Source organism: Papaver somniferum, chromosome 11 (assembly GCF_003573695.1).
Source record: "Papaver somniferum cultivar HN1 chromosome 11, ASM357369v1, whole genome shotgun sequence".
In the NCBI taxonomy this organism is placed as follows: Eukaryota; Viridiplantae; Streptophyta; class Magnoliopsida; order Ranunculales; family Papaveraceae; genus Papaver; species Papaver somniferum.
Genome location: NC_039368.1, coordinates 86,034,322 through 86,106,410, shown reverse-complemented (window position 1 = coordinate 86,106,410; position 72,089 = coordinate 86,034,322). Strand labels below are relative to the sequence as shown.

Below are 72,089 nucleotides of genomic sequence, written 5' to 3'. Positions count from 1 at the left end.
ATCTCGACCGTCCACGTTCGGTGCTTTACCGCCTATAAATAGCCATATTCCCTTCAGTTTTCATTCACAAAAAAAAATTCTTTCTTCCCTTCTCTAGAGAGCAGACCAGAGCGATTTTTTAAAAATGAGTAGTTCCAAAACAAATAGACAAAGGAAAAGAAATAGGAAAGAAAAAGAAAAATCGAGATTTGTTACCTAAATTAAGAGGTGTGTGGTCTGAGCTAACTGAAGTGTTTGGGTTACTCCCGAAGCCGTTAAAGCATCCTTGAGAAAATATCCTTGGCAGCGTTTATATTTCATGAAAGGAAAAAACCACAGGACTCAAGTTGTGTAAGTTATTTGTGAACGTTGGTGGAACACTACAAATACGTTCTTTTTCAAGGATTTCGAGTGTGGTAAGTTCTAATTTTTCCATCCAATAGTTTAATTTTTAGTTCAGAAATAAATATTAATTTTTTAGTTTGATACAAATTTTAATTTTATGACTATGTTGTTTTTAGAGTTCACGTCGTCAGGTTTGTATATGTTGATGATCGAATTATAATATAGTGGTAAAGGTTGTCGTTCACTCGAACTTTGTTGAAATTGAATTTAGGCTTAAATAAATGAAAATGAATAAAAATAAGAAAATATATACACAAAATAGTAGCAATATGGATAGGTATTGGGACTCGGGATTTCACTTCCTTTCATATACACGGGTTTTAGAAATTAATCCTTGACATTTATAGCTCCAAACACAAGAAATATTAACTCTATTCTTTGCCAAAATAGATTTCGTAAAACATCAACTGTAAATTACAAGCATAGTGTATCTAAAGCACCTAAGACTAAGCGTACACTATCTAACAAAATAACAATTGATTAATAGAAATCATAAATCATTTGCAAAAAGAAAATAAGGAATTAATTACATTTACCACATGATGAAATTCAACTTCGTCCGTCGTCCCAACGATGGGGTCTAGCTCTTCATATTGTAGACACTCTCAAAATATTTTTCACTGCTCAAATGGTGTTTACAAGAAGAAAATATAGAAAATTATAAAAGCAGAGAATTTGCAACGGTTGTAAGGCGTTACAAACTCGCTGTTGACAAAGGAGGTGTTGCGAAATGAAGATATGCGTTACTAACGGACTGTTACAGAACTTGAAATATACGACACTAGGAAACGACTGTTCTTGACAGTTTAATGTTCTTCATGTTCATCTTTTCTGCAGCAGCAGAAACTTCTCCCTGCAACTGGTGATTACTCACTCTGTTGCTCTCTCCTTGACCCCAAAACTCTCCCCGTCCACCTTGCAACCCCAACAACCTATTTATCTCCAACAACACCAAGAAATCTTCTTCATTCACTGCCAATAATCCTCCATAACTCGGTATGAAAGAAAATATTTTCTTTCATTTTTCCACGCATCTGCAACTTTGAATTGCGTACGAAACCTCCTTGGTTAACTTCTACACGCTTCTTAATTAACCCAACTCTATCCAAACACGTGAGTATACGTCTGAATTTGTTGTAATCACGTGATTATGTTTTCCGGCCACGTACTCCCTGTTTTTCTTTCACACGACGATTCAACCAATTATAACCGAAACCATCGACCATACCATTCCTGTTTGGTCCAAACAGGCCCAAAGAAATCAAATACAGTGCTTGAGTCTCACTCCAACATGTCCAATTCTCAAACCCTAAATATGTTCTTCACTGCAAAACTTTCCCGCCAAACTGAAATTTGAATTTGTGAAGAAGGTCACCCCTTATCCAGTGATCGCCCCTTATCCGCTACTGGAGTCCGAATAGTGGGTGTCCAACTAAGATGCCCCTTAGCAAAAACTGGGGTCTGTATAGCACGTGTCCTCCGAGGGTGTCCCGAGCAACTTTTCGAGCCGAATTTTCCAACAATGTTTATTTCCTAAAAATACATAAAATTACAACACTAGTACAAAAATCGAGTTCCAACAAAACGGACAATGAGGACAATTTAGACAAAAAAATATGTCTATCAAATACCCTCAAACTTATTATTTGCTAGTCCTCGAGCAAAACTAATCTAGAAAAATAAAAATGCTAATTCACTAGGTGGCCCTAGTGACCGAGATATAGTCTCAGGAGGGTTTACCAGAGGTGTACCCACAAAACCTTTACTCCATACCCTAGCTATCTACGTCGAACTTTGGAAGGCACTAAAGAATCTCCTTGGTTGGCATATAATCATTGACTATAGGAAGAAGTACACTGATGCGAAACTCCAATTGTTGTACACGAGTTTGCACTCAAGCATACTAAAATTCATATATAAGTGACAGAGATCTCCTCAGATAGTTGCACTATGGACATCATATTTGGAGTCGAACTAATCATATGGATAGAATAAGAAAATGGAAATAGAGAAAATGTAGATGGTTTTGATGTTAACAAAATGATCGATGTTTCACATATCTGTCTGAAGGCCACTGCCAAAATGAACCTATCCTATTGAACTGAGATACCGGTCTGACTAATATCAACACAACTGGAAAATACAAGGGAACTAGTAGTTGACTACATAGAACGATAACCTTTTTTTTTAACGACATGAATAGATCTTTTGGATCCAAGCACATGCTTCTTGTCAAAAGATTAAACGATAGTTTCCACGGGTCCTGCATTCCATGCTTGCTTAGGCGACGAAAACAGGGAGAACACACATATATTGCTATCCAAGTGTTAATATTTATTCCGATTGGTCTTATTGGTCCGGTTTTTTTTTTAATAAATAATAACTCAATCACTCTATTTCACCCTAGCAGTGGTAACAACTTGAATCGTGTGCCTCACCTAATCACTTATAGAAACATAGTTTAAAATGAAAAATAAAATAAAAACAGAAGTGAAAAGGACTCAACGAGATATGGTGAAACTATCATGTTATTTGACACATGAGCTTTGTGCTTTTGTGAATAGACTCTTTAGATGTTGTCATCTAATCATATTGGTTCCTCAACTCCTACAACCAAGATGCTTCCATCCACTTAGATTGGTTAGTGCCATCCTTAGTAAGCATAAATTTCTAGGTTATGGATATTATTTATTGCAACTAAAAAGTTTCTCCCATACCCTCAAACTTAAATCTAACATTGTCCTCAATATACTAAAGATAAAATTAAAAGCATGAACAAGGAGAAACTGTTACCACTTGAAGCAAAAAAGGGTTAAGGAAAGATATTACCGTGTTGCATGAGTATGGGTTACCTCCCAAGAAGTGATAAGTTTAAAGTCTTCAGCCATACTAGGAAAGGATTAGTCACTCGAATCATAAAGTAACAGTCGGAATAACTGTGGGTCTTCAAAACCAAATAGAGATGACCAAAGGAAACTGCAACAAACCAAGAAAATTAACAAGACTAGCAAGCCCTTACCTAGTTTCCTGATTAAGATATTTATATCTAATTGGGTCTAAATGAAATATTTTCATTGGATGCGTTTCCTCATAAGTGAGATCCGAATTATTAAATCCTAGAGTCTGGAAAAACTCAAATAAGAACTTAGAAGCACATAATAATAACCTAAATAATTGAGGATCCTCTAAGTCAATTATATTTGACTTACACAGCTGACCACAATGAAAATGGCGGTCTTCCTTAAGCAGATGTATCGACCCTAATCTCCTAAAGTAATTAGGTTTAGTCTCGAAACTTACTAACCGACGCATCTCAAACTTATATGTTCCCACAATTGGAATAGAAGTTTTTAGTGGGAAAACAAAGTCAATCTTGGTATCATAGCCTAGGTTAACCACATCAACCAGAGGATGGGTTTCTAACAACTGAGCTTCTATGGACATTGGGTTCAGGAAAACGAGTATGGAGGTAATCTTGTAAAATGGGCGAGGCACAAATACCTAAATGAGGGGACTTTCTGAGAGTTAAAGGTAAGGCACTAGGAGAGTGATACTCACCCCCAAACTTAGAGTTTTCAGTGTCTTTAGATAGACTAGTCACAATCTTCCTAATTTCAGATTCTTGGAAATGGTCAATTGATTCTTCTAAGTTATTATCAGGTAGTGCATTTTTACTCATCTCTACGGGTCTATCTTCTTTGTTTAAGACTAAAGTTTCTAAATCGCTAGACTCCAAAACAATATTCTCAGAAGAAACTCGTTCCTCTAAACCATTATTGGATTCGTAATCATAAGGGAATACTACATCGTCTAAAACGGTGGTATCTCTATCCGAATACTCGTCCTTTTGAATAGGTGGATAATTATTAAAATTATCTGGATTTGAACTAGAAATAATATTATCATTGTAAAGCTCAATTGGAGTAGCAAATTCCGGATCACTATGCCTATTTATTTCAAATTCTTCATCAACACTTTCCTCATCATAATCATTATTATAGTAACATGAAAATGGTTGAACCTCATCTAAACAAGTAGTGTTACCAATTCTAACCTCGTCATATTGATTATGCAAATAATTATCTTTATTTTCAAAGGTACTATCGGAAACACTATATTGGAAATTAAGACTATTTTGAGCAATTCTGTTCTGGGTCTCTAACAAAAGATTATGAGTCGACTCACATGACTTCCTGATTGAACTAGGAAAGAAATTTCACTCGTTGCACTGCTTTCGTCCATAACTAAGTGATTCATTTCTGCTAACTTACGTGTTGACTCTAGTAGAGAGGAATTTTTCTCGTACAACCGGTTGGCGTGTGGATAGTAATTGGGCTCACCATGGTATGGACCATAACCTTCAAAAGTATGATGTTCCCAACCAATATTAACACTATGGTCAAAGTAATGTCCATTTTTAAAATCTGTCGGATATTTATTGTATTGGCTATTGTAATACCAGTTCGACATTCTATCGCAGGGGAATTCTAAACAAGCACAAAGAAGGCTGATTCGACCACAACAAACCTGTTTTATCTAGCAAACAAAAAGCATGATGGCTCCACTTAGATTGTTTCTAGACCAGCTTCTATTCTTTCGAAAAGGAATTCGTTACAATCTGAGCAAACTTCTCTAGAATCAGTCCGAGTCAAAGTAAGTTGAATAGAGGCGAGGGAAGCTTAGTGAAGCTTTGATACCCGAGGCTTCACCGGTATTACAAGGCGGCGCAGTCCCGCATTCAACTCACATAAACCACCATGAACTTCGAAGTATGCTCAAAAGAGTAACCAATATTTTTCGAACGACTTTCCTACTAAGCTCGTTACCCTATAGGTCTCGTTCTAGTCAAAATTTTAGGCTTAGGTTCGCGTAGGTTCCGTGTTCCTAAGGCGGGCAAGAAGGAAACAGTGATGAAATTCGAGTCCTTATCTTAATTTGGCTAGGCCTTGCCCTTTACTAGAATATTAAATCCGATTTTAGGTCCTCAACATATATGCATATAAAATCATCCAGTAAACCCGCTGACAGGGGATTCGCGGGTGTTTAGAATTCTTACCTCCCATTCCATAGGGGAATGAACCGTTGAAGTCGACTCGGGCCACGACTCCTATGTCATGTACGAACCCGAGGGGCCGAGGCGATATCGTAATCGTCGTCCTTCTCTGCAAACGTTTAATTAAAACTACCCTTCCGTAGGGTTTTTTAAAAAATAAAAATTTCCAATGTCCAGAAATAACAATGTCCAAAAATAAAAGTTTACAAAAATAAAAACCTTAATTACAGTTTCTAAAAAAATAAAATAAAATTATTTATAAAATCTTCTTCTTCACTCCTTTTGGATTTCTCTTTTCTTTCCTTTTGGGCTTTGCCTTTCTTTTCAGCACTTTATTTTTTTCTTTAGCCGAGCTCCAAATCTGAAAGCAAACAAAACTACCAAAAACGCGTAAAAAAGAACAAATAAAATAAAACATAAAAAAAATCCCCGGCAGCGGCGCCAAAAATTGATCGAATTTTGATATAATGATAAAGGTTGTCGTTCACTCGGACTTTGTTGAAATTGATTTTAGGCTTAAATAAATGAAAATGAACAAAAAAAAAAGAAAATATATACAAAAAATAGTAGCAATATGGATAGGTACTGGGACTCGGGATTTCACTTCCTTTCGTATACATGGGTTTTAGAAATTAATCCTTGACATTTATAGCTCCAAACACAAGAAATATTAACTCTATTCTTTGCCAAAATAGATTTCGTAAAACATCAATTGTAAATTACAATCATAGTGTATCTAAAGCACCTAAGACTAAGCATACACTATCTAACAAGATAACAATTGATTAATAGAATTCATAAATAATTTATAATCGGTGAAAAAAGTAAATAAGGAATTAATTAAATTTACCACATGATGAAATTCAACTTCGTCCGTCGTCCCAGCGATGGGGTCTAGCTCCTCATATTGTAGACACTCTCAAAATATTTTTTCATTGCTCAAATGGTGTTTACAAGAAGAAAATGGAGAAAATTTTAAAAGCAGAGAATATGACACGCTTGAAAGGCGTTACAAACTCGCTGTTGACAAAGGAGGTGTTGCGAATTGAAGATATACGTTACTAACGGACTGTTACAGAACTTGAAGTATACGACACTAGGACACGACTGTTCTTGACAGTTTAATGTTCTTCGTGTTCGTCTTTTCTGCAGCGGCAGAAACTTCTCTCTGCAACTGGTGATTACTCACTATGTTGCTCTCTTCTTGACCCCAAAACTCTCTCCGTCCTCCTCGCAACCCCAGAAACCTATTTATCTCCAACAGCACCAAGAAATCTTCTTCATTCACTTCCAATAATCCTCCATAACTCGATATGAAACAAAATATTTTCTTTCACTTTTTCACGCATCAGCAGCTTTAAATTGCGTACGAAATCTCCTTGGTTAACTTCTACACGCTTCTTAAGTAACCCAACTCTATCCAAACACGTGAGTATACGTCTGAATTTGCTGTAATCCCGTGATTATGTTTTCCGGCCACGTACTCCCTGTTTTTCTTTCACACGACGATTCAACCAATTATACTGAAACCATCGGCCATACCATTCCTGTTTGGTCCAAACAGGCCCAAAGAAATCAAATCCAGTGCTTGAGTCTCACGCCAACACGTCCAATTCTCAAACCCTAAATCTGTTCTTCACTGTCCCGCCAAACTGAAATTTGAATTTTTGAAGAAGGTCACCCCGTATCCAGTGGTCGCCCCTTATCCACAGCTGGAGTCCGAATAGTGGGTATCCAACTGAGATGCCCCTTAGGAAAACTGGGGTTCAAATAGCATATGTCCTCCAAGAGTGTCCCGAGCAACTTTTCGAGACGAATTTTCCATCAATGTTTATTTCCTAAAAATACATAAAAACACAATATTAGTACAAAAATCGAGTTCCAAAAAAACGGACAATGGGGACAACTTAGACACAAAAATGTGTCTATCAGTTTACTGGAATAAAAAGTGAGGGTGAAATAGTACAATTTAACCAGTTAAAGTGGATATCAGAAGGAAAATGGAAACAATTACTCCCCTTGTACTCAAATGATACTGAAGGAAAGCCATATTCCAGACAGTTACACTCATATGGATTAAGAATGTCTGGGTTCAAGGCTTTTTTGAGCCGTTACAATGCCAAGGGGATAAAAAGAACTGAATATTATCCCGAGCTTGAACGTATTTTTGTATTATGGATGTTAGGACAAGTTTTTTTCTCCGATGCTAGCATAATGTCGTTAGTTGGTTTTCTGGAATCTTTAGAAGATTTAAATAAAGCACCAAATTATGATTGGGGTTCTGCAATTTTAGATGAGCTATACATATGTATTGGTGATTGCTCAACTAACAAGACATATAGATTAAATATATTTTGGGTCGTATTGGAGGTAAGAACTATTTATTAGATTTATTATCGAGTTGTCAAACTTATGGTGAATTTACTAACACATACATTTTCGTCAATGTTATTTTTCAGTATTGGTGGTATACTTACTTTACGGTAGGCGAACCTGATCTTCACGATAGACGATTGATTTTTCTAGTCGTGTACAAGTGCAAAGTTGATAATTGGATTGGCCAGGTTAATGATTAGTCAGCTGCTTGAAAGTTGGCTGGGTGAACAATACACTCTACCACCTGGGTGCATAATTATTCTTGAATTACTGGACAGCTCCCCTACGAAATCCAAGAGGTATTTGGTGCATAAAATCTGCTCAGTGGATAGACAATGGAACGGTGAAGCTTAACAACTCCTAACTTCATCTAGAGAAAAATTCATTTGTCAAGAAAGCTAGTGGTTGTGGATGCATGCAAATTTCCAATGCTTGAAGCCCCATGAGATCAAATGCAAAAGTAAAATTTATACCTTCTCTTGGTGCTGTACTAGACCCAGAACAGAGAGGTCTAAGCATGTTTTGTGCATCATCCAGTGCGAAATTCCATAATGCAAGAATGTTGAGTCTGCACGGTTTTCTATGAAAAAGTAAAAAGCAGATATGAATAACTACGACAATATTACGACACTTCAGACGAAGAAAAGCAACAAATACAGCAATATATAAGGGCGGCATCTTCGTATCAAAAATAAAATAAAATAAGTGCGGCATCTACAAACATGCATACAACTATACTGCACAAAATTTGATCCAACAGATAAATCTCGCAATACAATATTAAGCATTACTTAACTGAACAACTGAATAAGGGAGGATCCCGAAAGTTGAAAGATAAGCTAATCAGCCTTTTTCAACGAGATTCACACTTTAAGTATACTCTTAACTTTCTACAAAGTGCAGAAAGCTTATTTGCCATTCACTATATTGGGTTATGATGTAATGAACGTACAGATTTATCAATACAAATGATTACAAACCTTATACATCAACAAGCACAGGTCTCATCACTGTTGAATCAAAAACACCATTCCAGATGTCTGTTTGAATCTTCAAGCTGATGCGGCATGAGATTCAAGCCATAGTCTCAAGCTTAACTAACAATCTATCGTGGAACAACAAACACAAACAATCTATACAATCATTCTTAAGTGTTAATACACGGCCATGATTTATGGCGCCCAGAAAACTGCACCAAGTGTACCCAATATGAGCTGGTACAACAAAAACAAAAAGCATGTTAAACACCACGTCACCCGACAAGCAGTTAAGAATTAAAATTCTTTTTGACTTTCACTGAGTTTTCTCAGCCGTACATCTGAATCAACGGATTAGATTAAATATAAAATTTTTAGATTTATTTCTTTGGATATGCTTGTGCGGTTATAAACAAATTAAATTTCGTCCTCTTCTTGAAAAGAAGAAGAAAAATCGAAAAGGACAGTACAAATGATTGTGGTAGCAACATTCAGTGAGAAAATAATAGTCCGTACATAATTTTGCATAAACATGTTTATCTTCTTGGTTTCTTTTAATGTTTTTTTTTTGCGCTCTTTCCCTTGTTATTTTTAGTTTGCAGGAAATGTGTTGTGTCTGTAAAGTAATGACAAATCTTGAGTGTTTCTATCACTTTGAAATTGAAGGCCATGAATTGAAGGATTTGAAATGGGTAAAGGAAAACAAAAACTGCTGAAAATGTTACAGCTTCAGGGAGACGATAATTGACATTTTTATCATGTCTTATAGTTGTTTCCCAGTTGCAGGGACTATTTAATGGAGGCTTAATTGAAATCATTGCAAATATAATATCATTAAGAACCATAAAGTGTATTCTAAAATGTAGTACGCACAGTTATCAAATGTTAGTTCCATAACTTGGAAGAGCTTGACTTCAGAAAAAAAACAAACTTAGCATTGGAAAAACAAAGGTCCCTTGACTATCAGTTGTTGAAATAGAACTTAAATATAAAAACAAACAACTAAAGAACTAAAAACATAGATTTCCTTGACGATCAGTTAGTGAAACTCTTCTATGTTTCTCTATAACTTCAAGTAATTTCATCTATATATCTTGCACCATCTATGTGGTCCTGTACTACTACAGCTCCCATGGTTTAGGTTGTGATGCCTTCGCAGTAAAAATTAAATCCTGATGAGTAATGAGTTTTCTCACGTACAGAGATTGAAAAACAGGAGAAGACTTAAATTACAAACAAGATTACACTTTACCATCAGTTCCATATAAGAAAAAGCTTTTACATTAACGAACTCCCTTGGACCGATCATATTAGCTTGTGTAAGAACCACGATAACATGTTTAGTGTCTAAATAAGAACTTAACTTATAAAACAGAAAAAAATAATTATTGATTAAACTACTTACAGTAGGTGCGGCATATGGAGTCCAAGCTCTGCCAGTATATAGTTCTGAATTATGGTTTCCCGTATGCGGCACATAAGGCAAGATCATATAATTCCCATGGGGATAACTCATGTATGCTCCACCTTCATGGGATATATACTCCTCTCCAACATGTGGTACATTAGGCGGGGTCATACGCTGTTCTTGAGTGGTGCTTAAAAGTGTTCCATGTGTGCCTCTTCTTCCTCTTGAGCCTCTTCCTCCTCTTGAGCCTCTTCCGCCCCTCACACCTCTCCCTCGTTGGACTCCCGTAAACATCAGTTGTTGGTTTTGCATTTCCAGTGGTGCTTGAACTGCTGCTATATTCTCTTGGACAGTTTCTTCCAAGCTTATAATTTCCTGCAATGTTATGATAACACTTATTATAGCTTCCGCATTTCCCTTTCCAAGTCTTAACGCCCTCAAATCTTTTATAATATTTCTACAATCTTTTTCTGTACATGTCATATTATGTTACCCTCCATGGTCGTTTATAACTGAAACGTAACTTTTGTGCATCTTGATTTCCGACTGGCCATTAGTATCAAGGTGATGTCTAACATCTGGAGGGATTTCTCGGTAATAAGGCATCATTCGAGACATTTCAGAACTAACAAAGTGATTGTGCGCAGCATGGAATGTCGAAATCTCCCATTTGTTATATGGGGTTAAACGTGCAGTTAATCCATCTTTGCACTCACACCTATTAGTCTTGTTTTGTTTAGTTGGGTTTTTATTCACACTAGGTTTTCCATGCTTATTACAACAGTAAGAAACACTTCTAATGATGCTTGAAGGATTCTTGCGCTGGGTTCTTTTCCTAACTGCAAATCCCGTCTCCTTTCCGTATTTTTTATAAGCTAATTCTATCTCAGATATGGAATCGAAAATTTTACCTGCATAGATGTCATTGTCTCCATATCCACAATCTTCATCATCCTTATCATTTTCATCACTCTCTTCGTCCTCAACGTCCCTTAATTTGAAATCCACATCGTCATCGACCTTATCAGTCCCATCAAATTCATCACCCTCTTCATCGTCATCTTCACTTAATTTGAAATCCACATCGTCATCGACCTTATCATTCTCATCATCATCTGTAATGTGACACAATTCAAGCTGTTCACTTCCCACTACCATCTACAATAAATAAACCAGAAAACATTCATGGTAAGAGCACAACATACTAAATAATATATACATAAAACATGGTAATCATTAATTTTTCAACTACTGTAATTAATTGTCAATATACATGAGTATGCCTGTACTCTAGCTAACAAATTTTTAGTACAGTCAATGTATTATTGAAGCATCCCATTTATATGAAAAATCACATGGCAGTCTCAACAACTCAACCCTAGATCATATAAACATTATTGACAAGAAAATCAGTACCCAAGACGATAAAAATAAAAAACTCAAAGATATAAATATATATGATCAAAATTCTTACCTCTCTGTACTGATCCAAAATCGAGTGGTTAACCTCACGAATCTTGTAAAACTGATAGTTTTTTTTTTGAGAGAGAAGATGGGAAATGCAGCGACCTTTAGGTCTCCATGTTTAGGCGGTATATTTACTGGATTTGAGATTTGGGCGGTATTTACTGGATTTGAGAAATTTCTTATATCAAATATAAGTCGTAGAATCATATGTACGGCTGAGATAACTCAGTGAAAGTCAAAAAGAATTTCACTCTTAACTGCTTGTGAGTGACTTGGTGTTTAAGCGTTTTTTACTTCTGTTGTGCCATCTCATACTGGATGCACTCGGTGCAGATTTATGGGTGCCATAAATCGTTTTCAGTTAGTATATTATTCTTTTATCTCCTTATAAAACATGGAATACCAACACCAATTAGGAGTCTAGTTATTTTAGGAATTAGTTTATATTTTCTTAATTGTGGTATTTGCTTAGGACTCAAGTTATGTTTTCTATATATACATAGTTCATTTTAGGGTTTAGTTATTCAATCAATAATTTATCTATTTTATTAGGATCCTTTAGATCTTATCACTTTCTTCGTCACAGGCCATGGTGTCCTCTTTTCCGGAGAGTTTTAATACAGGCACTTGGTGTCTCGAAATAATTTTTTTTAATAACTACACTGCTGAAGATATGTTTGAATTTTTTAAGGACTACAATGTTGCACATGTTTATATGACACCGATTTATATGATCACTTGTGCAGAAGTGCACTTCTGGTCCAAAGGAGAGGCTGAAGCAGCTCTACAGGCTTCTCAAGGTAAAACCTCTGAGTTCTTAGTTTTTATTTCTAATTTTTCAATTCTTACTTAGTTTGTTAGAAAGAAAAGACTTTCAGGAATTGACATATCATCTACCCTGATTTTCTTTACCTCACTAATAATTCAATTAATTTTTTCACTAATATTGATTCCTGTTTTTTTTGTAGGTACTTTTGAGGCATTGCGTACAACATTTGGTCCGGATGGGCAACATTGGAGACCACCCTTGTCCCTGATTTTGAAATGACATCTTTAAAGCTACAACATCAATCAAATTTTCAATTCGTCTCGTTTTCTCTTATAGTTCTTATCATAAAAATTACAAATGTTATTCATATCCAATTTAATTTTTTATGACAATAATTATTATAGAAAGGTACTAAATATGAGCAAGGATTTCTACCTTTTCGAGTTCTGGTTGGGTTTCATGATTATAACTGTTGTTTTTTCAAATCTAAGTTTTTTTATTTCTTTGATTTTAGTATGTTTTTATTCTTAATTAGGTTTTCTAAGTTCTGGTAAGATCCTTACTACTCCTATATTACATGTTGCATATTAAGATACGCATCGCCACTCCTGGTAATAATGTTATTTATGATATGAGTCATGTTTCTTCGAAAGAAGCTTGCTAGGCAGATTTATTCTCAAAAATAATAAATAAATAACATATCTCCTCTTGGAACTTAGACATGACGGCTAGTGCTAATAAAAATAGATTTATTAATTTGGCCATGCATAAAAAAATTTCAAAGAAAATGTTTGATGTTATTTTTTTCTACTGATTTTCTCAAAAACTCGGATTATATACCGTTCACTAGGCTTACGACACGGGCCTTGACGTTGGTTAATTTCTAAAATCATACCAATTCAATTATAGTTTTGTTAAGTGATCGATTTGTAAGACCTAATACTTCCCTAGAAAAGTCGCTCGTATAATCACCGACAACACATATATATACCATATCATCCAACTTCATTGTGTCGTGCAGCTAAACTGCACCATTGCTAAAACACATGATGACATATATGAAGAAACAACATGTATAACTATCGATCCCAAAAAATTAGAAATGAGGGCATTTTTTACTGACTTCTAAATAACGGCCAAAGAAGATATATACATGTTTTAACCTGTAGCGTTATGTCTAATTTACAGGGACCAAATACAGTGAATCGAACTTCATTATGGCAGCGCAGCTAAACCTCAGTCCTTCTGCCACGTAGATTTTCTCAAATTTCATCTTCTCGGTAAACAACTAAGGTTTTTATTCTTTCCAACCAATTCCTGATCATAATGTCGTTGATATTCTATTCCTGATGTCGTTACATATATAGTTTGTTGTACATGTTTTCGAAATCATATTGTCGTTGCTATTCTATTCCTGATCTTTAATCCCCGCGAAGATATTTCCAACCCGTTCTTCTGTATACGAACCCTTACATTTATCATCGATAGTGTCAATTCTAAATTTGTTTGAAGAGAAGGTATGGACTTGATCCTAATCGATAATAATAGAAGATATCACAGTGATGCACGACCACACCAAATTGGTTTGATGTTTGTCACAACGTATGCTGTCATCCGCTAGTGAAATATGAACATCATCCATTAGTAAAATATGAACCTATTAACCCAAAAAAGAAAGGAAAAAAAACCTGCTTATATCATCAAAAAATCCCAAGAATTATTTAAAGAAAGACCTTAACAATATTGATTCAGAACTTTTCTTTTCATGTAAGTTGTCTACAAGAAAAAATACATATAACACTTTTCCCTCCTATGTCTATGTTCCGTATATGACCACTTACGTTTATCATCGATAATATCAAGTCTAAACCTGTTTGAAGAGAAAATTTGGACTTGATCCTAACCGACAATATCATAGTGATGCACAACCATACTAAATTGGTTTGATGTTTGTACAACGTATTCTATCATTCGCCAGTGAAATATGAACCAAATAACTCAAAAAAAGAAAGAAAAATAAATCCTGCTTGTATCATCAAAATTTTCCCAAAAAAGAAAGACATTAGCCACATTGATTCAATAATATTATTTTCGTTATAAGTTGTTTAGATAATTCACAATACCTCATGCCTTGAGAACACTCTTTGTTATTTCCAGATTGAGTCCAAGAGATTTGATGGTCAATTTTTCTTAACAATCAGCGTATATATAGTTAGCAGAGTGTAAAGCAGTTTTATATAGTTAACAGATTGTAATGCAGGTTTAATTTTGATTACGCTAGAATATCAGTTACACCTCTGTGATTATTGCTCCCATATCCGGTTTAATAAGTCTGCATAATTTTTTTATAATTAATATTGTAAACGTATTTATAGGTTTTGAGTCTCCCAAGATGTTTCCACCAAATGCAATAAATACCAACACAATCAAGGAATATATATTTCCACCAAATTATGGAAAATATATTCTCGGTATTTTTATACACATGCAAATATATTTTTATGAAATTTTTTGTATTGAAATATATTTTTAGTTATGGAAATATATTTCCTGATTTGCAAAAACTGGTAAAACCATTCTCTATCTTTCCAAGTCGTTGTTACAATCTGTTCATCTTTGAAATATCGTGTCCTAAAAACTTATGGCCACACCTGAAAATAAGTGTCCTTGGTCAGTTCCATAATCCTTACCCTGTTTGGTAGCCGTTTGGCATAACCGTTGCATGGCTATTTATGGTCGAGCAGTATGCGGATCAACTGTAGTATGTATTTTTTTTTAGAGGAAAAAATTGCAGACTCTTCGCGTACCAATATGGACGCAAGGAAATCGTCAGTTCTAAATGGAAAAAATGGTAAATAAAAGAAATATAATCTTAACTGCGTGACACTATTTTATTTTGGTTCATTGGTTATAATGAGCTAATGCGCTACATGAACATGGAAGTTTAAATATTTTTAGAAAATATTTTGTCAACAACTCCCTTTTCATTCAAATCAACTAATCGATATCTCTATAGAAGTCTCCCCATGCTCCTCTTTCATAGCACATTTCTCCATTGTATCTGTCAAACCCTTTCATTCCAACCGACTCATCCGTTCTTATCATGTTGTCGATTCTCCACATAAGTGAAAAATAGGATTTTTTGGTATCCAACTAGTATTTTTTAGCATCAAACGGATGATATAAATTCTCCAACGTACCATGTTGTTCCCGTAATTTCTATAACACCCATTAGATGAAAATGTTTGAAAAGCGTTCAAAAATGTGTACCCATTACATTTTAGAGGGTGTAGTATATATGAGAACCTATTCCATTAAATCCTCAACAATGTATCGTTCCCAGCCGTTCCTTTTAACTAATGCTTTTGTAACTTCAAAAGTCTTGGCACTCTTGTAACCTCCGTATGTTCCTAGCTGCATCAGGAATACAATCTGGCGATGCAGGACTCTGTAAACAACCGTGAACACATGTTGAACTCCCTTCTTCTGTTTCACATTAATATGTTTTAAGTAGCACCCTTACCATTTAATCCAAAATTTGTCATTTTGTATGTTGAATGTCTACAAATATTTCAAAATAAATTATGCAAACACGGTATTTTGAATTGTGGCTTTCTAAGATAGTACTTTTCAATATAGGCCTCTTCCAGTCTCATGGCGTGCAAGTGATTTAGAAACAAAAATGTTTGAAAGTTTTTCATGAAGCTCTATTTTAAGGCTCGAATTTATTTTTCCCTACCAACTTTACATCACTGTGTTAATGTAGGTTTATGTTGACTCTTTGCATTCTCCATTGAGCTACGCTAGTACGCTCGACAATAAAGTTTATATGATTTTACAGTTGAATTGCATATACCTCTTTCACCCGCATCAAGTAATCCTCCATATGTCCCAACAATTCCTTTGCCGCATTTCCTTTCGCTTGGAATATCGATGATTCTGTCCCATCAGTAACCATCATTGTTAAACGCAATCCGTCCAAGTGTTGATTAGTACAACAATTTCTCTATGTCTATATTATGTCATGTTCATTTTTTTTAATAAACAGATTGTCCAAAAGTAACAGAATATAAATATTACATTGGGATTAAGCTAATGTATTTGAAGCACTCTGGACACTACATCTCGTTGCTAGTGTCCTCAAATTACTGGTTGCATTCAGGAGACTACATGCAACACCAATCATCTTCGAATCGAGTTATTTGCGCCAGTATAGTCAATGTATCTCCTGCCTGTAATAACATATAACGTCAAATTTTTGGAGTCGTCTAATAAATTAGTTCATACTGTTGAGATTATCAGTCCCACATTTTCTGGGCTTCTAAGATCCTGCGTTTTATAATTTCTAAGGGCCTCTCCGCTCATTTCCAATTGGTTTTGAGGTTGATGCCCACAAACTTTAACATGATATCAGAGCAGGCTATTTGCGACGAGTCATTAGACCGCGCCTTTAATCCGCGTCACCCTTTTAATTTTCCACATGTTAGACCCAGCGAGGCTACACGTGAGGGGGCGTGTTAAGATTATTAGTCCCTTGTATGAGCATCTAAGATGCTGCGGTTTATAATCTCTTAGGGCCTCTCCGCTCATTGTTGATTGGTTTTGAGTTGGATGCCCGCAGACTTTAACACATACCTTGATCTCATGATTCATTTTCTTCTCACATGGAATATCCATTGAAATCCTTGTCTTCGTTTTATATATTGAATGGATTGCTGAACAATGGATTTGAGGAGTTCATGTGAGTTTAAGTCAACAATTTTTCAGTAAAATCTGAACAATGAGAAACTTGGAAAGCAAAAAAATAGTCAAAGTCGTCCTTTGATTAGAAATCCTTTGAGAATGTTATTGTTGTTTGCATCGTCACCTTCATAATCTTAATACAGGTCAGTTAATTTCTATAGGTAAAATAGTCATTTTCAATGTGATGATGGCTTTCATTTTCTGTAGTTATATGGGTGGTATAAGTGATAATTTAGTCCTATGTTCATATTGGAATTTCAAAGAAAAGTTAGATTCTCACTTTGATGTATCATGTCTTCTAAAGTGAGAGGCACTACCACCACCACCCATTTTCATCACTGCATATTTCCTTTCACTTTAATATGTAATTTCACTACAACATCAAATAGTTGATTTCTGCTAAGTATCTCTCTGTCTCTGTTGACTTAGTGATGTCCCAGATTTTATTTTTCCTCTTCCTGCTGTTTATATTCATTTCAAATTGACACTGAATAATGTAAGAGTGTTTTATCAATTATGATGATTGTTGCAGTTCAACATGGATATTGTTGTTGAATAGTTTTCATCTATGTAACAGGTACCCGAAACGCTCTCAGACGAGGTTCTTGGAAAGATGGGTGCGTCACCAAAGACTGGCGCGCCTATTATTGCTCCTAATGATCTTGCTGATGCTGATTTGCTTATCTTTGTGTCCCTAATGATGGAAGCTCGATGCAAAACTTTTCTAGACTCAGAAGGGCATGGTCGTCTCTACCATGTTAGAGGCTTAGGGAGAACTTTCGAAAATGATCCTCTTATTTCTAGTGTACACGAACATAAATCATAAATGAAGAATCGAAGATTAAATTAATTGAGCAATCCGTTATGCATGAAGCATACATGCATATAAAGTCCAATAAGAGTTTAAAAATAATTAAATTTTTATTTTAGAAAGCTACAATGATAACTAACACCATAGCAGCCGCCCACATTTTTTTTGGTATTTTTAACTTGTTTTTTGATAGAAAAAATAATATTACAAACACTGTAAAATATTTAGAAAAAGCCGTTTTAGTTTAGCAAATAGTGTGGAGGACAAATTTTAAGGGTAACAAAATAAAGATACTTTTCGGTAAGTATAAGCTAAGGAGCTGTAAAAATTCGCATCACCAAACTATATTAGTTGATCTTATTAATATTTTGAATGAAATCTCCTATTGCCGAGTTTTGATTGGTCACCATCTGTAATTTGTATCCAGGAAACTAGGTTGTATAGGTCATTCATAATTTTTTGCGACCCTCCAAAATTTGGGCCTAGGACCGTCGACCATCTCGTCCTAGGCCTAAGACGGCCTTGCACAAGGGGTCTATGGAGAGCACAATCTTTGGCTGGCAAACCTGCTGAAATATTTTACAGTACTGGGACCCAAGGTGGCGTCACGAAACAACTGTGTAAGTCTCCCTTTGCTTTCTCTACCTAAGAAGTGACAAATTGTTCACCGAAAAGAGTACTAGTTCGATTATGTAGCCTCTAAAAATTTTATAGGGGGTCTGGGTGAACGAAATAAGGAAAGGTGATGCTTGGCGATGCACACCTAACAGCACCTCAGATCCATCAAACAATGCGAAGTAAAAATGACTTAAATAATTACATGAATACACAATTCCAAATATCAATCGGCTAATGAAATAATTGCGTCTCTTTGCCATCTCCATGCTTATTCATTTCTAAGTTAAGTTATAGATAACGGGTATAAATCAAAGACAGTTTAGTGGAACATACAATTAATTAAATAATTTCTGGATACTTTCTTATCATTAATTCTCCTTGAATGGCTAAAGTTCAATGACCTCACACTGAACTTGAGGGTTCAATCATTTATAAATACTATTTTTTATATAATATAGATATATTCCCATTCAATGGTGGAAGTTCAATGATCTCACATTTTTGTTTGAATCCTTGATTCGGTTGCAGATGATTTTGCCAAAAACATTGGCCCATCGGATATTTGCACGCATATTGTTTGAGTAGGTGAGGGTCTATACAATATTTTACACTTGAGGAATTTATTATTAGAAAGATTAAGTACAAGGTTTTGATTTGGGGGTCACCAAATTGCTAGAAGAGCCAGGAAAAATCATTATGCGAAGGTTTCAAAAAAGAATAATTATGTGAGAAGATTTGTTGAATGATTTCAATTGGTTATGTTAACAAACTTTGGCTAGGAATAAAACACTTGATATTGATTTACCCCAATATCCATGGGGTGGCATGGTAGAAAGGGGGTTGAAGTTTTCTGTACTGCAAACGGTGTTATTGCATACAGTTTATTAGGTGGGATAAGTTTAAAATAATTGAGTTTTGTTTTGTTCTAAATTACTCCTTGGCGTGAAATTTGATCATCTGTGTTTGATTCTTTCTTTGTGGAATCACTCTACTATAATGCGTCTTTTTCGTTATGGGTGTTTACAATAATTTGATAAATGAATTTGGTTGTTTCTTGAACGTAGATATCCAACTTCACTTAAAGATTAGAAAAATTTACTAATCTTTTGCCCCTACAAGTAGATTATAGGTGTCACTCCTAGCTAAGTTGAGATAGTGTTTGTACATCTAATCCAGCATAATAGCAAGTGTGATTAGGTGTATGAACATTAACCCAGTTTGAGTTAGTACGTAAAAATGCTGCCAACCGTGTTATTGTTGAGACTTACATCAACTGCTTCCGTGCAACGCCATTGTAAATGGATATCTAGATCTCTTACTATAACACGTACAACTTGTGTCGCCTTTTTCTCCATCACTGTTGCACAAATCATGCGTCTTGGCTAAGGTTGGGGAATAGGGTGCAAAGGTGTTTGCAACATCTCAAGGCTATATAACCGCACTTAATTCATCTATGCACTAGACAATATTGCCACCCAAGATAGTAAAGGGTTGATTTTCGATCGGGTAGGTAAAGATTCATCATTTCTTTACTGCTGTCATTATTTGATGTATCATTTTTGTGTTTTTCATAATGCAATATGTATATTATTGCGTTGCTCAAACCATATTGGATCTTGAAGTGTATTCAGGTTTAGTTGAACACTTGCATTGTTCACCTTTTCTTCGAATTTACCTCAGCTTAACTGTACATATATAGAAAAAATAATATCCATGAAACTTTCTTCTACTGTAACTCCAATGATACTTTATCTCTCCCTGCATGTGTAATCGATTTCTCTTTCACTCCATGATTCTGTTTTAATATTGAGCTACGGTCCATAATTTGGCTTTTTCGGGGAAAAACTAATGCACTTAGTCTGGGGCACTAATTTTCTCATCGAATATAACCAGGATTGTATTCTCAGACGTGGTGGACAGTTCACATCAAATATGAAAGAGCTGGTTAGTCGCTTTTTATATGTATATATGCACACTAGGTATCATCCCGGCCTACGGCCGGGGCTCAACCTTCTTAGAATTTTGTTTATTTATTTGGTCGGTTGATCAGTATTTTTCCATGAAATTTTAGTCCGTGGTCATACAGAACGGTCTAAATATTTACAGTTACGTGTTTAATTAGTTGGATCATAGTAGTCGGATATGGTCGGGACCTACGGCCCGGTCGTTGAGAAAATTTATAGGTAGATGTAATGCCCAATTAAAATTAGTGTTAATTATAGTTGCGTTTAGTTAGTTAGACTATAGGATTCAGTCAGTTCTTCACATCCTACGACCCCAGCTATTAGGAAGAATATCAATATTTAGCTAGTCCATGTTTAGTTAGTCTGGTCATAACAGCGGGAACAGTCCCAATATTTAGTTAGTCGGCTTATGGCACCGTATTTGGTTAATCGGTTCATTGTGTACCCGACCATTAGGAACAGTCCCAATGTTTAGTCTAGTAAGCTAATAGAGGTCACTGTTGCTGGCAGTCAACTATACGCTAAGGACCAACCTAGCTAGTCTTTACATCCGCATGCGCAACTGCCAAAGAGACAGCTACGAGGGAAGGGGAACATGATTTCACCAGCGGACTTCGACGACGATGTCAACAACACAAAATTATAATTTGAAAAAAAAAGAAGATAAAACTTGGTTTTTACGTGGCATAACCTAGATTCTGCATCGAGTTAGATTAGGAAATTAACTTGGATTAGGAGACCTAACTTGGATTAACTTGGTAGAATGATTATTCATGATTAGGCTAAAGAAAAACAGTAAAATTCTAGCCGCATACTTAAGGAACGATCCCGTTTCTTTCTTTTCATTTTTCTTTTTTTCCCCTTAAGGGGCGATCATGTATCCTTGTTCTTTTTAACGGGCCCTTAACAATATATCGGGAAACTAAGGGATCCGACGCACGAAAATATCCCTCGCACAAAAATGAATCCTAAAATGAACCACTGACGGACTTACAGTTGGGCTAACTCGGGCTTTAGCCCAAGTAGTCGTCACAGCCCAACAACCTAAAAATTGAAATGCTATACTGGGCCAAGACTATTAGCCCAGGCTGAGAAAAATTAAAACTTTTTGGGTCCGTCCCTGAAATGAACGGGCATATTTTGGACCGATATAAGCAATATAGTTTCTCTTTTGCTCTTAAAGAGCAGATCCAGTTTGTGCCTGCCTCCCTCCTTCGTGTAGCGAAAGAAGAGAAAACAGAAATCAAAATCTAATCGTAAAACAAAGATGAACTCTCTCGAATCATCTATTTTTCTTTGTCAATACAACAAAGAATATATATATAATAATACAACGTATAAAACATAAAATAATATTCAAAGAGATTGAGCCCGGCCGTGGCCACTAAGGAAATTCCAAGTGTTTAGTTGGTCGGATCAAAGTAGCAGGGCCCTATAGCCCCGGCCATAACCAGTAAAGCAATTCCAAGTGTTTTATTGGTCATATCACATTAGTCGGCGCCTACAACCCCAACCGTGGCCACTAAGACAGTTTTCAGTGTTTAGTTGGTCGGGTCAAATTAGTCGGGGATTACATCTCGCCGTGACCACTTAAGCATGCCCTAATATTTTATTAATCGAGCCAAATTGATCGGGGCTTATTGTTATTCCTGAAAGCACGTTTAGCAAGGAAGAATATGGTGCCATTTTATTACCTTAATTTGAATTATTGATCCTTTGTCTTTGGTTTGTCTCTTATAAAACATGTTTGATTTATTCCTTCACAATTCCGATGAGCCCAAGGGGCTATAATACTCATATGAACAGAAACAGTAATAAAAACTTCGTTAGCATAATTCTGTCCCATGGCAAATAACGGTTGATGGGATTGATACTAATTGGTGAATCACTAATGGACAAACGTCACCTTGTAGTATTAGACCGGCATGTTGTATATGCGAGAGGGACAGGTGTTCCGACAAAGCATAATTTCCTAATTAGCTAAGTTCGTATAGGTTAGTCTATGACATTAAGTGCCTAATTTATTGACGCGATATGGATTTGTGTTGATTTAGGAAACCCAAACGATATTTGATTTTTTTTCCTGATATAGAACCCCGAATACATCTTATGAAACACAGTCAAATCTGGAACCTCACAATTTGACGGACATCTATATAGAATATATAACTAATCGATACGGGCCGTAGAATGACGAAATCAATGGTCGAATTTATCAATTAACACAAACACCACTTCTTTTTATAATATGGATTTAATTATTTTTTAGCGAAAAATGTAAGTGGCATGTATATAACCTTTATTATACTCATTTGGTATTTTCCTTACAATACTGTTGAAGGAAGACAACATTTTGGTAGAAGTGAATATTATTTGGTTTCATGTAGAAATTGGAATGCCTAAGATGTTAGTTAATTGAAGATTAATTATTTTCTAAGTTAGTTGTGTGTTTTGGGAAAGGGATTTCCTAAAACGGTTAGAATTTTTGGTGGCCAAGTTTGTAACCTATATAAATAGGTAATTAGGCATTCTAGAATTGTATTGTGTAGAAAACGATTAAGAGATCAGTGAGAGATTTCTTGTATAGCTTTTAGGGATAAATCTAGGGTTTCGTTGTGAGAACGCATTGGTGAGGAACAAAAAATAAGGTTATCGTCTCCAGGGGAGGAACTACAGCCAGGAGAAGCCTCGCTGAAGCCACCCCTAAAAAGCCAATTCCATTTTTCTAAGCCTATTTTTCGTGGGTCACAGGAGTCTGTGTACATTTTTGGCATAAGCCTGGGGTGAAAAAATGCCCAAGCCAGGGGCTATACAAAATATCTAGCTCCGCCACTGATCGTCTCGGATAATTGTTGCGGTGTAACCAAGGGTTTGCTGGGATTCACACGACGTTGTAATCGTTTTTCTACATAGTGGATTTGAGTTGGTGCGGCTCAAAGTGGACGTAGACAATATATACAAGTTGTATGTATTGGTCGAACCACTATAAATCTTGTGTCTTGTGAGTTGATTTATCTTTTTCGTATTTTTATAGTTGTTTGTGTGTGGTTTACTTATTATTCATCATGATATATCAAGATCCTTTATTCCGCGGTCGTCAGTGATTCCATAAGAAAATCCTAACATAAGCTTGAGGTTTAACAAGGGAGAAACAGAAAAACTTTGATGAGGACTTCAACGGTAATGCACATACAAATTCTGTGATTTACTTGATGGCAACAGTCTTAGCTACTGGATATGTGCAAGCTATAAATCGTTCATTTAAAAGCTCACTGCAGATGTGGTAAGTATATAAATACTTTTCATTTCTCTATTTATAGTTCACGCTTAACAAGCATCTTCTTTAGCATATGCTAATCCAGGTTTGTATTTTAATTTTCTTTCCACTACCTCGCTTTTAGAGATTCTTCACTCGTTAGGTTGTTTATCGATAATGGGTTTCTCTTTTCTTGATTGTTCAATCATTAAACCAACATATGAGATTGTATAGCTGAGATTAGTATTTTTCCAACTGATAGACTTTACCTTTTTTTTTTGAGTCTATGATTCTCTGTGGTAGACCGTATGGTTATGCAGCGTGTAAAGGAACAATGGAATCCACATTGTGGAATGTTGTGATTTACAAATCTTAAACCATATTTCTCTTTGGATTGATTTAAGGGTGACGATTTTTTACTGAAATTGTAGTTGAGTCAATATCTTTCATTAGAAAATATATTGTAATTTGTAGACTACCATTATCCGATTCAGCTGATACTTCTCAGGTTATTTATCAAATCGCTGAAAGGCTCAGCAGAACTTCCTGCGATATGCTTACAAGGAACTTCAGTAATGTCAGCTATTTTCCATAATCAAGATCAACATGGATCTATGAAAAGCATATGGCTTGGATCAGGTGTTACTGGGATTTTGAATTTTACAACAGTAGCATTTGTTGATGACGCCAAGTATGGTTTAGCATGTCCAAATCATCCCTAGCCTTACTAAGATCAATCCAGATACTAATACATAGGGCAAAAGACCGTATGTGGAGAACTAAAAATTAAATAAATTCCTTTTATTTAATTTTTTGCAAATTTGAAGTCTTAATCTCAATTTTTCGATATGGCATAATTTGCTTTGCGCATTTCCCATGTATAAAACATGTAGGATTTGAAGATGTATTCATATATCGTTTATTTTTCTACAGTTTATCTTCATATCGTCTAGAGATATTTTATTATTTTGCTCTTTTTCGTGGTTTAGTTACCAGACCCGATTCTTATACCGTGTTTATTATATTTTCATATAGCAGTCTATGTGATAGGTTTTGGAAAGATTTCTGCAGAAAACGATAAAGATTATTAGTCATAATGTAAGTTTTAGTTTACAAATTACTTCACAGGTATATTAGTACCTTAGTTTGGTAATCACTATTGTATCCCAAGTAGAATGGTATCCTTATTGCTGGAGTTTGTACCTACAGAAATTAAACACAATTAGAATATGAAATTAATGATGCACAGAAAAAATGAGGCTCTGTAATACCTACTTGGTTCATTGATTTTTAGTTGCTCCATATCTGCCTTTTTGGGGCAATTTCGTTTGTCGTGCATTGTTTCTTGGAAAACTGAATACTTTCTTTTTTTGTTAGCAGTAGACGATTCAATCCCAGCGAACTTTTCCTTTCCCTTTGTCATCTTTGGGAGGTCTTCCTTTAGTTTGTGATATGTTTGGATTTTCAACATATGGTTGATGCAACTGCTGAATTCTGTTATTATCTTCCTGAGGTTCACAATTCAGAACTTGTGAAGATCCATTATCTTTGACCAACTTATTATGTTCATCCATGATTCTATCAAAAAGGTCTTTCACACCATCAACTTACATTTTGTATAACTTATATGATTTTGATGCGATGCAGGCCATTTGAGTAGATCTTCGACATAGATAACTTAGTTTATATGCAACTGAACAGTCGTAACCATCAGATTTTTCTGTTTCATCAACTCCTCTGAATGTGTTTTCTCCTTTCAACCATCTTTTATAATAAAGTGTCGCGGAATTTCATCAACCTCGAGCTTGCCGAGAACTTTACGTAAGTGTTTCCAAGGTAAGACTTTAAATTCAAAGTATTGACACTCATAGTAGCCTTCATATGTATCGGGTTTCACCTTTACAATGAACTCTTGGAATCCACCAACTTTATATTTTACTAAATAAGTGTTGAACTCATCACCTCTATATATTTCTTCTGAATTAAAACGTATAGACTCAAGCAATTATTCGCGAAACTTTCCAAAGATATTCCGAGTGTATATTTCAGCATCATGTTTTAATATTAAGTTTATTTCGTCAATAATTCGTTTTGTATGCTCCGATACATAATCTTCTTCAATTTCCCTGTCAATAATTTTTTCTAGTGTTTGATCGAACCTAATAGAAAATTCTTTAAGATTGGTCTTTGACGAGACAAGTTCGTTAAAAAATGCATTCACCCCTTCACTACGACCGGTTGTATTCATCCCAGCATAAAAATTTCTACGATGGTATACATGCACCCATGACTCACGAATATCATATAAAGCTTTTAGCCAATCATTGTTACTTAAACCAAACTCTTCTATCATGATGTTCTATTTCTCTTCAAAATCCTTGATATTATAGGTACGATGGAGACATTTTTTCACATCTTTTTTAAATTTTGACTTTTTCAGGTAAACATGAGATAATTTCTCTCCAAATTTATTTTTTATATGCCAAAGACATAAACAATGGCGAGTGTTTGGGAATACCTTCTTTACTGCAAAAGCCATGGCATCATCTTGGTCGGTTATAATAACAGATGGATGTTTTCCTCCCATAGCTTCAAGCCAAATAATAAACAACCATGAAAATGTCACTTTGGTCTCGTCCTGTAACAGTGTACATACAAAATGTATGGTTTGATAGTGGTGATTCACCCCTGTAAATGGAGCAAACGGTATCTCATTGTTTGTCCGGTATGTAGTATCAAAGAAAACTACTTCTCCGAACTGGTCATATGACATTCGTGATCGAGCATCAACCCAGAAAAAATGTACTTCTCTTCCTTGTTCGTAAACTTGAACCGCATAAAAAAATTATGGATTTTCAATTTGCTTCATCTAAATTCTTATGCCTCACATTGCATAAATGGTTCCAATAATCTTCGATTAAACCTTATCTCTGCACCACCAAAAATGGATGGGATTTTGAAAATTTGAATGTTTTCCTTATTGAATGCCTGTATCAAATATTTTGCGCCGTCTGGCATGCATCTATTAATGCGCATACGCTTCCTCTTGCTTGGTGATACAAATTTATGGTTGTGTTCATCTGAGAATGTTGTTACTATCCATTTACTAAGTTCTCCGTCAAAAAGAAATCGAATCTTTGCCTTGCGCTCACACTTGATAGTACTGCAACTTCTCCTTTTTTTGTTTATTTCTTCGATTTTCTCTTATTTCTTTTTCTTTTCTTCACGAGCACGGACCATATAAACTGATGTTACTTTGTCAACACCAACACGTGTTTTTTTTGTTGATCAAACCCTAACTGAAAATCCATTTCGTCGGTCATATTCGGTATAATACTCTTGTGCTTCTTCACGCGAATTGAAATGCATTCCTTCACATGGACTCTTCAAACTTCTCATATCATTTTTTCCATTCGAAAAATCATTCACAACCTCAGTTTGATCACTCCGAACTTGATTATCACTACAAGTGAAAGTATTTTGACTGCTCATCCATACTAATAATTTTTGATGTGATATATCATGATAATTGAACGAAAGGGAAAATAACCGTAAGCAGCAAGGGGAACATTTCTTTATGATTGAGAAAGAAGAAAGAAGCTTTAAAATAGTTCTCTCGAAAATAAAATTTGGAATCAATATAAAAAAAATAAAGAAGAAGAAGACGTGGCAGGTAAATCTTGGAAGTTACAACGGAAAATAAGAAAATATATACATGTTTCCATATTCATCTAGTCCTGTACTTAATTAGTTAATGGCTCGGCTCAGATACAAGTCGTTTACTGTTTTATGCCTTAAAAAGAATGCCACCTCATTAGCAAGTACTACCGTTAGATTAAGTATAATGGACTGTTAGAAAATTTTGTCCAAACTATGCGTTCAAACCAAGAGTCCCATGATCCAGACCCTTTAAATAAGTGCATACCTTACTTATTTTGGGTTACAAATGCTCACCTTTAAATAATTGTGATATGTGATAGGTTCGCTTACTTGAGCAAGTCTTTGTTTCCCAATGAAAATAAAAATTGCGAGTCAATACAGGAGATTAATCGATGTATGGAGAAATGATTTTGTTGATTCTTTGTTGGTGTGGAAATAGTGGACCATGGTTTATGACCAATTGAGCTTTCAAAGAAAATGAGGTATGTTTGATGAACTATTTGTAGTTATTGTGGTGATCAAATAATTGAATTCTAGATTGAAATAAATTGATTGTTCAATCTTAGAATGAGTTGTATGGAACCCAGATATTGAGAATTATTGTTTATAACAATATATGAGTGACTCATACAAGTTTGGAACTTATTAGATATAATTTGACACCAAACCAAAACTGAAAGAATAAGAAACCTAGTCAAAACAAATATGAATACCAACACTCACCAAAAGTGACATAATTTTAATTATGAAGTTATTTGATATGTTTGCATTACACGTCATTGCAAGAATATCTAATATTGTTAAAAATGCTTTTCAAGCTAAGTTAATGTAAATCGTGGATATGGTGAGAGGTAGTATATATTGGTGTTTTACACCATATTTGTTTTGATAGGTTATGGTTCAAAAGTTGAACCGAATCGTTTGAAAGAAAGTGGTGTTGAGTTATACTCACATCTATAGGATTCTTGGTATTGGTATGTTATCAAAAATTTTCTTCGGGTAGAACTATCTTGTTAAAGATGTTCATACCACCAAAATGAGAAAGAATCTAGTTTCCGCCTATCTTGTTTTTAACAAGATTGAGATTAAAATTTCCGTTGAACTTGATCATTGCACTAATACAATAGAAATATTACCAACGGAATGTTTGAACCAAATATTGTATTATTTATATAATATGACTGAAGCTTTGGAGTGCTTGATATATGCGATTTTATCTTGCTTCTATGAAATTTTGGAGTTGGTGATGAGTATGAGCATGTTGTGTTTTCATCTAAAATTTTGAAGGACTTTTCAAGTGACATATATCAAAATTTACGCAACAGACCGAAGCATCCAGACTCTCAATCATGCTAGTTTTTAAAAGCATCAGATGAAATAAAATGTTTGAGAATTTTATAAGATTTTTTTGGTATTTACTTGGTGACCAAAAATGATATTATCAGTATGAATTAGGCGGTGTTGTCTGCACGAAAAAATGTTCATTTATTCGTCCTCTATATTGTGCCAAAATGATTTTGAAATTGGATCATTGCTTTATTAGTTATGAGCAAGAACACATAGCGCGTCCAATATGAATTTAGAGAAATTTTTGCGCTTAAAAAAATTATTTCTAATTTTTGTACGAATGAGGAAACTTTATAGTTTTTGAATTGGTATTAAACACCAAAATCCGACGTCTAACAAAGTCTATAGAAATTTAATAATGAACGTGGGTAGAAATGCAATTTGCATAAGTAATTTCTCAATTTTAGATAATTTGGTTTTGATTTGAAATTTCATTTTGAGTCGAAAAATAGTGGGGGTTCTTTACCCTATGTATGTTTGAACACTAAAGTTAAATTAAAGAACTAGCTAGAAATGGAGATCATAAGGTCATTGAGAATGAATTTATGCCTATGTAAGTAGTAATACTAAAAAGAACTTTAGCCCTATTTTTTACTTTGTGTGAGATACTTAAATTTTGGAAATTTTAATCTTTCATGTCACTAGATTTACATTCTTGGTTGATGATATTGTTTCTACGATGCATGTTTGGTATATGTCATAGGTAGAAAAAATATAGTTGAATATGTGAATTAAATGATGATTCTTTGTAAACCAAGCATGAAAATAAAATAAAATAAAATAAACTTGTAGTTCCCATAAAAATGAAATGAATATAAATTTGATAAGTCGTTATTTATTTTGAACCAATCTCTGAAGCAATTGGATCAAATGGTTTTAAAATTGACCGACTTGACAAACGCATACGATTGTTTGCTATGTATGCATAAGTGTTTCGCTGAATGTGTATATAACTCGTATGATGTTAATGAAACTGAGAACATGCTTACTTTATTATTATTTGACATGAAAGACTTGGATGAAGATAGTGTAAATTTTGAATTGAAACATTTCTTTTGCATCTGTTCCAATATATTACATTGAAAAAGATTTGTAAACAAATAAAAAATATAGTCTTTATAAACTCATTTCATTCTAGTATTATAGTGCTTGTGACTGCGTGTGATTGAACTAGAAAAAGAAAAATGAGTATGGTAGCATGGCATTGCTTCTTAATACGTGATGGACTATATGTATTGTAACACCCCGAGTTCCGGACCAGGGTCAAACCCATACCCCGAGTTCCGGACCAGGGTCAAACCCATATGGAGATCCGAACTCGAAGAATTACGGGTCGGAAAAAGACTTAAAAAAAATTATTTTTATACTAACATAATTAAATATTTATATATATGAGTTGATTGATATGAATTTACAAAACATCTTTAACAACATTTCAGTTAAGATTTACATTTCAAGCAATCCAATAAAACAATTCAATCACTAAGCTACTCATTCCTAGCTTTCGCTGCGCCACTCTGAAAATCTGCAAGGATGTCAATTGGGGTGAGATGACATATCAGTAATATGCATTCCCAATTCTAGAAAGATGCGCAAACATAATCATTTTATCAAGCAAAAATGTATACCAAGAAACACATCACGACTTCAGCGAAAATCAATGTTATATTCGACAGTCACATTACCAATAATGTTTCTAATAAATTATCTTATTTAGATTACAATCATGAATTCACAACACCAATAATATTTCAAACAAATAATCCAATTTACAATTAATTCATTACATCATTGATAATAACATAATTCATCCATTTGAATTTTATACATCAATTCACAATTCATCCATTTAAGTTCCAATGCATGAGTTCATAACACTAATGATATTTATATTGTCACAGAGAAACCATGAGTTCACTAATCATCCATTTGGGATTTAACACATTAATTCATAATTCATCCATCTAAGTTTCAACTCATGAGTTCATAAAACCAATTATGTTTCAATAAATCATTTAATCTATATTTCAACACATTTCACCAACAAATCTTGAGTTTACAACACCAAGATAATTGTCAACAAGTCATTCATCAATGATTCAATACATATATTCACGCATTAATATACTCACCACAACAAGTAACCATGAGGTCATATTAATACCAATAATACTTTCGACACATCTTCCAATTTAGATTTTGACAATTGAGTTCATGGTATGAATGTCCTTGGTTCGTACACCCACCTATCGTTTATCGGCACGGACAACCTCCATCGATGGTCAGGAACAAAATTTCACATCGGGATCATACCCATTTGATCTCGCGGATTATTACCTGTTTCATTCACTGTACGAAAACCTTGGTTCGTACACCACCTATCGTTTACCGGCACGGACAACCGCCATCGATGGTCGGGAAACACAAGTTCTCATAGGGATCATTACCTATTTAACTCTCGAGGATCATTACCCGCCGTTAGCATGAAACATGTTCCATATAAAGGTAAAACATGAACTCATTTCATGTTATAAATCATTTTCATAAACAACACAAGCAACCATGGCTTAACAACTGGAATATCTTTCAAGCGTTTATGCAAACAAGTTAACTGCAGCCATATTATATTATATATTTCAAGGTCCTAACTTTATCTAATCATCCTCAAATTTTACAGGGATATTCTTGACACATTCATATACAACATACCCAAAATTCACACTAAACCAACGATTCAAACAAAATATTTAATTTACAATGGAATCCTAAAAACTGGGCAGATTACATGTCATTACTAAAAAATTCACCATAAATTCATATTAGTCTCAAATTAAGAAAACCCAAATCACAATGAAATATAATACATTTATATACAACTTTTGTTAAGATCTCATATCTTTTTACATCATTAATACTTCCTAAGAACATCAAAAGAACAGCAAAACGAAGATGTCCAGAATGTCAGAAATCATAATCCAAATTACAAGAAACATTCAACGGTGAATTTTCATTGGAAAATTCTCAAATTTTAATAAGATATACCTAATAAGTTTTTACATCAATAAGAGAAGCCTGATCATCAAAAATAGATACATATATATTCAAATAAATTACTGAATTATAACAATACAAAATCACACTAATAAACACCAAAGAAAAACACCAAAAGAGAAAAGGTTTCACATTCTACATTTAATTAGCTACAAACTCCTCTTGATTTTACATAACATTCTTCTCTATAAACTCTAGCTCCATCTCTTCCTCCTTCTCATTTTTGATTTTATAATCTCTACTATTCTCTTTCCAAAAGTTTATTATAAAACATATATTAGTATTACTAATTAATACACATTTTATTATTATTATTATTATTATTATTATTATAAAGTTATTATTATTATTATTGGATAACGATGATTGCATAACTAGTTGGAAGCCTAACAAGCTAAGCTCCAACGGCGTACTACTACATGAATTAACAGGTTGCTGTGCTAGCCTACCAGCGGGCCTCATGGGTAACCTTGACAAGGGGAGCCGAAATGGCGGATTGGGGGGCGAGATTGTGTCACAAGGGGGGAAAGCGAACTCTAGCGTCCATAATAATTCCTGGAATATTACGCCATGGAAGACTCGAACCTGGGACCTCCTGGAGCGCATCACCTTTTTGGGGAACGGGATGACCAGCTGAGCTAGGACCCGTTATTATTATTATTAATATTATTCAATATCAAAATCAATATTACAAGGAATGGTGGGCAACCTAGAAACAAGCTGGGCGCCAACACCTTTTTGAATAACGATCCCTAACCGATGAAAAAGAGAATTGCACATTTTGAAATTGGCATCATGTCGTGCCATACAATTCCTAATTCTCTTCAGAAAAACAATAAAATCCGTACCAAGCTCACCAAAGGTGGAAAAGGCCAGCACCCCAAAGCCATACCCGAGTGAAGAGCAGACGTTCAAATATTTATTATTCTTGCGAGTGACAGCCGCTGAAATGGCATGACCCGGAGCGGAGCCGCGGGTTCTAGCACTAGTGAAAGGGGAAACACCGGTGACATCAAGACACACATCTCTACCATCTTCCAAATTATAAGCTATAATATCTGCATGTCGAAGATCCTTGCCATTGATGACACCCACAGAAACCTCTTTCCTGACTACCACACCAGCTCTAAAGCACATATCAGCCAAGATGTCTTTCACCAGATCATGTCTGAATTTAAGCCCAACCTCACTAGCACAGTGGATGGAATGATCGCCGAAGATATCCATGGGTTTGCCACAACAAGAGCATTTGTTGCCTTCATCAAAAAGAGGTATGCCTAGATGATACTACAATACCGAGCTAAACTGTCTAGGCCCAACAGCCTGATCAAGGCCGGGTATAGGTATAGCTTTAAGGAAGTCCATGGCATGGTCTCGCCTATTGCACTGCCAAACAACAACCTCACGAGGAGATGGAGCAAAGCTGGAAGGAACCTGGTCCTGAACTGTGCCAAAATAGATAGCCGCCAGAGACTTCATGTATTGGGGGGCGGTATCGTTGATGTTGAAGTTCGAGGATGAAATTATAAATGTCTCTTTATTATTATTTTATTTAAATTATAAATGTCTTCTTATTTTCCTCCCATTTAGATGATTATATTCACACCTTAATTTTCTAGTTCAAGCAACCCACTTAAGCTAAGGAATAATAAACAATACTCTAAGCTAACTCGTTAATATCCGACCCGGAAAGGTAACTAAAAATACAGAGTATTACATGTATATTACTTCTTTGTTGGGGGTTACATATATGCAGATTTATTAATAATCCATGTATGGGTAATTAGTAAAACATTGAGAAGGTTAAGAGGTGTCCGAAAAGTACCTTAAACCTACAAATGCACTATCTAAAAAATATTTACCGCAATCCTTTTAGGATATTATTGCGATGTTGATTGAGATAGACTCTCAAATGAATCCTCCAAGGGATAGAGTGATTCAGTCCTCTATTAGATATAGGAAGAACATACTCATTAATCCAATGCGATAGTACCGCGGCTATTGCAAAGGTTGAGGATCCTTAATTATAACGGTAGAGTCAACATATAAGGTGAAATAAAGCCTTTTTGATGCTAAGAGAATGGATTATATATGATCTGAAAAGAGTTATCGTTGATCATTTGACGAAAGGATTAATAAGAAGGTGTGAATATATCTTATGGGATGATGTTGATGCCCATTAAGAATTGAGTTATTTGTGATGGATACACACCTAAAAATAGGTTCAAAGGGTATCACGATTCACAAATGATATGAACATAGTTATTCGTGATTGACACCCAACCTATAAGTCAAGGTTCCAGAAGTATGTTCAAAAGGCAATCCCTACCTATAAATGGTGATCCCAAAATATAGGTTCAAATGGACTAAGTTACGAATAATATGTAGACACAAAATCATTGCTTTGAGAATTCATCCCACGGCATGATATCCTGAAACGAGTTGAGGTTGAATTTTTGTTTCTGAAACTCTTAATGATGTCTATATGTCTATTTAGAGTTGGGTACTTAGTTAAAGGAGCGATCTTGATAGATTCACCTGTATGGATGTGAAAGTGTAGCCGCTTTCTATGAGAATATAAGCAGTTCTCTAGATCATTCACTAAACCAGGATTCAAGCACGGGGCTGTAATGTGATGGCTTTAGACTTTACATTAGTATAGTTTTGTGTGTGTTAGACAATCTTCTTATCTCCTAGAGTTCAAAGACTTATGTTCGCTCCATGGTCAGATTTTTAGAGAGTCTAACACTATGTAAAGGTTCAAAATCGAAAGATATCTTTACTTATGGACATCACTATATAGATCTTGCTCAATGTTTTAAAAATATAAGTGGGATATTGTTGGAAATATATTATTTACAATATTTTATTTCCATTTATCATTCTTATTAAAATTATTTTTAATAGTCCTAATTATATTAATTAAAGAAATTTATTATGTTATTAGTCCCTTGACCGTTTTTATTTAGAAAAGTTAATGGAGTTAATTTTGTGATAATTAAGTGTCATTAATTATTGAAATTTACAAAAATCAAATTTTGGTAGGAAAGCAACGAGAGAGAGTTTTTTGTTTAATGTTTAGAAGTTTTAAAGAGAAAAAATCAGAATTTTGTGAAAGAGATTTGCTCGGCTGTTTTATCCTGGAGACGATGCGACATGGAAGAACTGTTTGCACAATTTTGAGCAGAGCCGCGAAACGTATTAAAGAGAGCGACCTGGTCATGACTCAGCCATAACATTATTTATTTGGTTTTCTTTTGTGATTGTTTTGCAAGCGAATTTCGACAATTGTTCCAACAGTTTCTGAAACCTAGGCCTCCACGAGATTTATGCATGCAGACATTGGTCCATTTTAGGATAGATCCCCCAGCAGTATTTTTTCCCCACCATAAATCACGTTATTTATGTTCCATTATATGAACTAAGTTATCAGAAAAGCGAAAAGAGTTCATGTGATCAATGGAAGAAGACTTTAATACAGACATAACTGATCTACTAGGTTGGTTTTTTTTTTGAAGCATATAATAAATAAAAGACTTAAATTGTTATTACACGAGGAAATTGATACCCCTAGAGTCACTTAAAATAATTTGATTGATGTAAGGTGGGATTGTACGGTCCCATATCATAGTCGAAAATTTTCCTGCTTGGATTCCTTCCGCCGCAATGTTCGCTAGGCCATCTTCCGCCTTGTTTCCTTCCCGATACGAGTGTTGGATATCGCAACAAGGAATTTGGCGCATATGATGTTTTATTTCGGCAATCATTTCTGCAATATACCAAGGTGCTTATGTTGGGGTCTTTATGAATCGCATAAGATTTTCCGAGTCCGTTTCAAATAGCACTTTGTTCCATTGTCTTTCCGTCACCATTCTAGTTGCCAGTACAGTCACCCATGTTTCAGTTGTGATTGCATTCGTCATACCTAAAGGTTGTGCAATAGCTATCAAAGTATTCGCGTCTGAGTTTCTGCAAATGATCCCCGCTCCTGCCATCCCTGGGTGTCCTCGAGCAGCTCCATCAGTGTTTATTTTAATCCAATCCGATTCTGGTCTGATCCATTTTACGAAAATTGTTTTTTTTATTCTAAGGTTGTTTGGTGTAATCTTGGATGATGGGTCCCCAGCTTGGTTAAGGCGTTTGCCTTTCCAATTAGGGACATACCTATCTAAATTCTCAGCTAAGTGAGTAAAAGTCTGAGTTTTCGATCTACCAATGAACAAAGGTATCTCGAAGTACTTATCATCCAGGGCAATTTTCTTAACATTAAGAGTTCGAATCAAAGAATCATAAATATCTGGGTGAACATTTTTGCTGAAAAACAACCAAAATTTTGAAAGTTAATGACTTGGCCAGAGTGGCCACCAAATCTTTAATAAGGGACATACGGTTGTTTGCTTCTTGATGACTTATCAACAAACAAAAGGTGAGAATCAGAAGGAGCCTTTGGACATTTGGTGACTCGGAAACCGTGGATCAAGTAGTTTTCTTCTGCATGAATGAAGTATCTAAAACAGGACTCTATACAAATGATAAAGAGATAAGGAGAAAGGGGATTTCCGGCGACCTGTTAGGCTTTCAACTGGTTAATGTAATAATACTCTTTATAAAATATAATTTATTATTTTAAACTACACAATTTAGTTAAAAAAAACTATACGAAAATAATTATATCCCAAAATATAACCTAATTAAAATTGAAAGTAACTGCGATGAAAAGATAAATATGTCCGGTGGTGTATATCACGGACACAAATCTAGTAAATTTGAAAAGCTATACTCCAGATAAATAACTCAAACTTTAGTTGCTCCCTACTTAATCTATATCTTTAGATTTGCGCGGTTTCTTTGTCTGTCTCAGGAGGCCTGCCGGCGATACTGGTCTGTCGACGTCAAATGACTCTTGCTTGTCTTTGCACATCGATCTTTCTGCTGCAAATTTCTTTACATTTCTTTCTCCTAATGCTTCCAAAGAGACAAAGGTGTTGATGTATGGTAGTGGTACCGTCAAATCCGTTGTTGCATCCAACTTGAAACCCTTTTGTGATATTTCTGTTCTCTGGCTAGGATAACCAAGGACTTGATCTCGACCATTGTTTATCAGTAAAATTTCACTCATCTTTGTAATGGAAAACATAAAAAATCTTATGTAGTGTAGCATTTCTAATGGTATCATGAACTCTATTCTCCAACTCCATGACTTGTAATACTTCTTTAAAAACCACAATTGCAGCAGTCCATCAGTGGGGTCATAGTATTCATAACACAAACACCCTCTCATAACATAGATTCTTCTTGCGTCATGTATCTGCTCAGTTGGGGCAATGAGAAAGTGGAACTTCTCAGTCGCCAAATCAAAGATCATAATATTCGCGGAATCATCACACATCCAATGAAGATCCCCATCAAAACACACACCTGTAGGATCTCCGATATACCTCGGCCTTAAGTTGGTTTCTGCCACACTTCTCCAGCCGCAACCACTTCCAATTGTATATACCTCTGCCTGTCCTCTGTAGGAGGGTGTTTTCCGGTCTCCTACATAACAAATTCTAACGACCTTATACTCATTAGTTAAAGCGTGGTAGCCGAATCCATGCACAATGTGAACATCATCATCAACGCTTCTTTTCTTGTCGATCAGTATCCCTGGAAGAGTCACGAATTCTCTAGTAATGGGATTACAGATGCATAAAGTTTCAGGACTGTGTACCACCTTATTCTGGTATGCAGGGATGACAATGTATTCGGGCGGCAACTTGAGTGATAAGCAAATCAATCCATTATCTGAACCAACTAGTCCTAGTATTCGTTTTACACACCTGTCTGCCGGAAATTTCATGTTGATTGTCTTTATGCGGTAGTTATTAGGCCGCTTGTCACTATTTCTATCACCGTTATCGTGGTACTCCAAATACCAGAAAACTCGGGTGTATCTGTCAAAGGCCACGAAACTCATCGTCTCAGAATCAGACGGCTTATGCTGCTGATGCTGTACTAGTCCATGAGGAACATAACCACGTTGTCGCTGCAGATGCTGATACACAAAGTAAGGAGTATTAACATGAAACTGTAAGAAATTTCTCCAAGCTCTGCATACAAGTTTACAATCTAATACCGACTCACCCGGTAACCTAGAAAATATGCTCAATGTGATTTCTGTAGGAAGACTGTTTATAGGATTATAGTCGTCCATCTCCTATCTTCTACCTCCCAAACCACTCGACATTCCTTTATATACCTGACTGACTTGTTGGAAAGAAAATTGTGGGTTTCCTGTTTTCGGTCAGTTTCCTAATCCAGTTAGGAAAGAGTTCATGAGTTTCCAAATCCGGTTACATAAGACCAAAGGAGACTAACACTTTGTTTCAGCACCATCTGCAGCTGGTTCTAGCAAAGAAAGCAGGATAGCATATTGAGTCTCACTAATGTTTGGGGCAGCTTGCTGGGAAGATTCAGTAGGAGCATGAATGGTAGCAACCATATGAGTGTATGTATCACGGGTCTTTGGCAGATTCTTTGGATAGCCGTGTAGCTTCCAGCATGTGGCTTTAGTGTGACCGTGTTTTGTGCAGTGATCACAAAACGCCCTGAGGCGTTTATTATTGCCAGAGATATTGTTACTTCCAGAACCAGGATGTGCGAAATTCCTTGGGTTGCGATATTCACCACGAGAAACAACATTCAAAGTAGCAGATTCAATTGAAGGAGTATAAGATGAGTTTATACCTTGCTGCTCCTCCTCCTTCCTGACATGGTTGTAAATCTTAGTAGAAAGATGGCATGGGATCCATGAGAAGAATCTGGATACGCAAAGGAGAGAAGCGATCATGAAACCCTTGCAAGAACTTCATGGATTTATCCTGGTTGTGGTTGTTGACGTAGTTCTTGCCGGCTCCATATATGCAGGGTTCAACAGGACAAAAAACATCCAACTGATCCCAAAGGGATTTGAGTCGAGTGCAGTACATCGCCACGCTGAGATCAGGGGCGGAAGCATGTGCAGGCTCCCCCTGGCTTGGGCCACCCCTAAGAAAGAACCATAATATTGGGCATACCAAAATCTTTCAAGGCATACTGAATGACGACAAAAAAGGTTGTTGAATAGCAAAATCAGATAACCCCTTAACCCAAATTTTTTTTAATGGCAAATCTGCCCTTTACGTATTAGTGTTAATAATCTTGATTAGTGATTAAATATTTTGTTTAGTGATTAAGATAATTTTCAGAATTATAAGAGTTGTTTAGATGAAAAATTTGAGGAAAAAAAAATCAAAGTTTTGGTTTGGTTAAGAAGGAGAGAAAGAGAAGGAGAAAGTGAGAAAATTCTAATTCTTGATTCAATGGAGGATGAGGAGGGTCATCATTCATCTAAAAAACCTAGGAAAATACACATCAACTACAACAATGATCCAGAAATGGCTGATTTCTTAGATTATGAGAATGATTTTACACCCACTCAAACTCAAGCTCAAACTCAAACACAAACTCAAGATGATGATTTTTTTATGAGCCAAATATTGATGATGAATACATTGATGAGGAACCCAATTCTTCTAATACACAGGTACACTTATATCCTATACTTAATCTCACTTCTATAGCTCTCAATTATCAAAAGTTAGGTTTTTTGAATCATGGTTCGGCGAAACAGGTTGAGGTTCGGCTCACATCTATGAGCCGAATCTACCATTGATGAACGGTTCGGCTTACTGAATCTGTTTACTGCATGCGCCGAACCTATAATTTCCAATTCCAACCCTTTTGCTAGACACTAGTTCGGCTTATATGAAAGTTTCATAGTAAGCCGAACAACATCCTGAATACCCGGAATAGAATCATTACTAATTCGGCTTACATATCCAAAATCGTATGTGCCGAACATAATTTTTTAATTTCTGGGTTGAAATATTGTTACTGGTTCGGCACATATGGAGAATATCGTATCAGCCGAAACCTACTATGTTCAAGGTTCGGCACATAATTTGATTATAGTATGAGCCGAACATAAATTTGTAAATTTTTGGGTTAAAATATTGTTCGAGGTTCGGCACATATTGAGGATATCGTATAAGCCGAAACCTCTTATGTCCAAGGTTCGGCACATAATATGATTATCTTCTGAGCCGAACATAAATTTGTAAATTTTTGGGTTAAAATATTGTTCGAGGTTCGGCACATATTGAGGATATCGTACAAGCCGAAACCTCTTATGTCCAAGGTTCGGCACATAATATGATTATCTTCGGAGCCGAACATTCATTTGTTAATTTTTGGGTTAAAATATTGTTTGTGGTTCGGCACATATTGAGGATATCATACAAGCCGAAACCTCTAAATGTTTATAGTTCGGCACATAATGTGATTATCGAATGCGCCGAACCTTGTTATTATATTCCCTTTCTAGTGGTTAACCTTGTGATATTCTTTGTAGATCGTGCTTGGACCCATGGAAAATCAACCTGATCCAGTAGACATAATTCACGAGGATACCAAGGATCACTTCCAAAATGATTTGGTATGTAAGAACCTTTTGCTTACCTTAATGTTGTCGGAATATTCCAAAGTTTTGCTTACTAATTACTTGTTTTGGAATGAACGTAGATATGGAAAACTAAACCAGAAGTTCTGGATTGGCTTGAGGAACACGCGATGAAGATAAATTATGTACTAGTTAAAGGACAACAAATCCGATGGGATCGGTTTGAAATGATTTGTGAGCGTAGTGGAACCGGCGCTAGCAAGGTTAAAAAGGGTATTGTATACGTTGGGAAGACCGGGAGAAAGAATAGGACGAAGACGAAGAAAAGAAATTTCCCTTTCAAGATCGTTTTCAACCTCAAGAATAAGTCCATGAACAAAGAAGATCAATATTGGATAATGAATAAAGATATGGATTGTCGTCATAACCACCCACGTCCCAAAGACCTTCATGGACATGCGAAATTAGCGCAACTCAAACCCGACGAGATGCTAGAAGTGGATACAATGACACGAGCACGTTTTCCACCTTCTAGGATTCTTAGCAAATTGAAGGTGGACAACAACAATAACAAGTCGACTATGCAAACTATCTACAATGCAAGACAAAAGATTAGAATACTCAATTTGCAAGGTAGGATGGTGATGCAACAAGTAATGTGGTTAGGGGTGAAGAATAACTACGCTTTCCAAAAGAAGTTGGATGACTTCGGTCAAGTCACACACCTTTTCCTTGCCCACCCGGAATGCGCCCAATTGGCTCTATGCTTCCCACAAGTTATTATATTGGATTGCACGTACAATACTAATAAATATGAGATGCCGTTGATGAACATTGTGGGGCATACTTCGACAAAGGCACCGTTCACCGTGGCTTTTTGTTTCATGAAAAACGAGAAGAAAGAGAGTTATGTTTGGGGGTTAGAACAATTGAAGTTAATCTTCCGGGAGGGTGCTCTTCCTAAAGTGTTCGTTTCCGATCAAGATTCATCGTTGATGTATGCCATTAAGAAGGTATTTCCGGATGCATTCAATTTTCTTTGTACGTTTCACATATGGTGCAATGTGAGGAAAAAATGTCAACCGATAATTCAACCACTTAAGTTGAAAGAATTATAGAATATTGATAAGCTACCGTTGGAGACACGAGTAAAGAAAAAGAAGGAATTCTTGAAAGCATATGAACATAATGAGATGTTGTGGGCTTCTTTCCAAGGCGAATGGGAAGCTTTGATATGGTCAATCACCGAGGATGTCTATGAAGAAAATTTTAAAATGCTTATTAAGCATTGGAAGACCGCCTACCCCGATGTCATTACTTACTTGGTCAAATATGTGTTGGAACCTAATAAAGAAAGGTTCTTGATTTGTTTCACAAATCGGCACAAACACTTCGACAACCAAGCCACAAGTATGGTAGAGTCGGCTCATTATCGGTTGAAGAAGAACCTTTTTGGTTGTGTTGACACTTTTGTCACGGTTTTTGATGCAATTGATGAATATTTCAAAAGTGATGTTGTGAGAATTAAAACCGCGTTCGAGCATGACCTTATGTTTAGACACAAGAATTATGGTACTAATTGGCTACGGGAATTAACTTATAAAGTCTCCCATCTATGCATCGACTTGTTGATGAAAGAAGTGGATTTGATTGAGACATTAGGCGCCACCTTGGAGGAAGAGTGTGTTTGTACAATGAAGACATCTATGGGACTTCCATGACGCCATGACCTACTTTGGTACAAGGATGGTATCATACTATTTGAGGATATTGATCATTTTTGGAAACAATTAAGCTTCGATCCTCTCCCAACCGAAGACGATGAGGATGATCTAGAGATATGGGACATGACAAATGGGAAAAAATTGGCGGAGATGTATAGGAATATGTCCCGACCTCAAAAGAAATTCCTATGGGACAACATGATGCCGGTCATGTATCCTTTCACCCAAGAAAATATTTTGGAACAGGAGAAGAGTGACCCGAAAGGTAGGAAGAGTAAGAAAATGAATAATTTTCAAACTAGACAAGCCAACAAGGAACTATTGGCTACTAAAAGGAATCCATCCGGCGTTGAGTACCATGATGCAAGGTTTGAAAAGGTAAAGAAAGAAATTGAGAAGTTGATGAAGGAGGAAGAATTCAAAGTTCCAAAAAAAACAAGGTCGACCGAGTATTCAAAAATCGGAAACAAGTAACAAAGAGGTGAATGATAATGATTGTCCGTCACAAGCTAAGGATAGTAAAGAGGATGTCAAGGGGAAGGCTAAGATGCATCCTTCACAAACTAAGATAAAGGAGAAAAGAACCGTACATGAAATTGGTAGGATGAGAGGACCCAAAAGAGATAAGTCCGGTAGGTATATGAGGCATATCAATTTTATATACGATAACTACTTGGAAGATCTATAGCCAATAATTCATGAGCATATTATAGCAATGGACGACGTGCAAGGCGATGGAAATTGTGGTTATTACGTCACGGCGGAACAACTTGGTCCTTTTATGGAAAGGAATAATCCGGTGCCCCTGAAAATGAAGTGAACTATATTCGGCAACGATTGTTACAAACCCTACGTAAAAACAAATGATTCTATAAGACAATGATGAGAACAGGTCCAAGAAAAGATGCAGGGGTGGCAGCGGAGTACGTTGCATTCGAACGTCGTTTGCATGGGGATTTTATCATTACCGAAGAACATTGGATGTCAATGCCCATTTGTGGGTTTTTAATAGCGGAGACATTCAATTGCGTCGTACATTGTTTCGCATGGACGGGTAGTAGCTTTACTTACGCGCCTCCAACAAAACCTTACAATGATGGTGTAAAGGATAGAAGACTTGTTCTTGGATTTGTTCTCATCATTGTCTTATCCCTGGGTGTCCTCGAGCAGCTCCATCAATGTTTATTTTAATCCAATCCGATTCTGGTCTGATCCATTTTACGAAAATTATTTTTGTTATTCTAAGGTTGTTTGGTGTAATCTTGGATGATGGGTCCCCAGCTTGGTTAAGGCGTTTGCCTTTCCAATTAGGGACATACCTATCTAAATTCTCAGCTAAGTGAGTAAAAGTCTGAGTTTTCGATCTACCAATGAACAAAGGTATCTCGAAGTACTTATCATCCAGGGCAATTTTCTTAACATTAAGAGTTCGAATCAAAGAATCATAAATATCTGGGTGAACATTTTTGCTGAAAAACAACCAAAATTTTGAAAGTTAATGACTTGGCCAGAGTGGCCACCAAATCTTTAATAAGGGACATACGGTTGTTTGCTTCTTGATGACTTATCAACAAACAAAAGGTGAGAATCAGAAGGAGCCTTTGGACATTTGGTGACTCGGAAACCGTGGATCAAGTAGTTTTCTTCTGCATGAATGAAGTATCTAAAACAGGACTCTATACAAATGATAAAGAGATAAGGAGAAAGGGGATTTCCGGCGACCTGTTAGGCTTTCAACTGGTTAATGTAATAATACTCTTTATAAAATATAATTTATTATTTTAAACTACACAATTTAGTTAAAAAAAACTATACGAAAATAATTATATCCCAAAATATAACCTAATTAAAATTGAAAGTAACTGCGATGAAAAGATAAATATGTCCGGTGGTGTATATCACGGACACAAATCTAGTAAATTTGAAAAGCTATACTCCAGATAAATAACTCAAACTTTAGTTGCTCCCTACTTAATCTATATCTTTAGATTTGCGCGGTTTCTTTGTCTGTCTCAGGAGGCCTGCCGGCGATACTGGTCTGTCGACGTCAAATGACTCTTGCTTGTCTTTGCACATCGATCTTTCTGCTGCAAATTTCTTTACATTTCTTTCTCCTAATGCTTCCAAAGAGACAAAGGTGTTGATGTATGGTAGTGGTACCGTCAAATCCGTTGTTGCATCCAACTTGAAACCCTTTTGTGATATTTCTGTTCTCTGGCTAGGATAACCAAGGACTTGATCTCGACCATTGTTTATCAGTAAAATTTCACTCATCTTTGTAATGGAAAACATAAAAAATCTTATGTAGTGTAGCATTTCTAATGGTATCATGAACTCTATTCTCCAACTCCATGACTTGTAATACTTCTTTAAAAACCACAATTGCAGCAGTCCATCAGTGGGGTCATAGTATTCATAACACAAACACCCTCTCATAACATAGATTCTTCTTGCGTCATGTATCTGCTCAGTTGGGGCAATGAGAAAGTGGAACTTCTCAGTCGCCAAATCAAAGATCATAATATTCGCGGAATCATCACACATCCAATGAAGATCCCCATCAAAACACACACCTGTAGGATCTCCGATATACCTCGGCCTTAAGTTGGTTTCTGCCACACTTCTCCAGCCGCAACCACTTCCAATTGTATATACCTCTGCCTGTCCTCTGTAGGAGGGTGTTTTCCGGTCTCCTACATAACAAATTCTAACGACCTTATACTCATTAGTTAAAGCGTGGTAGCCGAATCCATGCACAATGTGAACATCATCATCAACGCTTCTTTTCTTGTCGATCAGTATCCCTGGAAGAGTCACGAATTCTCTAGTAATGGGATTACAGATGCATAAAGTTTCAGGACTGTGTACCACCTTATTCTGGTATGCAGGGATGACAATGTATTCGGGCGGCAACTTGAGTGATAAGCAAATCAATCCATTATCTGAACCAACTAGTCCTAGTATTCGTTTTACACACCTGTCTGCCGGAAATTTCATGTTGATTGTCTTTATGCGGTAGTTATTAGGCCGCTTGTCACTATTTCTATCACCGTTATCGTGGTACTCCAAATACCAGAAAACTCGGGTGTGTCTGTCAAAGGCCACGAAACTCATCGTCTCAGAATCAGACGGCTTATGCTGCTGATGCTGTACTAGTCCATGAGGAACATAACCACGTTGTCGCTGCAGATGCTGATACACAAAGTAAGGAGTATTAACATGAAACTGTAAGAAATTTCTCCAAGCTCTGCATACAAGTTTACAATCTAATACCGACTCACCCGGTAACCTAGAAAATATGCTCAATGTGATTTCTGTAGGAAGACTGTTTATAGGATTATAGTCGTCCATCTCCTATCTTCTACCTCCCAAACCACTCGACATTCCTTTATATACCTGACTGACTTGTTGGAAAGAAAATTGTGGGTTTCCTGTTTTCGGTCAGTTTCCTAATCCAGTTAGGAAAGAGTTCATGAGTTTCCAAATCCGGTTACATAAGACCAAAGGAGACTAACACTTTGTTTCAGCACCATCTGCAGCTGGTTCTAGCAAAGAAAGCAGGATAGCATATTGAGTCGCACTAATGTTTGGGGCAGCTTGCTGGGAAGATTCAGTAGGAGCATAAATGGTAGCAACCATATGAGAGTATGTATCACGGGTCTTTGGCAGATTCTTTGGATAGGCGTGTAGCTTTCAGCATGTGGCTTTAGTGTGACCGTGTTTTGTGCAGTGATCACAAAACGCCCTGAGGCGTTTATTATTGCCAGAGATATTGTTACTTCCAGAACCAGGATGTGCGAAATTCCTTGGGTTGCGATATTCACCACGAGAAACAACATTCAAAGTAGCAGATTCAATTGAAGGAGTATAAGATGAGTTTATACCTTGCTGCTCCTCCTCCTTCCTGACATGGTTGTAAATCTTAGTAGAAAGATGGCATGGGATCCATGAGAAGAATCTGGATACGCAAAGGAGAGAAGCGATCATGAAACCCTTGCAAGAACTTCATGGATTTATCCTGGTTGTGGTTGTTGACGTAGTTCTTGCCGGCTCCATATATGCAGGGTTCAACAGGACAAAAAACATCCAACTGATCCCAAAGGGATTTGAGCCGAGTGCAGTACATCGCCACGCTGAGATCAGGGGCGGAAGCATGTGCAGGCTCCCCCTGGCTTGGGCCACCCCTAAGAAAGAAATTTTTTTCTATGAAGTAGTAAAAGTTGGCCCATTTGAGTTTAAGCCCAGGTTTAAATTTATTCAAGCCAGGGTACCAATCCGCTAAAACCAAAATGTGCGAGGAAAAAAAAATTTGTTCTGTTCTGTTCGTGAAGCGCTGCTGCGGGAGAAGGGAAAATAGGGGAATGAAAAGAAAACCCTAGGTAAGGTGATTGCTGTGATTTGATATGATCTTGAGGATGAAATTCTCTCAATTACTGCTTACTTTCATGAAAAAGTATTAGGGTTCTAGACCCAAATATAATGGACAGACAAATAAGTAGCTTGTTATACCTTTTTTGGTGAGGATTAAACACGCGAGAATTGAGTTAGAACAAGTTGAAGAAGAAGAGAACAGAAGAATAAGGTAGACAAGAAGAGAAGAAGGTTAAACAAGAGTTGGCTTCTTTTTACTTGTTATTCCTTACAGACTCAAGAGCCAAATATATATGGCTAGTAATACTTGCGGAACAAGCAATCGTAGTTCTAACTTAACAAGAAAACTAAAGTATACTAAACAAAGAAAACTAATTAAGGATTCTACCAGGAATAGGTGTTGGTACCGTAACATCCTACCCCCTTGAAATGTGGCTTGTCCTCAAGCCTCAAATTCTGGAAAACGAACCAAGAATTCATCTGCATCCTCCCAGGTTCACGTGGTTGATTCTTCCACTTAATTAACCATCTGGTGCCTGCACTATCACCTTTCTGATAAATTCGACGTTCAAGTATCGAATCTGGTTCCCATTTCTCATAATCAACTATAGCAGGTAAGGATTGCTGCACTGAAGCATGGTTACCAAGCTTAAGTTTAAGTTGTGAAACATGAAACACCGAATGGATACGACTAGTGGCTGGTAATTCCAACTTATAAGCGACAGAACCAATCTTTTCAATAACTCTATAAGGACCATAAAACTTAGGAGATAGTTTAGAGAAGGATTGGTGAGCTACTGTCATCTGTCGATAAGGCTGCAGGCGAAGATAAACCCAATCATCAACAGAAAATTGTCGTTCGGTTCGATGTTTATCAGCATAGTTCTTCATACGAGTTTGGGAAGCAAGCAAGTTGGACTTAAGGAGTTTAAGTGTATGATCACGAGCCCTTAGAGTTAAGTCCACATCATGAACAGAAGAAGAGCCTGGCAAATAAGAGGAAATAGTTGGCGGAGGACGACCGTATAAAGCTTGATAGGGTGTCATCTGAATAGCGGAATGAAAAATAGTATTATACCACCATTCAGCCCATGGAAACCATTTCGTCCAATCAGTTGGTTGCATCCCAGCAAAACACCGTAAATAACACTCCAATGTACGGTTTGTGACTTCAGTTTTTCCATCAGATTGTGGATGATAAGCCGAGCTACGACACAATTGTGTCTTCTGAAGAGAAAAGTAGGCCTCCCAAAATTTGCTTAAGAAAATTGGATCACGGTCACTAACAATGCTTCTTGGCATGCCATGGAGACGAACTATTTCTTTCACATATATTTCCGCAATCGAGCTAGCTGAGTATGGATGTCTTAGTGCTATAAAATGAGCATATTTAGACAATCGATCAATCACAACCAAAATTGAATTTTTCCGGTTTGAAGAAGGAAAACCATCAATAAAATCCATTGATATGTCGAGCCACACATCATCGGGAATTGGTAAAGGATTCAACAGACCTGGCGGTGCTACAGATTCTGACATGTTTCTTTGGCAGATATCGCATTGCGAAATAAAGTTCTTGACTGACTTTTTGAGTCCTCTCCAATAGAAATTCTGTTGTACCCTCTTGTAAGTGCGTAAATACCCAGAATGGCCACCAATTGGAGTGGTATGAAATTCTTCTAAAAGTTTGAGGCACCATGCAGACGTAGGAACCACAACAATCCGATTTTTGTATCTTAAAATGCCATTGAGATAAGCAAAATTCGGCTTAGAATCAGGGGATGTAATCAACTGTTGAATCAAACCACCCAATTCCATGTCAGTATGGCACTCCTGAACTATATCATTGATCCCTGAAAATATTGGTGTAGACAAACTGAAGTGTGTGCTGATTCTTCTAGATAATGCATCTGCAGCGGCATTGTCTTTGCCTGGACGAAAAATGATTTCGTAATCATAACCCAAAAGTTTAGAAACCCATTTATGTTGTTCCATAGAAGACAACTTTTGATCTAGAAAGTATTTGAGACTTCTATGATCAGTAAAATTTTTGAAGTGTCTACCCAATAAATATGCCCTCCACTTGTGCACAGCTGACACAATTGCTAACATTTCCTTATCACAAACCGATAAATTAAGATTCTTAGGAGCTAATGACTTACTATGAAAGGCAATAGGCCTACCAGATTGGAGTAGTACTGGACCTATCCCCTCTCCTGAAGCATCACATTCTAGAGCAAATTCTATAGAGAAATCCGGCAGGACCAACACTGGAGTGGAGGTTAAAGCCTGTTGAAGATTACGAAAAGAAGTAATAGCATTGTCAGACCATGCGAAATCATCCTTCTTCAATAGTTGAGTAAGTGGAGCACTAATCCTGCCAAAATCCTTAACAAATTTACGATAGTAGCCGGCTAATCCCAAAAACCCGCGTAGTTGCTTGACTGTTGTAGGAATAGGCCACGAAACAATACATTCGATCTTCTCTTGCTCGACTGATACCCCATTAGCAGAAATTACATGTCCCAAGTAACCTACTGTAGGTTGTGCAAATATGCACTTAGACTCCTTCACAAAGAGTTTATGGGTACGACGAAGATCAAATACTAATTGTAAATGAAGTAGATGATCAGACAAGTTCTCACTGTAGATCAAAATGTCGTCAAAGAAGACCAACACGAACCTGCGTAAATAAGCTCTGAAGATAAAGTTCATGAGTCCTTGAAAGGTTGCTGGTGCATTAGACAGACCAAACGGCATAACGAGGAACTCGTAATGGCCATCATGAGTGCGGAAGGCTGTCTTAGCAATGTCATCAGGATGAACGCGAATCTGATAGTATCCTGAACGCAAGTCGAGCTTTGTAAATACACCAGCACCATGCAATTCATCTAATAACTCATCAACCATCGGAATCGGAAAACGGTCCTTCACAATGAGTTTATTTAATGCCCGATAATCGACACACATGCGCCATGAATTATCTTTCTTGCGTACCATTAATATTGGAGAAGAGTAAGGACTGTTGTTGTGGCGGATAAAGCCAGAGTCTTGTAGTTCAGTAATTATTTTCTCTATTTCATCCTTTTGGAAATATGGATAACGGTACGGTCTTATATTGACAGGAGTAGCACCTGACACCAAAGGAATGCGGTGATCCTGTATTCTTTCAGGAGGTAATGTAGTCGGTGTAGCAAAAACATCAGCATATTGAGAAAGAAGTTCTTCTAAAGCTGGTGAATTGGTACTAGGAACCGAATCAGTAATTGAAGCATTTACCGCGGTCAGTTGGAATAGAACAGCATAACTTTCACGACAGAGTAATTGTTGCATGGGCACAGAATCCATCAACATGAATGATGAGAAATTACTCCCTTGTAAATAGACGGCTGTATTATTTACTGTGAACTGCATTGTGAGGTTGGAGAAATCCTACATGATTGGGCCCAAAGTTCGTATCCACTGAACGCCTAACACGGCATCATAACCCCCAATATCTAAAAGATGAAAATTTGTGGTGAAAGAGTGATTTTGAAGTGTAATTGGTACATTCAAACAACATCCTTTAGTTGGCATTTGAGTACCATTACCAACTGTGACCTGCAAAGCGGTAACATCTGAATGGATGGAATAGCCACAATGCTTAGCCCATCTTGGAAGCAAAAAATTATGCGTAGATCCAGAGTCGATTAAGACACAAAGAGGTTGAGATTTGGTGTAGCCTTCCAAGCGCATTGTCTTAGGAAACGAAGAACCAAGCAAAGAATGTAAAGAGATCGTAGGTTGAACCTGATCCTGAGAAGTGTCTGCATATGTAAAATCTTCCTCAGTGCCATCTTCATTTGATAAGACCTCTTTGTCATCAACTGCTGGTGTATCCACCTCTAAAACCAATAACCTCGGCTGAACACAGACATGCCCTCGCGTATACTGTTCATCACAGTTGAAACATAAGCCTTTGGCTTGACGTTCCCTTTGCTCTTCCACTATAAGCAGTTTCTTACCCATAGGTGGAGAAGGTTTTCGAAATTGAGAAGTAGTAGAAATAGTAGTCTGTCTTGACCGCCAAGAATGTATGGTAGACAACAAAACTTCATCCTGATTGAGTGCTTTCTTAAAAGCAGAAGACAAAGTTGTAGGCTCAAACAACTTAACCACATTTCCAACCTATGGTTTTAAAGCGAGAATAAAAAGGTTAATTAAGTGACTTTCCTCGAAATCCACAAAGTTGAGAAGATGTTCAAATTCAGGAAGAAAATCTTTAACTGAACCCTTTTGTTTGATTGTACTGATTGCGATTTTCGGATCCACAAACGTTTTCTGAAATCTCTCACGAAAAAGAGTACAAAACGTAACCCATGTAAGAATCTGTTGCTGAGTTCGTTTCCACCTGAACCAAGCATTAGCCTCACCTTTGAGATGAGCAGCAGCTAAATTTACTTTCAGATTATTAGCAATAGAATGCCAAAGAAAGTATTGATCTGCCTGGAAAATCCAACCATCTGGGTCGTCACCATCAAACACAGGAAACTTCAACTGCACTGGTGGAGGACGAGGGGTGTCAAGTATACCAGGACGAACCGGAGGTGGTTTGGAAGGAACACCAGAACTTTCACCTTCAATGGTCTTTTTAGGTATAAACTCTTCAAGGACAGAGCGTAAGGAATTTGTGAAAGCTGATTCAAAAGTCTTAGCTAGACCTTCTGTCAAACTCTTCGTTAAAGCATCGGTCTCTTCCTGACGAGCAAGTTTTTTCTCCTCTCTAGCTGTTGCTTTTGCTGCCAAATCGGCAGTGATTTTCTGAAGGAGGGAGTCAATTTTAGCAGACATAATTGTAACGCTGTCATGAACACCCTTCAAGTTATCTGTATAATTTTTTTTTTTGGTAAAACGCAACCTAGCTCTGAACCAGATATTAGGGTTCTAGACCCCAAATATAATGGACAGACAAATAAGTAGCTTGTTATACCCTTTTTGGTGAGGATTAAACACGCGAGAATTGAGTTAGAACAAGTTGAAGAAAAAGAGAACAGAAGAATAAGGTAGACAAGAAGAGAAGAAGGTTGAATAAGAGTTGGTTTCTTTTTACTTGTTATTCCTTACAGACTCAAGAGCCAAATATATATGGCTAGTAATACTTGCGGAACAAGCAATAGTAGTTCTAACTTAACAAGAAAACTAAAGTATACTAAACAAAGAAAACTAATTAAGGATTCTACCAGGAATAAGTGTTGGTACCGTAACAAAAAGACATTGGGTTTTTTACTTTTCTTAATTTTAGGTCAATTTATTTGGGTTTGTTCAATTGAAAATTGATTGTTTTCTTTGATGTTATAAGTGAATATGTGATTATCAAATTAGGCTAATTAGTTGACATGATTCATGGTAAATGTTCAGTTCTGATTAATTCAATTGTGATTGATAATTTGGCTAAGAATTTTAGAATCTTTTTGGTGTGTATTATAAAAGTTTGCACAGTAGGAGCAGGATTTTGAATTTTGAGGGATAAATCACCAAATTTTGATTATGTTTTCTCTGAATTCTAATACACTAGTTAATTTTTCCATTAGTAGTGCTGAGTTTTCTTTTTAAGACTAGTGGATTACTAGTTACTACTACTGCCAGTTATAAACTTATAGTTCATAATTCATTTCTTGTGGAGCTTATTTATGTTTGTAGTAAGCTTGTGATGTGAATTAAAAGTGTTGCAACTGAAATTTTCAGGCTTATAGGAAACAATGCCGACTCACCGTCCACCATCCAAACACAAACGAGGAAGATTGGAAGCGTTTTACAACCTTATACCTAGAGAACAAAAACTTTTGTCAGATAAGATTGTTGAGAACATTGAGCCCGATGAAGTAGTTGTCGAGAGAGTTGAACCCAAAGATTTGCTCATCCTAAGAACTCAATTACAGGAAATCAGACCTGAAGCTCAAGGAATAGAAGTTACTCCATTAGAACGTGATCCGGGACTACGTATTCCAATAATGCAGCATGATGTTAACAAGCGTGATGAAGTTCGAAGAGCATATTTGAAGTTAGGACCTTATCAACCTAAATTAGCTTATCCACTCTCTAAATTCGGAAAGAAAAATCGTAGGTTCGATTATACTTGGTTCGCGAGATATCCTTGGTTGGAGTACTCACCTTCTAAAGATAGTGCATATTTTTTTCATTGTTTCCTCTTCGAAACAGATCCACCAAAGCAACCAGCATTCACTAGTAAAGGTTTCAGAAGATGGTGCTCTGTCAATAGTGGATCAGATTGTCCATTCCTAACTCACTTGGGAAACATTGATTCTGGACACTCCACTTCCAAAGGGAACTCAAATGATTTAAACAATCCAGCTCAAAGAATCCGTCTCTTAATGGAAAGAAAAGAAAAAGAAGATGTGAAGAGAAATAGGTTGCGTCTCAAGGCAATAATTGAATGTTTAATGTGGCTTTCTTTCCAACAATGTGCATTCATAGGTCATGATGAGTCAAAAAGTTCAAGGAATCGCGGGAATTTTATTGAGTTGTTAAAGTTTTCAGCAACACTTAATGAAAACGTGAAGTCGGTTGTTTTGGAGAACGCTCCTGGAAATGCCAAATATACCTCACCGAGTGTTCAAAAAGAGATTTTGAGCATTATATCTAATAGAGTTAGAAGTAAGATTCGCAAGGAAATTGGAAATGCTAAATATTGTATACTTGTTGATGAATCCAGAGACGCTTCCAAGAAAGAGCAAATGGTGATTGTTTTAAGGTATGTAGATATGTATGGTTGTGTTCAAGAAAGGTTTTTTGACATTCAACGTGTTGACGATACATGTGCATTAACTTTGAAAAAAGGAACAACAAAAATCCTTAATTATTATGGTCTTGAAATTGAAAATATGCGAGGGGAAGGGATATGATGGTGCTAGTAATATGCGAGGTCAGTGGAATGGGTTACAAGCTTTGTTTCTCAAAGAATGCAAATATGCTTATTATGTTCATTGCTTTGCACATCGCCTTCAGTTAGATGTTGTAAAGACAGCTGAAACGATGGGTCCTATTTGGAAATTCTATTCAATGTTAACATCAACAGTTAATCTCGTTACAGCTTCTTCTCATCGTTTTGGTGACTTTCAATCTGCCCAGGAAGAAGAAATTGAAAAAGGGTTAGCTAATGGTGAGCTTGAGACAGGAAAAGGGGCAAACCAAATAGGTACTTTGCGTCATGCTACAGATACTCGTTGGAGTTCCCATTATGGTTCTGGATGCAATCTGATTGATAAGTTTGAAGCAACTTGTACAACAATAGATCATATTGGCGCAAGTGATCCGAACGTGACTGCTAAAGTTGGTGAAGCTCAAAGTATTTCTGAAGAAATGAGATCATTAAGGCTTGTCTTTGTCTTGCATTTGATGTATAAAATTATGGGAATTACTGAAATATTATGCCAATTCCTACAAAAGAAAACATTAGACATTGTTAATGTTATGTCTTCAGTCTCAACCACAAAAGCTCTACTTCGAGAATTGAGAGAAGACGGTTGGGAAGATTTTATTACAACTGTGGTTAAATTTTGTGGTAGATATGATGTTCATATACCTAATATGGAGGCTCGCTATATGGAGGGTATGGGTCGTTCTTGTCAGCAGCGTGATAATATCACAGTAGACCATCATTATCGTGTTGATATATTTAATGCTACAATTGATTGTCAGTTGTTAGAGGTTGATTGTAGGTTTCCAGAAGACACAATAGAATTACTAATTCTTAGCTCATGTTTGGATCCTAGAGATTCTTTTAAGTCATTCAATGTGGATAGTCTTTGTGATCTTTCTAAGAAATTCTACCCTCTGGATTTGAGTCCGCAACAGGTATATATTTTGAGAAATGAGTTACAACATTATGGCCATGATGTAGTTAGAGATTTGAATTTTAAGAACTTATCAAGTGTTTCTGAGTTGTGTCGGAAGCTAGTATCTACCAAGAAGGCAGAAGCTTACCCAATGATTGATAGGTTGATTCGTATTGTATTGACTCTTCCAGTTTCTACGGCAACTGCAGAAAGATATTTTTCAACAATGAAATTGGTTAAAACAGCTGCTCGCAACAAGATGGAAGAAGATTTTCTTAGGGATTGCATGATGATCTACATCGAACGAGAAATTGCAGGAGCTATTGATATTGATTCAATCATAGATGAATTTGACGACATGTACGATCACAGGGTACCACTTAGATACTAGGCTTTGGCTGGCGATAGTCAGTTTTTGGCATAACACTTTTATGTGTATATTTTGGGTAATATGGGTTTCTGACAGTATTTGGTAAAACACTTTTACGTGTATATTTTGGAAAACTTAATATATATATATATATATATATATATATATATATATATATGAAACCATTTTTTTGGATTCATGGTATTCAATGAGATCTTGGTATTTGTATGTGGTACGTCGTTAGCTTTTCTTCTATTTCTTATTATTATTTAGGGTATATTGGTTACCAGTACTACGGAATTGATTGTAATACTCTTGGAAAAGAACCATGATAGGTAATAAGCATTGTCTTTCTCACTTAATTTTTAGGTCTTGCAAATTGTTTGAACGTCACTGTTGGTTGTTTTTGTTTACAGGTATGGGATATGCTATCAAGCCTATAACAATTTTTCAACATTTGAATGGTCTGGATTGCTTATTAGAAATTCAGAAAATCTTTAATTGTCATTGAATAGGTAATCTTATTTTAATCTTTGCATCGCAATTTTTTTTTTATGAGTGTACATAAATTTTCCCAGGCCACCCCCAGTCTTCAATCCTGGTTCCGCCCCTGGATGAGATTGTCTTGCTTTAGATTGGCAATAAACTGCTTTAATGCATATATCTTGGATGCATTGTGATGAGAGAAACGGGACTTGATTTCCAGCCACTGTTCTCTTGCAGATGGGAAGTTCATTGAGCTTCCTCTGATTTCAGGATCAACAGAGTTGGAGATCCAACTCCTAACGAGATCATCGCAACGCGTTCAGGGTGGAAGGTCGACCGAACAGGTTGGCTTCTTCACTGTGCCATCAATTTAGCCGGTTTTTCCTTTTGCACTGAGTGCTTTCATCATTCCCCTACCCCAGGTGCAGTAATTATCGCTGGTTAGAAGAGGGGTAAATATCACAGATGTGGGATTATCCCCTGGATGGACGTAATAAGGACTGCTGTGAGATAATGTAGTATCCTTATCGGAGTTGTTGATGTTGTGAGGTTCCATTATAGGATCTGACTGATCACCATCAATGGCCATGAAGATTGAGTTGCAGGGAATTTTTTTTTAACCTAGCTCTGGTATACCATAAATGAATATGAATTTTATGTTTCTCACACAATTGTTGAGATTGATTTCATTAATCAGTATTTATATGGTTTACAAGATGCAAAGCTAAAAGTGCGTAACAACAAGAGCTAAAGAATAGGTATAGCTGAGAATACGAAAGACTAAACCTAATGTCATGTGGAATAGGACTTTACAACAGAGAGTTAGAGACTAGTTCTAAGTTACAACAACGTGTACATATGGTCGGTACGCCTGTACACGTAAAATTATGTGCAGAGTTTGGGAGATTTAATAAAGAGCTCATTCTCAGTTCGGTACCTTGAAGTCGAAACAGTTCATTCCAAAACTTACTAGTGAACACAATGTCTCGATATGACACAATCGATCGTGGAAATCCATGCAGCTTCACAACAGACTTTACAAAAACCCTTGCCACTGACGCTGCTGTGTACGGATGTTTTAACGCCATGAAATGTACATATTTGGTTAGGCGATCCGCAACAACAAAGATAACGGTCTTACCATGTGAGTTTGGTAGTCCATCAATAAAATTCATGGATATGTCTACCAAATAGTCTCAGGGATAGGTAACGGTTGCATTAATCCAGACGGCCACAACGTCTCTTATTTATTTTTTTGACGCAGTGTGATATATAATCTGTAACATCTTGTCTCATTCCCTTCCAGAAAATAATTTTGAGAATATCTTTACCGTTTTCAAGTACCTGGAATGCCCAGCCGCAGGCGACGAATGAAATTCCTGCAGTATCAACTCTTTCCAATGAGATTTAGGGTTTCAAACCCACTGTTGGTGGTATTTAAGTAACCCATCTTCCACTGAGTAGTTCTTGGCACTGAAATTTGACTGATGTAGCTTTGTCATTTGTTCCTGCACCCATGGATCAGCTCTCGATTCTTTCTTCAATTCATCCATCCAAGTGCAACTAGCATACGTAATGCATAACTCTCTAGACTATCATGCAGCCGTGACAAAGCATCAGCCGCACTATTTTGTTCTCCCCTTCTATACTTAATTTCATAATCGTAGCCCAACAATTTTGCCGACCACTTTTGTTGTAATGGAGTAGTCGCTTTAGCTTCTAAAAAATATTTTAGACTTTGTTGATCCGTATAAATAGTAAAATTCCTACCAAGTAAATACGGTCTCCATTTAGTTACGACGTGTACCACTGCGAGCAGTTTCTTTTCATACGTTGATAATCCAAGATGTCAGGGTGCAAGGACTTTGCTTGTGTACGCAATTGATTTTTGATTTTGCATCAATACTTCCCCAATTCCATGTCCACTGGCATCTGTCTCGATAACAAAATTCTGATCCAAATTAGGAAGTGCTAACACTGGTGTCGTCATAGCTTTCTTTAAGGCCTCGAATGCATGGACAACTTACGCTGACCAAACGAAATTGTTTTACTTTAACATCTGTGTAAGGGGATATGATGTACTTCCATAATTATTAACAAATTTTCGGTAATACCCAGTCAGCCCCAAAAATCCACGAAGACCCTTTAATGTTTTTGGCGTCGGCCAATTAAACATACTCTCAATCTTGAAAGGATCTGCCGCAATCCCTTTAGATGTGATGATATGCCCCAGATATTCAGTGTTCTCCTTTCCGAACGAACATTTACCAAGTTTCACTACAAGTTGATTCTTTAACAAAATCTGGAATGCAGTTTCTGGATGCTTCAAATGCTCCTCCAACGTTCGACTGTAAATCATAATATCATCGAAAAACACCAAAATAAACTTTCGTAAATGGGGTCGAAAGATCTCATTCATTAGGTGTTGAAATGTTGACGGTGCATTAGTTAAGCCGAACGGCATTACCAAAAATTCATGATGCCCGTCATGAGTGCGAAAGGCAGTTTTGAATATGTCTTCGTCATACATACGAATTTGGTGATACCCGGAACGCAGGTCTAATTTTTAAATATATCTACACCCACGCAATTCATCAAGCAGCTCATCAATGACAAGGACAAAAAACTTATCTTTAACGGTTACTTGGTTGAGCGGTCGGTGGTCGATGCATATCCGCCACGTTCCATCCTTCTTCTTGACCAAAAGGACTGGTGATGAGAAGGGACTTGTGCTTGGTCTAATTAGACCTGCATCCAAAATCTCCTGGACTAGTCGCTCGATTTCCGCCTTTTGACAATGAGCATAATGGTATGGTCAGACATTGACTGGTGCAACTTCTGATAACAACGGTATCTTATGGTCATGAGTTCGCATCGGTGGCAACTTCGTGAGCGTTGCAAATACGGAAGTGTATCTAGCAATTAATTGTGTAATCGCCTTTGGTAACTTGGACGCTGTCTGACTCGTTTCCAAGTTTTGAACACAACAAACTAAAGCTGGAGCCCCCTGTTTGATTAACTTCTCCATTGTGTGCATTGAAGCTAGCTGGTTCTCCTTCTTTTGATGACCTATCAGTCGTATATTTTTGTCGCCAATCTCGAACTCCATCGTTAAGTTTTTAAAATCCCACCGAATTGGTCCTAAAGTTTGGAGCCACTGCGCTCCTAAGACCATGTCACATCCACCTAACTCCAACACATGGAAGTCACTCACAAAAAGTGTATTTTGAAGAAGAAATTCTACGTTTTGGCACTGCCCCAGACATGGAATCCGAGACCCGTTAGCAATCATAACTTCAAAACCTTCATCCTTAACCATCTCAATACCCAACTGTTTTGGTATAGCAGGATCGAGAAAATTATGAGTACTTCCTGAATCCACAAAAATTGTAACCGTTAGTTTCTTAACTTGACCCACAATTCGCATGGTTTGCGGCGTCGTTGAGCCTTCTATGGCGTGCATGGAGATTTCTGGTGTGAGTTTTTCTTAGGTATCCCATGTGTTACTCTCGTCTTCTTCACCGACGTCCTCTTCACCTTCAATCAGGAATAACGTCTTTGACTTACATCGATGACCTCGAAACCATCTTTCATCGCAGTTATAGCATAACTGTTTCTTCCGTCTCTCCTCCGCCTCTTCTGTGGTAAGCCTTTTTAATTGGAGGAAAATTAGTTTTCACTGTTGGTGTGTGGTTGTAGGATTTGGATTAAGTCTCACTACAAGTCTTGAACCTTGTCGTCTCAAATTAACTTTTTCATCTTGCAGACGAGCTAGCCCTACAGTCTTAACTAAGGATTCTGAGCTTAACGCTTGCACTTCGATACGGACATCGGGTTTTAACCACCAACATAACAACTTACCAAAAAAAAATCTGGAACGTCACTTACCTGGTTTGACAGTCGTTCAAATTCCTCCTAATAGTGTCCAATTGAACTAAAATTAACTTGACTGATCTTGGCTAAATCTGTAGCTGGATCTTCATATTTGGTGCGCCCAAATCGCTTCAAAGAAGATGGAGAGAAGCCTTCCTAGTTAGGGTTAGGTGACACTTTTTTCATCGACTTGTACTACTGTAACGCCTTCCCATCAAGATTAATACCCGCCAATTGCACCTGTTTTGCAGCAGGTATTTCATAATTGAAAGTACAATTCAGCACGATATAACCAACCTTCAGGATCCACAACTTCAAATCGTGGAAAAATCACCTTCGCATCATTCCTAGGAGAATTACGACCTCCACTGCTTGAAGCCGAGTCTTTCTCCAATAACTTCTCTAATTGTTCCTTCAATCGAAGACTTGTTGTAGACATCGCAGTAACTTGAGCTGTCAACTGCTCCATGAATAATTTTCTTTTTTTGTGATCGGTTTAGGGTCATACAAGGAGCGAAACCGCTTTGATACCAATGATAAGAATGGAATTCTTATCACGTCCAGCAGAAGCGTTTGCTGTTGCAGACAATAAAGAAAACAAGTAATAAAAAGATATTATAAATTTTCGATGCTGCAACACAGGACCTGACATCTCTTTTTATAGACCCAGAGACAAACGAATCCTAATAAGACTCTTAAACAGACTCCTAAAACTATTGAACTCCCTGTGGATTAAAAAACTCGGTTAGAAAAACCTTACAAGGAATTCTAGTTAATCTAAAAGACTAAAATTTAAACCTATAGAAACTTTGACGCGTAATAAAAAGTGTTCCCAGACATATGACAGCAGCTTATGCTTCCATGACAGGATTTGATCCTATCAGAATCCATCACCATTTTGGAGTTGGCGTGCTATTTTTGAGATGGATCCACAACGTATATCATAAAGCCTGGAAACTAGCTCTTATGGATATCATATCAGGGTATATTAATTAAATACCCTGACTTTTAAGACACAACAAATGTACCCTTATACAACAATAAATATACTCCTATCATTTAAAAATCTTATACATTAAAAAATAGATTACCTTAATATCCTCATTCATATAATATATTTCTTAATTTCAAAATACAACAAAAAATTGTTTTTATCACTCCACCACCGCTACCACTAGCACCACCAAATATCCACCACCGCCACCAACGTTGAACTACTATTTCACCACCTCCTACCAACCGCCACCCCGACTATTACTCCACCATCGGAACATCATCGCCACATCACCACTACCACCATCGCCATTCCACCACCAGTTTTCCACCGCCGCCACCTCCCACCACCAGTCCACCACCACCGGCCACCAGTCCACCACCACCCATCACCACCGACCACCAGTCCACCACCACCCGCCACCCACCACCACCACTAATCCGCCACCAGTTGCCACCAGTTCACCACCACCCGCCACCCACACCACCAGTCCACTACCGCCCGCCACCAGTACACCACCGTACGCCACCACCTCTAGTCCACCACCACCACCGCCGCCAGTGGTGTCAACAACCAAAGTTGATCCCAAAAACAAAAATCAGAAAAAAAAGATTTATATAATGTCAACAACAAAAGTTGATCCCATAATTGGGTGTCAACAACCGAAGTTGATCCTCAAAACAAAAATCAAAAAATCATAAAAAGGTGAAATGGCGTCAACAACCGAATGTGATCCTAAAAAATCCGGTGTCAACAACCGAAGTTGATCCCTAAAACAAAAATCAAAGAATTATAAAAAGGTAAAAAATAATATGGCGTCAACAACTGAAGTTGATCCCAAAATCTGGTGTCAACAACCGAAGTTAATCCCAAAAACAAAAATAAAAAAAAACTCATAAGAAAACAATATGGCGTCAACAACCGAAGTTGATCCAAAATCTGGTGTCAACAACCGAAATTGATCCTAAAAAAATAATCAGAAAATGAAAAAAATAAATAATATGGTGCCAATAACCGAAGTTGATCCTCCAAGAAAAAATCATAAAATAAAATAACTAAATAAATAATATGGTGTCAACAACCGAAGTTGATCCCAAAATTAAAAATTCAGAAATGTTCAAACTATTTATGGTATCAACAACCAAAGTTTATCCCAAAATTAGTATCAACAACCAAAGTTGATCGCAAAAATTGATGTACTAAAATTAGTGAACCCGACGTGAATCGAATACGCATCTACTGAAGAAGTCAGTTGTGCTACCGTTGCACCACAGGATCAATTCAATTTCATGTTATTCGAGGAAAAATGAAATTACTGAACCGATGCACCATGAGTACGATTATGCTGGACAAGACATATTGTCAACGAAATGAAGTAACAAATTGTATGAACAATGGAATGAAACAAATTTAACGAACCTAAATCAGTTGGAGTTATCAATCTATAGTTCGAGTATGAAGAACCAACCTTTTTGTTCCTTGCGGCATCTTCTGCTTGCTTGATCAAGGCTATGCCTTGGCAGTTACATGCTGCATCACAATAACATCCAGATATGCATTCAAAAATCCATATTATTTGAATAACTATCTCAAACTATATAAATGTAGCAATTAATCAGCAAATGTTAAAATAATAGATTATAAGACTTCTCCTGTTTTATAAGATGTATAAGAGTCTTACAAAAATGTTTGGCACTTTCAATACAAGTCCATACTGTCTCCCACAACTACCCCCACCACCACTGCAACTTCCACTACCCAGTGCTGGAAACAAGCATCTGGAAGCTCAGGAAACAAACATCTGGAAGTTCAATAAAATAATGTTCTTGTTTACATTATAAAAATTTGAGCATGTATAGATTAAAACCCTTAATCATTTAATTGGAGTCTAGATTACTTAGCTGCTATCTTTAATAATTTATTATTATATAATACAATACTTTCATAAACTAATTAACACTTCTAGTCTCTTTCAGTTTACAAACTACCAACCTCTGTATAATATTTGTACATTAGTAATTAAGAACTATACATATATATTAACTTCTTAATCAATCATTACAGTACTTTCTTAGTCATAGTCATTATAGTAATTAAGAATCGTATCTATATATTAGCTTCTTAGTAATTAAGAACCGTACCTATGTGTTAGTAATTAAGAACCTCTGTATACTAGTCATTACAATACTTGCTTCTTTCAAATTGATCTCTAATAGTTGAGTTTCCCATTGATGGTGTATATTATGTCTACTAGATTTTCACCTAAGCATTCAACAGACACCTAAATTTCAACACCATGTATGGTAGTTTACAACTTACTAATCAAAATTAGTCCTCATATACCTCGTTATTTCACCTGCATCGTTCGCAAGCATCCCAATTTCTTCCTGCATCAATCTGCATTCAAAAATCTAAATAGGATCAATTATTGAGAATAAATAAATTCAATTAGGATTTTGAAACTTAACAAGCATCAACAACAACTCACGACCAGAGTCAAAATTGAAATTGGAAATGAAATTACCTAAATGCATATTTGAATGAAGTATAAAAACACCGTAATAATGTTAGACACAAATTGAAAACACTTGTGCTAAACTAAGCAATCACAACTAGTTAATTACTACATCACCGCCACCAGTAGCTCAAACCCTAACCCCATATTTATCAATTCAACCACCACCACCACCACCACCACCACCACCACCACCACCACCACCAGAAACTAATACAAAGAAATGGAATATATAATTAATCTTTATAAACACCAGCATAGTTAATCTCAATTGGAATCACTATAAATAAAAAAGTTTCTGATGTAACCCCAAATTTCAAAACAAAAACAGAAAATAGATTCAAATACATAGCTTCTCCATCACCGCCGCCACCAGAATCACCGCCATCATCATTGCTTTTTGAGCTTCAATAATTCAAAGAACTTCAACTCTAAAATAATACACATTGCATCGGTATCTGGATTCAATGAATCGAACATGCAAAGATCTCATTCCATCTTCAATTCGAAAACAAAAAAGATCAAATCTATCGATCTGAATCTGGAAACTAAATCTTTTAACCTAGAAAGATAAACAATTAAGTTGAAACCAGAGGAAGTCAATTACAACAATAGTGATAAAACTATCAAATCGAATGTAAAAAATCAAATATGTCGACCTCTGAATCTAGAGAATCATTCATTAACTTAGGAAGATGAAGAACAGTAAATAAAATGTTGAAATAAGTTGAAATCGAACACCAACCCAGTGATAGATCTGCTGCTACTGCTAATCGTGGAGGATATGATTGTGACGGCGACGGAGCTGGTGGTGGTAATTGCAGAGGTATTGGAAATGGTTGAAAGATAAGGCAAGATAAATAAAATTTGCAAAATTAAAATTAAAAATGAAACTGAAACGATTCGATCCAAAGGTGAATAGAAAAAGGGTAAATAAGGTAACAAATAAAAGCGTTGATGGACCCAAATGGACTAATAAATTGAGAAGGGTATAATTATTGTATGATAAGAGTATTTGTGAATCTCATCAATTTAAGGGGCAATTATATAATTACCACATTTCCGAAAATATGATCTTACCAAGATTTCAATGTTGGGTACACCTAATTGGTTGTTACATTTTTTTCCTCAATCCAAAGACCACAATGCCGAAAACAAGAAAACAAAACAAACAAAAAAATTGTTCCAAAAGATCGAGAAGTTTGTTGTGCGTGGGCCCGGAGTTTTCACTGTTTGGATGTGGGCATTCATCAATAAATCAATCTGAGTTGGACGATGGAAGATGGTTCAGAGGTCAACTGTTATGTTAACCTTGATTACAAAAACACTGTCGAAGAAGGGGGAAATGATTGTGCAAGTTTGCCAATTATGTGTATAGAATTTTCTCTTTAGGAAACAATGAAAAACATTACTCATGAATAAGCACCAAAAAGTTATCTTACATTGCCAAAAGTTACCTCCCATTCCAATGGATAAAAGCATGACCCTCCACAAGCATAAATTTACCCGTTTAAAACAAGCAAAGAAATGGAGTAATTAGCAAATGTTGCAACTTATTCCTAATTAGAGCTTAATGATAAATACTTTCCAAAAGAAAGAGCTATTCACAAATACTTTCCTAAAGAATTTAGCATTGGTTAAGCCTTCTAAGAGCAACCACGGTCGACGACCAAAACCAAATATTTGGTACAGAAATCAACCACTATCGAACGTAGCAAAGATAAAAAACTAGACCAAAACCAAAAATCAAACCATATTTGGTATTTAGTTTGGTTTTGGTCGAGCGTAATTTAAAACTACGCCAATCGTTAGACGCAATTATTACTTGCGTTTGGAGTGGAGCAGAGTTTCAAATGTCATTTGGGAGTGAGGCGCAAATACAAGTTGCGTCATTATGAAGCGTTATTTTAAAGTACGCCTGACGGGACGTTATTTTAATTTGCGTCTGGTTAATAGACGAACTTTTAAGTTGTGCCTCGTCCAGGCGTAGTTTAAAGTCCCGTCTCACCAGGGGTGATTTAAAACTTCGTCCAATCAACGAGCGCAACTGATATTTACGCCAGTCATTCTGGACGTAGTTTAAATCTACGTCTCACCAGGCCTAGTTTAAATCTACGTGATTATTGGGGATAAGGTAAGGTTTACGTGGCTTCTTGCTGCATCACGTGAGATACGTGTGTTCGACTTCGATCTACTTTGCAGAGCCCACACTTTGTGGCACAAACAACTTGCATCTAGTGTTTATTTGTTGGATCTTGCATTAACATGTACTAAATTAACCTGTGGTGGGGCGCAATTCCAAGTTCCGTCTCACTATCACTCGGGCGTAGTTATAATTTGCGCCTCATCAGGCGATGGTCCAAATAACGCCCCATACGTCGTAGTTCCAAATAACGCCTCATCCGGCATAGTTCCTAATAACGCCCCATCCGACGTACTTTCTATTGCGTCTGTACATTAGGCGGTTCTGTATATTCCGCTCTATTCGGAATGCAAATTTAAACTGCGCCCGATATCAGGCGTTAATTAAACTTACGTCCATCCTGAACGCATTTTATAATTACGCCCCATATCAGACGAACCACTATACATCCGCTCCACCATATTTTCTCCTATATCATAACGTCGAACCATGGACTAAACCCATTCCTTTTAAAAAAATTGTTTTTACTCTTTGATTATGGTCGCACCACTGCAGTTGCTCTAAGGAAGAAGGGTGTTTAATTTTGGCAAAGTGCAACTGAAATTAATAAACCATGAAAAAATCGATTGACATCATGTCTCGTCCTGCTAACCAACCATGACTAATATGTAATCATGGCTGGCTGTCTGACCTTAATCCAGTTTCACGCTCTTTTTTAACCTAAACATGTTTTTAATTTGAGTATAACCGAAGATGCTTTCCTAATTGGAATTCAATTGCAACCGATTCTTAATTTGAGGATAACTCCACTCTTACTCGACTATACATTCCCTAGGTTAACAATTAATACACAAAATTGGTTAAAAAGACCAAAATCAACAATTCCTGGGTGAAAAGGACATTTAGATTTTGATACTGTTTAAATGGACAAAAATGTAAAAATATCCAGAATGTAAACAGTTTCATCCTACCTATTTTCAAATACTTTTTCTTATTTTTAATTTACATCAGGATGCATCCAGTTTCATCCTTCCTATTTTTTAAGTTTAAGTCAGGATGAATCCAATTTCATCCTTGCTATTTTTTTAGTGTCCATTTCACCCATACTAATTTTTACTCGTCCATTTGAACCATATTTTAAAAATATTTGGACAAATGACCCATTTTCCGCAATTAATAAACATGAAGACGAATTTCAAATTTACGAAGTTAACAAGTATCAAACAGTAAGAAGGATTCCTGATTAGAATGTGACTGCATTTGGCTAACTCCACTCTTGGAAAATGTTGAGCTCCAGACTAGGCAAAGATCGTGACTTGGCCCGACCAAAGTTAACGTTAGATGATGTTGAAGTTTTCTGAACATGGTTCCGACCAATTTACTCATGACCAATGCAGACGGCTTTGATGACACGGACCAACCTTTATTACCGAAATTGTTTGCTTATGAATCAGATTCCAAACTTAGGTGATTTCTTATGTGAATTTAATTCCTAAGTTTAACTTAAAAAATAACTCACTTAAACTTTATATATTTGCTCGCTTTAGTTTCTTTGTCCAATTCCTTCCCAATCTTTTGAATCCTTATAAAAGGCATCAACCTAAGCTGAAGGAATCATCAATCAATCAACTTATTTTCAATTCTCAATAACGACAACGAGTTATATTATACCAGAGGAAAATATGAGGTAATTATTCGGTTGTGAAAATTGAAAATAAAAAAAAATGTTGAATCAAAATTGGGTTATTAACTTCTCTTTTATTTTAGGTCTCCATCACGTTGCAGCACAGAATTGACAAAGCAGCTACAATATCATCCATCAATAATCTTTTCATACTCAACTAATAACAAAAATGCACTCACACTGCCAAGACTAGGAAACTTAGTGGCGTATTGTTTCTAACGCTGATAAGTCGAGATCGATTTTAATTCGAACAAATTTTATGTGGCTACGGTGATTCTAATTAACTCAAGAACAATCTATCACACTGCTAAGAAACCTAGCTCTTATCCCTGATAACCAAGCAAAAATACTGCCATAACAACGAGAAAGGTATGCAATATCATTATGAAGGTCAAGTGGTAAACTGATTGGAACATTTTTAATTTGACAGGTTTGGTTTTGAATTAAGAATATGATCACCGCACCGATGTCTGTTTCATCTAGTTAATGAATTTTCTTGCTTTTTTACTTGCTTATATTCAACTAATAAGAAATACATTCACGTCGAGTTTTTTTCCTCAACAGGCAAGATCCTTGGCACAAAAAAGACGCCATCAAAAAGAAAAACAAGAAAAGGTATTAACTAAGAAAAGAGCCAAAAAGACGCAGATATTGATTTTTAAGACTGCCAGCTAATTTTCATTCCAAATTTATAACAGGCACAAAAAGAACCTTCAGAAGAAGGTGTTCTCCCAACAAGTCTTCTTCAATAGCCCAGACAGAGCTAAAGTACTACTTTATCATCGGGTTTAATATAGATTTAATGTAAATTCAAACGTTTAATAACATAATCACCTACAAATGTTTGACAAAAGCACTTACTTGAATATACAGGCACGGATGTCACTGCCACAGCAACAACGTCGCAGCAGAGAACTGAATCAACATTTTTCTAAGCCACGGGGAGCATCCTTATGACAAGCAGAAAAGGAGCCATCAAGAGTAAACTTCATTCATGTCTACACTAACATTGACAACATTGATTTAGAATATTAAGATATTAAGTAAATTTTTATTTAGAATTTACAACAGGCTGCATCCTTGGCACGAAAAAAACGTCGTGAAAGAGGGAAACAAGAAAAAATACATCGGCAGTCAATGGAAACTCAACAATAATTACAAAAAAGAAAGGGGGAGCCAATAAAATTACAGGTGAGGAAACTTACACATGTTCATTGAATATGATTTCCTCCTTCGTGTCCCGACCGATAGAAAATATGAGATTAGAACCGTAGAAAATCTAGAAAGGAAACAACGAAATATAGTAAGTTCATGTTAGCAATAACATTTGAAAAAGTATATCGAATGAAAGTCATGATAGGTACAAATATTAAGAAAGGGTAAAAGTCAATCATGTCACGTAATACAGCTGTTATTATTATTATGTCATTTGAATATGGGAATCAATCCATTTGATCATCAATTAGAACATTTTCCAAATTATTCCATCAACCACTTGGTGTCTTTATAATTGCAGAATTCCCGGCATAAAAAAATAAGGACACAAGAGCCACAAGATCGTAATGTCTTTGAAGATGCATATGCAGATCAGGTAAATATGAGATGATGCTACATGGGCCACTGAAATTAACCACTCAATTATGAATCACCATTACAGGTTGCTAGATATCTTTTTTGTGTTTACTGCAGATGAATACAGTAGCTATGGGAAGTAATATGCGGATAGGTTTACTACGTACACCATCCACTTCAGATGAAAATAAGATGTAATATACTAAAATTTAAAGGTACCAATGTATACAAATTCAACTTGAGTATTGTCTTAACGATGTGTGCTGTAATTTATTTTCAAACAGGTCTATTCCTGCTCCAGATATATCTTCTGATGAGTATACTGATTGTGAATATTCTTCGGATAATGATGTTGATGACGAAGATGAAAATGTACTTAAAGTTGTTGGAAATATATCCGTTGTTAATTTTAATGAGACCGAAAGAAACTATCTCGGAAAGATGGACGTTCCCTGCCCATTTTTTGGTGCTCTGCATTGGATTGACGAGAAATTATCTGAATCATCTTTTAAGAACCCCAAATTTGGTAAATGTTGTTACAAAAAAAAACTTAATCTGCCAATACTACGTACACTTTCTGATTCATTGAGAGAATTATTTGAAGGGGATAATGATCAATCAAAGACGTTTAAGGAAAATATTAGAAGTTTAAATGTTGCTAATGCATTTACAAGTTTTGGATTAAAATACGACACAAGGGTATCAAAAGGAGGAGGACCTCCATGTTTTTCAATACATGATGAATTACGACATAATAGTGGATCTTTGACACCTAAAGAAGGAGAGGATGCAATTTACTCGCAATTATACATATATGATCCATCTCATGCATTGGTTATACGGGAAAAAATAAATCCAAATCTAAGTAGAGAAGTTCTTAAAATTATCCAAGATACACTACCGTAGCACAACATTTTCATTACAAAATTCCGTCAAATACACGATATCTTAAGAGATAATGACGTGTCATCTCAGTACCCTGTGCACGTATCCCTATATTTTTAATGATAACTCGGATAAGAGGCGATATAATATGCCAACTGCGGAAGAATTATCCGTTATCGTACCTGAAAAGCCCAGCGGTATAAAATCACCCTGCGATATTCTTCTGTATCTAAAAGAAGGAAAATGATTTACAAGAATTAATGAATGAATGTCATCCTGCATATCTACCTTTACAACCTTTGCACTATGTTTTATTATTCCCTTACGGTGAGATAGGTTGGAGCATCGAACTTTCACAATGGGAAGGAAAAGATTTTACCAAAAAAAATATATCTCAGATGTAGTTCTACAGTTACGATCTTTTCCAGCGCCACTCAGAATATTCAACAATTCTGAGAGGAGGAAAATTATTCCAAAAATTCTTAGTAGATGCATGGGCTTCGACTGAACAAAGTCGTTTAAATTTTATAAGATTTAAACAGATAAAGCGACGTGCAGATCAATATGCTTCAATAATAAAAAATGAAAGATGCTGGATTAACACTTAAAGAAGGAGGTACACCATGCATTTTACTATCCTCATATATTGGGAGTCCAAGAAACATATATGAAATCTATCAAGATTCAATGGCAAATACACACTTTAACTATCATGCTTATGTTTTTCTCACTATGACTGCCAGTCCGAATTGGCCAGAAATTCAAGGCGAGCTTCTACAACACCAATATGCATGCCATCGTCCTGATTTATTGGCACGAGTTTTTGAGTTAAAAAGGAATGATCTCATGAATGAGATAGCCAATAATAATGTGTTTGGAAAAGTTGTTGGTCATGTGCACACCATTGAATTTCAGAAACATGGATTACCACATATGAATTTACTAATATTCTTGGAGAAATCAGACAAAATACGTACAGTTGATCAAGTAAATAAATTTGTTTCGGCCGAATTTACAGATGAGAAGAAAGATCCACTCCTATTTAATACAATAAGGAAGTGTATGGTGCACGGTCCATGCGGTGATGGGAATCCAGGGTCCCCTTTAGACGGTGGCGGGTATCCAGTATACCGACGTAGTAATGATGGAAGATAAGTTATTGTTCGTGGCAGACGTAAAGCATACAATATTGATGGTGTACCCTACAATCCACACTTATCGAGAATGTTTAACTGTCATGTAAACGTCGGGATATGTGCTGGAGTAAGGGTAGTGAAATACATAAACAAATACATATATAAAGGATATGATAACACAACAGTTATTGTATGAGGTTCAAATGTATATAGATGCAAGGTATATTGGACCACCTGAGGCCGCACACCGTTTATTCGGTTGTTTCATGCATCAAGAAGAATCGAGCTTAGTGAGATTGGCGATCCATTTTCCAGGCAAGCAACAAGTTATTTATGAATCAACAGGGTCAAATAGAAGGGGTTACGGAGAAAGCTGAGAATTATAAGACGACATTGATAGCTTATTTTGAGTACTATGCTGAAAATTCTACATCACCTTGATATGCGTACCAAGAGTTTCCGCAACACTTTGTCTGGGATAAAACTACAAGAAAGTGGAACATTAGGAAACATGGTTTTGAAATCGCTAGAATGTTTTTGTTTCTCCTAATGTTGGAGAACTATATTGCCGAAGATTACTATTGACTGTTGTTGCAGGTGCAAATTCTTTTGAACTTCTAAAGACAGTGGACGGTGATTTGCTGCCTACATTCAAAAGAGCATGCATTGCACTTGGACTACTAGAAAATGACAGAGAATCCATGGAGTGTCTTAAAGAAGTCGTAGTTATCCAAACAGGTACCCAACTCAGAAAACTATTCAAAATAATTTTAACAGATTGTAATCCAACTGAACCAAAAAAATTATGAGAAAAGTTTGGTTTGAAAATATGCGATGATCTTCCTCATAGACTGAGAACAATGTTTAACATTCAGAATCCAACAGACGAAGATTATGGATTATACCTGTTGGAAAAACTACTGCGCGTATCCGACAACAAGCTAAAACATTTTCCTACAATGTCGAAACCAAAAGAAAATTGGGTAAGATAATTGGAAACAGATTAATATTCGAGCATAGACAACTTCAATCTGCAATAAAAGAACCGTAACTTAGAAGAAATATTACAAGCTTGAATCTGGAACAATTGTCAGCGTACAACAAAATAATAGAGTCTGTGCAACAAAGAGATTGTCGTACCTTTTTCCTAAAAGGCAGTGTAGGAACAAGGAAAACATTTTTATATAATACAATAGATGAAATTTATCGATTCAAGGGAGATGTAGTGCTCATTGTTGCATCATCAGGTATTGCTTCGTTTCTTTTAGTAGGGGGTAGCACTACACACTCAACAGTTAAGATTCCGATAGAAATAAACGAAGACAGAGTATGTTCAATTCCTAAAAAAAGTATGAAGCTAAACTCCTTAAAGAAGTAAAACAGATTATATGGGATGAAGTATCAATGCAACATAGATATTGTGTGGAGTCGGTTAATAAATTACTTCAAGATGTACGTGAAAACAAATTATTACCTTTTAGAGGTATTACGGTTGTTATGGGAGGAGATTTTAGGCAAACGTTGCCAGTTATATCGAATGGAAGCCGTGCAGACGTCTTAGGTATGTGTCTCAGAAAATCTATGCTCTGGAGTAATATAATTGTTCTGACACTTGCAAAGAATATGCGTTTTGATCTCAAAGATCCTGAAAATATTGCGTTCGCTGAAACATTACAGGAGGTAATAATATTCGTTGATACTGTGATATTTATATTTTTGAGAACAATAATAACCTTACACATTAAAATGGATAATTTACTTACGTGATAAGCTGGGAAAAATCCAGAAGAAAAGATTCAACTCCCTCCTTCGGTAATGCAAAGATGTGAAAGAACTCATATCCAAACTATACCGCTGTTTGGGGACAGAGGATCAGGTATCTTCTGAGCATATAAATGAAAGAATCATTCTATCAGCACGTAATGATGATGTCAACGAGATAAACAAAGAAGCATTGGATATTCTGGATGGTGATGCATACACATATTTAGCTGCAGACAAACTGAATGCCGATGAAAGCGACATTATACCAAATTACAGTAGCGAATTTTTGCAGAACTTGAGTCCACCTGGAATGCCTTTATTCAAGATATAACTTAAAGTTGGTTTTCAGTTATTCTAATAAGAAATCTCGT

General features: G+C 36.3%; 5 protein-coding genes across 5 annotated transcripts; 3 read left to right on the top strand and 2 right to left on the bottom strand.

The window, feature by feature from the left end:
* Nucleotides 1-36,700: 36,700 nt before the first annotated feature.
* On the bottom strand, nucleotides 36,701-38,080 carry LOC113324739 (F-box protein At3g07870-like). Its single transcript, XM_026573030.1, has one exon. It carries the CDS (start codon nucleotides 38,078-38,080, stop codon nucleotides 36,701-36,703), a length of 1,380 nt encoding a protein of 459 aa, XP_026428815.1.
* Nucleotides 38,081-52,199: 14,119 nt separating this feature from the next.
* LOC113324737 (zinc finger MYM-type protein 1-like) lies at nucleotides 52,200-53,363 on the top strand. Its single transcript, XM_026573029.1, has one exon. The coding sequence runs from the start codon at nucleotides 52,200-52,202 to the stop codon at nucleotides 53,361-53,363; it is 1,164 nt and encodes a 387-aa protein (XP_026428814.1).
* A 13-nt stretch (nucleotides 53,364-53,376) lies between these two features.
* Nucleotides 53,377-54,687, top strand: LOC113324736. Its single transcript, XM_026573028.1, has one exon. The coding sequence runs from the start codon at nucleotides 53,377-53,379 to the stop codon at nucleotides 54,685-54,687; it is 1,311 nt and encodes a 436-aa protein (XP_026428813.1).
* A 2,512-nt stretch (nucleotides 54,688-57,199) lies between these two features.
* Nucleotides 57,200-57,642, bottom strand: LOC113324735 (uncharacterized mitochondrial protein AtMg00860-like). The gene is made up of 2 exons (XM_026573027.1): nucleotides 57,620-57,642; nucleotides 57,200-57,500 (listed from the first exon to the last, which is right to left on the bottom strand). Exons 1-2 carry the CDS (start codon nucleotides 57,640-57,642, stop codon nucleotides 57,200-57,202), a joined length of 324 nt encoding a protein of 107 aa, XP_026428812.1.
* Nucleotides 57,643-69,400: 11,758 nt separating this feature from the next.
* Nucleotides 69,401-69,973, top strand: LOC113324734. The gene has a single exon (XM_026573026.1). It carries the CDS (start codon nucleotides 69,401-69,403, stop codon nucleotides 69,971-69,973), a length of 573 nt encoding a protein of 190 aa, XP_026428811.1.
* The last annotated feature ends 2,116 nt before the right edge of the window (nucleotides 69,974-72,089 follow it).

Coding starts and splice junctions, on each gene's coding strand:
- LOC113324739 (XM_026573030.1), bottom strand. CDS start 38,080: ATGGACGACTATAATCCTATAAACAGTCTTCCTACAGAAATCACATTG.
- LOC113324737 (XM_026573029.1), top strand. CDS start 52,200: ATGCCGACTCACCGTCCACCATCCAAACACAAACGAGGAAGATTGGAA.
- LOC113324736 (XM_026573028.1), top strand. CDS start 53,377: ATGCGAGGTCAGTGGAATGGGTTACAAGCTTTGTTTCTCAAAGAATGC.
- LOC113324735 (XM_026573027.1), bottom strand. CDS start 57,642: ATGACGGGCATCATGAATTTTTG. Junction 57,501..57,619: donor ACGGGCATCATGAATTTTTG/GTAATGCCGTTC, acceptor TATGATTTACAG/TCGAACGTTGGAGGAGCATT.
- LOC113324734 (XM_026573026.1), top strand. CDS start 69,401: ATGAAAGATGCTGGATTAACACTTAAAGAAGGAGGTACACCATGCATT.